This window comes from Sebastes fasciatus, chromosome 16 (assembly GCF_043250625.1).
Source record: "Sebastes fasciatus isolate fSebFas1 chromosome 16, fSebFas1.pri, whole genome shotgun sequence".
Classification (NCBI taxonomy): domain Eukaryota; kingdom Metazoa; phylum Chordata; class Actinopteri; order Perciformes; family Sebastidae; genus Sebastes; species Sebastes fasciatus.
Window position 1 is genome coordinate 14647320 of NC_133810.1, and position 60948 is coordinate 14708267.

Here is a 60948-nt window from a genome sequence, read left to right on the forward strand (position 1 = left end):
CTAATGAAATAAAACTATCCATCAGAATGAAACAGAAAGGCACACACACAGCTGAACTACTTCTCCTTTTAGCTCTAGTCTGTTCTCCACCAACTGAAGTAAAATGTCTCTCTAGGCCCTGATCAGACAGAGCGTGTTTTGCAGTTTGCTGCTGTCTTTTTTTTTTTTAATTGTTGCTAGGCAACCACCGAATTAGTGCTAACGTTCGCTTACCACAAACCATGAAAAGTATGCTACCTCATAGTTAACAGTTTAAATGAATGAAAACAACTTACCCGAAATTTGAAGTACCGCACTAATCTGCCTCCTGCTGTTTGTATTCAGATCATGGTAACTACAGTTGGTAAAGTCATAAAGCTCCAGGTATCCAGCAACAGTCAGCACAATCAGAAAATTACGTTGGATGCTTTTTTTATCAGTTGAGTTTTTATTAACTTGAGGCATTCAGGGCGCACCTGCAAAAACGAGGGACGTATAGAGCAGAAAAATGTGACAACGACGCAAAAGCAGTGCGCAAAATGCTTCACTCTCATCGAGAACAATTACAACAATTACAAAAAGCCGGCCCAGGCTGCTAAAACGCAATCTGTCTGATCGGGGCCTTAGCTGTTAAATGCTCCACTATGTTCACCAGCTAGTCGCTATCTTTGTGTGTCTGCTATTTGAAGCTGAGCAGGTAGCGTACACTTGGCTTCTCACTGAAAAACAGCTGCAGCTGTAAATGAGGCTGAGTGAAGCTGAGTATTGTGGCTGGAAAACCAAAACAAAAAATGAATTCTTTTTTGTTGTGCCATGTTTCTTCCCATCCCTCCTACAGCAGGCAGAGGCACAACAAACTGTGGCGTTCTCACTCCGACAGCGACCTGTCTGAGCACCATGAGCCGCTGTCTAAGTCTCACGCCCAACCGCGCAGCCTGGGTCGCTCCGACCCCCATAACCAGGCCGGCAGTGCGTCCGGTCCCTCTGTGAAAGAACTGCTGGATTCACTGGGATCTTCGACCATCACTGGCAAAGCAACGCACTCCGCTAGCCAGCCTGATACTGGCATCCACTCCAAGCAGTTCAGCTCTTCATCCTTTGAGGGGGTGGCAGCTCTATCAGGCGGCAATGCTGAAGCTCCTTCTCATTCTGCTGTAGTCCAAATCAGCCAGTTGGACTCCCTGTGTCCCGAGTCCACAGCTGACTCTGTGTCTCCGTTATCTCCTCCGTTATCTCCTCCGCTCTCTAACGGCCTATGCGACGCTGAGGAGCAGCCCTCATCACCTCCTCTCTCCCAGCCAAGGGAGAGAGGCACTGTGGTGCCTGAGCCTCAAAAGACAGACATGGTTACTGTTGCGCAGAGTGTTTTAGTGGACCAGCCTCAGCCGCCTCCATCCTTTCATCACCTCCCCCTCTCCCCTGCTCCATCCCCAACTCCCGTCTGCACGGATGAAGTCATCAAACCGCAGTCCTGCTCTCCGCCCGTGATAAAACCGATGCTGGCGTCAGTGCCTGAGCCCATGGCGACACAAACACCAAGCACACAACAGGCCGGACCCCAGTGTGTGTCTGCACCAGTGCCTGTCAAACAAACAGACTGTGACCAACAGATGTGTGGCTTGACTTTGGACGGTTTAGCAGCACATCCTCCCTCCACTAATGATTTTATCAGCCACCCCAGTGCCATTCCACAAGACAACGAGGTGTTGTTCGGCCACAGCGCGGATCACATCAACTTTTTCAGTGCCAGAGAAAAGTTCAAGGGAATGAGTCAAGATGGTAAAACTCAGCTGAAGAGTTGTGGCAAGGAACATCCACCACTGCCTCAGGAGGTCTCCACTAGTGAGGGGAAGGAGGAGGAGAAAACGAAGGTAAGGTTACTGCTTGTAGCAAAACTACTGCACACTTCTTTCCATTGCAGACACCCAGATTACTGTCTAAGCTTTTGGTCACATAGACTTTCTTCAGAGCATCTCTCAGGCTCTGTTTAGCTGTTGTTTTCATGAGTCCAAGGCGCCACCTAGTGGCAAAAGGAGTCGAGTATCTGTCACATCAGAATCCATTTTACTTACTAATGTTTTTTTGAATAACTTTATGGATATATGAAAACTTTTGTTTGTCCTTTTTAAACTGAATTATCTTCCCTCTTCTCTTTGTAGGAAATGACTGACCCTGTGCAGGTCACAGGACTGAAGCCTGCAGAGCACATAGAGCCTCAGGGCCCCCAGGAGCAGGAAGTGAGGAAGTCGAGGCAGGAAGTGGAGGATGGAGGCGTTTTATCGCAGGGGGAAACCGAGAATGTTAAAGAGGAACAGGGAAACAAAGAAGAGGAGGAGGCTCCTGCTCGTCTCTACAGCGATTGGACGAGGGGGTCCGTGCGGCGCGTCACTCGACAGCTGGAGCAAAGAATGAAACAGGAGCACGAGACTCCGTCGCCCTCCTCATCCCCACCGTCCCTCTCCGGCAGCTCCTCCTCCTGCTCTCAGCAGCGTCCACCCAGCGTGTCAATGTCTAGTCTGCAGGATGCATCAGTGTCAGAAGGTAGCAATGTGCAGGAAGAGCAGGAGGAGGATGATGATGATGATGATGATGATGAGTTTGGACCAATTAAAAGGGAGAGTGGGGATGTAGTTGAGATGGGGGCACTAGAAAATAATGAAGGAAGCACAAAAGCACACAAACTCCAGCCTGCTGATACTAGGTCGTTCTCTACCTCTTCTTCTCTCCACCGCTCTGCCCATTCTCCCTTCGCCTCTGTGAACTTCCTGTGTTTGGAGGGCGTGACAGATTTGGAGTCGGGCACAGACTGGGACTGCACCACAGAGGGACCTCACAGTGACATTATCATGAGGGAGACGTGGGAGACTTTGTGCGAGCTGGGTGCCTTCCTGCAGCAGGTAAGCATGGACGGAGCCGGCAGGACCAGGTGTGTGGACCAGGTTTTTGGCCTCAGTGCCGCAACCACTCAGAATCGATGCAGCGACGTCCAGAAGAGGGTCAGAGAGGTGGAAGCGAGGATTCGCCAGGCGGGACTGACCCCTCCTTCAATGATGAAGCGCTCAGCCTCTCTGGCCAAACTGGGCTGCCTGGAGCTGCTCGCCAACGACCTGAGTGAGTGGGAGTTCAGCCGCTCCTCCGTCGCTCCGTCCTCAGCAGAACCTCTGAACCACACAGCCAACGACGAGTCCAAGAAGCAGCGGGTCCACAACTCTCTTTCCTCAGCCGGCCAGCAGCCAGAAGACCTCGGAACTGGTGCGGAAAGGCTTTCTGAAGCTGGAGACGTCTCTCCACCATCCAATCCGCAGAGAGTAGAGCTCCAAAACTCTGACCACAATTCTCTGCATCTGCCTGGGCTGATACTGATGGCAACAAGGCAGCAATATGGAAGGACTCACCCTCTGAGGCGGCTTAAGAAAAGAACTGCCAGTACCCTTTACCACACCATGTAACCCTCATCGTGTGTGTGTGTCGGTGTGAGAGAGAGAGAGAGAGAGAGAGAGAGAGAGAGGGGGAGGGATCATGCACACCTGTGAGAATTGAAGTGCATAGAGAGACAAAGTCCCGCCCCTTCCGGTGGTCAACCATGGAACCTTATTTCAGAAAAAATATGAACAGTAGTCGACGGCGAGAGACAAATATTGTTTTGATCCCGTTTGAATTGCACCATGAATCAGACATATAATGTTTGATGATTTAAAACATAATTTTGCAAGTCAAGAAGGTCGCAGTTTGTTGTAAATCTGTGTAAGACGTGAGTGAAAATACGTAATTAGAAAGACTACACACCCAAAAGCGACGTCTCTCTCACTGAAGTTACGATGCCTGTGTGTTTTGTACTGGGATGTACTCACACCAGCAACCGGTCTCGCTCGTTCTTTCACTTCCCAGCTGATAAAAAAGACCAGGAGTCGCTCCTTAAAACACATCAGGTCAGATAATGTTTCATTTGTGCGTGGAACGTACTGTAGCTACACAAAACTAAATGATACTACGACAAACCTACAACAAATTGCGACTTTCTTGACGTGCAAACAAATATTTTGGGGTCCTCCGGAAGGGGAGGGACTTCGCCTCTCTATAATGTTGGATTTATTCAGCAAAACAAACCAATGCCTCTTGCCTTAAAGGATGTGTTTCTGTACATGTTTTCCCTGCAGATCTGCTGAGGGCCTCAGTGAAATACGAGTTCCCAGTGCAAGAACAGTGACAAGGCTATGAAGGGTCCGGTCAGTTGAAATTAAAACTATGAATCAAATTGGGAAAAAAAGCGCTGTGTAGTATGAAACACTCTCAGAAGCAGCAGAAAACAATCATCAAAAAATGAATAAGTTGTCTCAAATGTTAATATGCCTGAGCCTGCACATATTGGCCCAATCCCAAATCTCCACACTCACAGTCTCACTGACTTTGAGGCGCGTTCCCGCAAAGTCCGTGAGGGTTTAGGGCTGTCCCACTGTCAAATCGTCAAGTCCTTGAGGGCCTCCTCTCGCAGACAATTTGAGCCCTTTATGAACACTTTCGGTAAGTCTGCATTTCTGCAGATTTCACCTGAGGAAATTACCCAAAATTCATAGCTTTGTGACATTAAATATGGGGAAAAAAAGGTAAACAAAAAGGACAGCACATTTGTGTTCAGCCTGGCATATTAAATTTACACAGAACATTAAGGATTTAAGATGGTACATAAAAAAATGTGAAATCAGAGTTCTTTTAATTTTACTAAATGATGCTGTTTGCCAAAAACAAGTAATTTGATTATTTGACAATTGGGCTACCTCTCCTCTCGTAAGGCAAGAGCCTGGAAGATGTTCAAATCAGGCAGTAAAAATAAAAAGCCCACAATTGGCATCGTCAAGGTAACGTGATATATTGCCGCAAAGTGCAGTCCCATTCATATTTATACCATTTCAAACCCTTGCAGCCTCTCGCACTCATTTACCAGGTGACGTCAGTCAAGTCCCTGAGGGTTCAGGGCTTATATCCTTAGGGGGGTACATTGGGATTGGGCCGTCCACTCTTCACATCATTGCTGGTTCCTCCATCATGAACTTGATATTTAGTTGATCGCTGTTGGTTCATTGAATAGTCCGACCTGATGTCAGGTGGAATGTAGCCTCTGTTTTCCTCTTCTCGTGTCTCTTCATCAATATATTTGCTGCCAAGAAAATGAAACAGCTGGTGCAATCTGATAAATTAATCTACCCAACATCAATTCAACACTCGAACAGACTTCTCAAACCTGCAGATTTGGTTCAAAATGATCATTTAGGGCAGCGGTTCTCAAACTGTGGGGGCACGAAATCCTTTTTCACTGCAGAAAGTAAACAAATCAACTCTTTATGCGTCCATGGTAGCAATGGTGTTCATTTTAGCGTGAACATTTTTCTTCCTCCAAGAAGGGGAATGACAGAAAAAGTTTGAGAACCACTGATTTAAAAGATAACCTTTGATTCATTTAGAAATACTGTACTGACAAATAACACCAATCAATGTCACTTCTGCTGTCTGGAGACTGATTTTAATCAGCCGCACATCTAAACACACAAACCACAGACACAAACAAAGAACGGTGTATCCAGAGCTGGTGACAGGAACTGAAAATGGCTGCATAATTGTGCTGGAAAAAAAAATGCTGTTTTTTTTGTTTTTTTTAAATGTTTGTTTTGACTACACAATACCTCAGTAAGTGTGAACCAAATCTGACCTGCATAAACGTCAGCCTCTGGATTCCTGGGATGTCTCCGTCTCAGTCAGAAAACAATTTCAACTTCTCTACTGGATGAACTGAAGTAAACTCGTCTCTCTCGTGTCCTCTCGTTGTTCTGATGCCACTCAAACATTTTCTGTATGTATTGCTGTGTGGGAGAAAGGGGTAGGTTAGGGGGTTGGGAGTTGAAGGCAAAGTGTATATTTGTGAGTTTCCTGCTTTGTTCTCTTTGGGATGTAAAGGTCTATATTGTGAGTGTTGACATTTTAGGAACCGTACGTGTTTTTATATCCGGTTTGTGTCCGTGCGTGAGTGCGACTGAGTAGCACAACTTTACTACGTGGGTGTGTACTTTTATTATTATTTTTTTTAATTAATCTCTTTTGTACACATGTTAGGAGTGTGCCTGTGACTGGCAAGTGAAGCTTCTCTGCAGTCTATCAGAAATGTCTGTACAGGGAGGTCTGTCATACATGCACTTTACTCCCTTTTTCATTTTAATGTGGCTTTTTTTTTCTTTTTTTTTGGGGAGCATGCTTAGGTAGTAGCAGCCGTTGGATATGCGTGTGTATTGTCAAGAACTGATTTTATTGTTTTTATTTTAAACTATCAGTGTAAATATTCTTTTATATCATGTGCTTCAACTGTGACCATTAAACAATGAAAATGATTGAGCCGGTTTTGCTGTGAGTCTGTGTACAGTAATTTAAGTCCATGACAATATACGTTTTTAACAGTTTAGATAAGTTTTTGACATTATTTAGCAGTTATTTTTAGATTGTTTAGTCTATAAAATGTCCAAAAATAGCGAAAAATGTCCAATTTCCCAGACCCTATAAGGTCACATCTTCAAAGTGCTTATTTTGTTCGACTGACTCGATATTCAGTTTAATATGAAATAAAATAGTCTATTTTATATCATAGTAAACTGAATATCTTTTCTGCTTTAATCTATTATAGATAAAAGCAAATCCTTATATTTCTATAAAGGGAACCAGTTTAATTCTGCATACATGTATTAATGTCAGAGCACATTCACTATGAATGTGCTTCTTTTCTTTGGTTCATTTTGCTTTCACAGCACGTCATACAGCATCCTGATTGATTCTTATCTATGAGGTGAGTATTCTCTCTGTTACTTGAAAAACTGTACTTGTGTTTTCAGTTTGGTGTTAAAGGTGTCACTCTTGTCATCAGTTGTTTCTTTGATAGAAAGTAGTTCCAATGAAAACGGTTTACAGTAATACAACTTGTTGTGGAAAACACATTTGGAGTGGACAGAGGTCTAATTTAGGGAAAAATGTGTTACTTGTTTGTTTAATGGAGGAAATATACTGTCAGATGTAAGAAAATTGCAAAAAAATACTGTAAATCTGTTGGGTTACACATTTACTTTTTCAAAACTCTTCACACAGTCAGCATAACAGCAGTCAATATGGACTACACTGTGAATAACCTGTCATTGGTTTGACACATTCAGTGATCACATATTTCAAATTTCATGAATTGTTTTCTCACTCAGCAAAACTATATTTGTAATGTTTACATACTATTTTAACTCTTAAATATACATTCAAAATGTAACGTAACACAAAAGTACTGTAAATTAGTCTGTTACATTCTGCTACATCTATACAATAAAACAACAACCCTATAGCGGAATTATATCTGGTAGGGATATACCGATCCCACTTTTTGAGTCCTGATACCGATACCTGGGCTTTGGGTATCGGCCGATACCGAGTACCGATCCGATACCAGTGTTTAATTAATAAGCCATATGTCTCGCTGTGTGGAAGTGGCTGGGATCATTTTTTTTTATGTGCAAGGAAACATCAGGCTTTACTTCAGCTTCGGTTTCCAAACATTGTAAAACAAAATGTGACTAATAAATACATATAAATTTATTTAATTGTTCTTTATTATTAAAATAATAAATCCTACACCAACAACCTAGTAAAAAAATATTTTTTAATGCAGCAACGAATTGGCCAAAATTTAAACAGGAATTAGAATTGAACTAAATAGATCGGTCCGATCCAGCTATTTGAGTCTGTATCGGCTCGATATCCGATCTGGTATCGGTAACGGTGCATCCCTAATATCTGCAGAGGCTTGCCAGGTCACACATGCAAAAAGATTATTTCTATGTGAAGTAAAAAAAAAAAAAAAAAAAAAAAAAAAATCTAATTCAAAGACAATAATAATACAGACAGTAATACTATTGTTCTTTTTTTTTTAGGTCATTTTGTTAAGTGAGAACGTTTTGTTGTTGGGAGGCAATATGAGATAATAATAATAATAATAATAATAATAAACTTTATTGATATAGCACTTTTCTAAACAAGGTTACAAAGTGCTTTTCAAAGAAAATCAACAAAACTGAAAAAACAACAGATGTGTATGAAATGTTGTGGTTGCATTTTGGATTATGACATTAAGCATGATGCTGAGCTGCATGTTGGTACAGAGAACTGTGTGAGGACTTTTGAAAATATGTAGGCCTATAATAACCCCTTATTTAAAAAAAACTAAAAACACCCTATGACACAAATTTGACACACTTAACTCATGGACATTTGTATTTCCCTCCTGCTCTATATGCAAACGTTCTACAGGTGGTCAACTCCAGCTGCAGTAGCTACAAAAACCTTGGTCAACATGGAGCACTTGAAGGCAACATTGGAGATCAGCTCACCTGCGTGTGATTATTTAGGCTACGTTTCATTACGTTTGTTTTATGTCCCACTGTCCTTTAAGTCCCCATTACAGAGTAGAGACCCACACCACAGTTGTGTCACCGACCCTCGAGGGCGCACTGGCCCCCTGCAACCGGCGCGCGTCACGTTCCCCCGTACTGACAGAGCCTGTTCCAAAATAGACGACATGCACCCACCACCCTGCAACACCCTCCTCTCTCGCTCTCTCTCCCTGCTCTGTCCCGGTACTCTCCCCCCTCTCTCTCTTTCCCAGCTCGAGGAGCAGTTCGTCCAGTGCGTCCCCACCAACAACTCCAGGAGACGCAGGGAAATATCATTCAAAGGAGTAAAAAGCAGCAGAAGGTGGAGGAAGAGGAGGAGTAGAATACTTATATTACACAACAGAAACCGTGAGAGTTTGTCCAGGGAAGAGGGGTCTCCCCAAAAAAACCTGAGGTGAGCTGGACTATATCTTTCCCTAAATATATGTGTTAGTGTCAGTACTGCAGTGAGGTGTGAGGTGCGTCAGCGTCTTTACTGCACTGCTGGAGAGGAAGAGGAGCGCGTCCTCCTCACCTTTCTGGAGAGAGTCGGTACATTGTGACTGTGCGCAGATCTTGAGTCGTGCATGGCAGCTGTGTGCTACTTTAAAGGAGCACGTTGTTGTACGTTACTAACCTCCTCTCTCTCTCACTCACACCCCCTGCTCCACTGACAGCTATATGTTCCCATGTTTATGTGTGTTTGTGTTTTGAAATGGACGGTCCAGTTCATGAACGATAAAGCGCCACAGAGTGTACCTTCATGCTGGGACTATTTAGGACCGGGCTGTCTGGTGGGAGGAGCGGCTGGTCCGGCTGGGACAGCAGCAGTTTGTCATGTCTATATTAGGAAAGTGGCAGTGTCATTCTTTCGCTCTGTGTCGACTCTCCTCTCCAGAGCCGTGCCATGTGCAACAGAGGAGGGCTATCTCATTAACCTGAGGCACATTTAAAGGAGCATGCCTGAGATTTTTTTTTCTGTGTAACTTAATTTACTATGAATCACATAAAGGCCTATTTCATAACATAGTCCCAAAATATACAAGTTTTGTTTTTTTTTATGATTAAAACCTTACTTTTACCCAGGCTGCAACTCCGGGGTCTGAAAAGAGAAGCCAATGATGAAGTGCCTTAGACTTGCTTTCTTTCTAATACGACTCCTCTGGTTGCAAAAAGAAAGTCTGATTGTATAGAAGTCTACGAGCCTACTTCTCACTTGATTTATTACCTCAGTAAACATTGTAAACATGAGTTTATGGTCTCAATCGCTAGTTTCAAGTCGTCTTCAATATAGCAAGATGTTCATTTAGTAAATGATGGTCCCATTTTAGAGTCAAATAGACCATAAAGCATTGACAGTTCGCTACCACGGCGTCGTCCGGTCCGGTCTGGGAGTTATCCACGTTTTTCGTCTTACAACTTTAACCCTTTCACAGTTGTGTTTTCAGTTCATGAAAAGTTCATTATAACATTTTAGTCGACGTCTTATTCAGCGTTCGTTTGTACGACTCCACCCTCTCGTTGTTACTTCCGGTTGCAAAAAACCAAGATGGCGACGGCCAAAAACCAAGATGGCGATGACCACAATGCCGAAATCGAGGCTTCAAAACGGCAGCCAACAAACCAATGGGTGACGTCACATTGACTATGTCCACTTCTTATATGCATGCCCTTATCCCATAACCAAAGAAAGAGTGGAACCTCTCTTGATTCTAATCAATTCTTCTGAACTTTAAGATATCTTTATTTTATTATATTTTAATGTTAGATATTTTTACAATTTCAAGCCCTTTCTTTAAAGCAGACCACAATTTAGTCATTTTAAAATCCAATAATAAGGCATGTACCATAAATACTCAGTTTTCTTTGGTCAAATGCTTGAAATAAATGAAGATAAGAGAAGTGTAGTTTTGATTCATGCCGTGGAGCATCTTATCATGACAGCTGTGTGGTAATAAAAGAGAATTTAAATATTATGGTTACAAGTCTCTGACACAGTATCAATTAAAGTTATACACACACAAGTATGTATGATGTTGTGCTCGCCCTGAAACGCCTCACCGCTGGCCCAACTGAAGTGGTCGCTGGAATGTAAATCTCTTGATAACGGAGAGCTTCTGTCCTCTCATCAGTCTGGTTGAGTCATGTATCCCACAGTCTCTTTAGGCTAAATGTTGTATATTGTAGTGTGAAAGTCAGATATCATCACCGATGACAGCAGCATTTAGGATACTTTATGTTGACTCCATCACAGGCCTGATAAGTTGACAAATTTCCACTGAAAAGGAACCAGACTTCGGCCTCAGTTGTTGCTTCACGGGATTTTATTTTGACTGTGAGGAGCCAGATAGTTTGAGTTTTTGATCATCCTTTAAACAAGAGGAAGAGCTCTGCTGCATTTATCAGACATCTTCAGGGACTGATGCAGGCCTATTTCTAGATTTGGGTTTTTAGTTTATGTAAGCCAGCGCAGTCTGGGAGTGCATGTTAGATACGTTTTAAACTACATATTCTCATAGGGATTGTGATTGAACGTTAACAACTGTGCTTTGTATTGGCATTGTGTGTCATCCTGCTTTTTATCTGTTCTCTGTGTCTTAGTGTTAGGCTCTGATGTTTGGCCATCACATAGTGTTCGGTGGGACAATCAACTATTAATATCTGCACTGATGGCAGGCACTGTTATAGAATATATCTCCTGTGTTTTGGAGGATTACAGTCCGCCTGGCCGGGTGCCTGGGACAGACGCAGGACAGCAAGTTGTCAAGTCAATAAACACATCACAGAGTTCATTATTCAGAGAAAAGCATAAGGTCTTTAAAAGCCTCTGAAATCTTGGCTTCAAGTCAAAGTATTTCTTTATGACATCAAATATTCAAGACTAAATACGCAACATCAAGGTAAAAACAAACATCTTTAGGTATTATTTATTAACACATTTGTGCCCGCAGGAATTTTTTATTTCCTTCGTGTCCTCTGGGTTTACCCAAAGTACAAATGTCGGTCAAACCGTTTGGCTGAAAAGTGAGTTTTTCTTATCATACTATATCTAGTCTTTGGGCACAAGGTACTACTGTTTTTGCAACAGACTCCATTATATTTTAGGTAAAAACAGTAGTCCCATGTGCCCAAAATATACTACTATGTAGTATGATAAAAAAAAAAGTCTGTATTTCAGAAACGACACAGAGCACAATCAAGAATTTGGTATCTATGAAGTCATAACAAGGAGAATATCAAAGATATGCACACATACGCAGTGTAAACAAACATTTAATAATTACAATGTTAGTGTTTTTTTTTGGTTGCACTGTTAGATGCTTGCCCAAAGTATGTCTATACCAAATTTCAAGACTTTTGACCAATCAGAACAAATGTGGCATTTTTCCTTATCATACTAAATATAGTCTTTGGGCACAAATGGGTTAAGAGTTTAACACTCAAAATCTCAGCTAATGAGGACTGTGTGGGTGTGATTTCATCAGATTTGATTGACAGTGACAGTAACAACCCACCAACTGTCATCAGATTCTGGTTGAAATGTTGCTAAATCGGGCAAAAATAGAACAAAAGAAGTGGAATAACCAAAACTTTGACAGAAAATAGTGTGTTCATATGGACTCCATCACTCATAGTAAGAAGCTGATTGAGCCTTTATTAACGTATGGATATACAGTATGAATGGACAGCAGGGCTGTATTACTCAGTTGGTTTAACAGCGTTTGCGCTATAGAAAATAAAAGAAGAAATTCAGTCCTTACTAGCATCACATAGACAAAATATTGTATCTATTTAATGTGACTTTCATTCTGAATAAGGTGAGTGAACTGCCTTGAAAGGCTTGAAAACACCATAGAGTTACTGAGTACCAAATGACGACAAAACAGCAGAAAGCTGCTCATAACAGCACATTAAGTGAGAGTTACTGTTCAGCAATAAAAACATTTATAAACACTGTTCAACAGCCTGTTTCAATGACAAAGACAGTGACAGCCTAAATATTCATTTATCTACAGGTTTATACAGTATATATATTAGTGCTGTCGAAGTTAACGCTATAATGACGTGTTCACGCAAATTCGTTTTAACGCCACTAATTTCTTTAACGCATTAACACAAATTGTGATTATTAGGTTGTAACAAGCTCAGTTTTAAAGCTAGAGTGAAGATAACTATATGACATCATATGAAACTAGAAAAACCCTAAGGAATCCATCGGTATCAATCATGTCATACTAGCTTGTCGGAAAGGAGGCTAAATAACACTCCAAACTTGCGCTAAATTTTGGCGAGGAAAAACTGGCATGGTCATTTTCAAAGGGGTCCCTTGACCTCTGACCTCAAGATATGTAAATGAAAATGGGTTCTATGGGTACCCACGAGTGTCCCCTTTACAGACATGCCCACTTTATGATAATCACATGTAGTTTGGGGCAAGTCATAGTCAAGTCAGCACACTGACACACTGACAGCTGTTGTTGCCTGTTGGGCTTCAGTTTGTCATGTTATGATTTGAGCATATATTTTATGCTAAATGCAGTACCTGTGAGGGTTTCTGGACAATATTTGTCATTGTTTTGTGTTATTAATTGATTTCCAATAATAAATATATACATACATTTGCAAAAAACAAGCATATCTGTCCACTCCCATGTTGATAAGAGTATTAAATACTTGACAAATCTCCCTTTAAGGTACATTTTGAACAGATAAAAAATGTGCGATTAATTTGCGATTAATCGTGATTAAATATTTGAATCGATTTACAGCCTTAATATATACAGTATGAAGCATGAAACGTACAGATTGCAGAGTGTAATATTGTGATAACAAGCTCTTCTGTTGGCTTTAATCAGCTCTGTGGTCTCGGACAGAATTTGTTTGGTTGAGATCCGATCAAACTCTTTTACTTGTCCCAAGTCTTCGAAAGAAATCACAAACTGATTCGTATGAAATAAAATAAATCACTAGATCACAAGACACTTTTGGCCCAACATGAATATACAGCATGTAACTGTTCATGTAACTCTCTGCTGGTGATTTTAGTTATATTTGGTTTGGTTTGGTGATGATGCTGATTGCTGACATATTTAGTGAATGTTAATACATTTTTTACCACGTCTCATCCCATTTCTTTCTTACCCCCCCCTCCGCTCATCTTCTTCTTCATCTTAACATCCTCCTACCTTCCTCCTCTCGTCTCCTCAGCCATGAGTCGCAGCATCGTGCGGCAAAGCAAGTTTCGCCACGTCTTTGGCCAGACGGTCAAGGCTGAGCAGGGTTACGATGACATTCGTGTTTCCAAGGTGACGTGGGACAGCTCCTTCTGCGCCGTCAACCCAAAGTTCCTGGCGGTCATCGTTGAATCCAGCGGCGGAGGAGCATTCCTGGTACTGCCCCTAATTAAGGTCAGTAAGGTCAAAGGGGAAACATTTCTGGGCTGAGTGTCTGAGTTCAGTGTTCATGTGAAGATATCCTCCACCCAAGATGAGATGAAGTGCTGATTATCCTAAAAGTGCTCAAAAAATGTGATAAAATCTGCACGTTTTTAGGTTTCTAAATGCTTTAATTGGAAGTTCATGTGCTCATTGTACTTAATACATAAATGAATCCATACCTTTGCCTATATTTTCTATACTTTATATTTTGATTACTCCATGTGCTCGATAGACAAGGATGTTGGTGCTCCAATAAGTTAGTTTACGTTCATGTTGATTGTGCATGCTGCGAACATACATTGATTTTCAAATTGTGTTTTTATTATGCGTTTGTCAGTATGTTGAAAGAAAACTGTAGTCCTCTCAATGGACCTCCCGGGTCTCCCGTCTCTTTCGTCTTTGTCATACAACTTTTTGGATCTCTGTGTTTATGAGCTGACTTTATTGCTCAGCTCATCAATGTCACGCAAGGCAATGCCATGTTGAATACTGAAATCAGTGCAGCCACTTCTGTTTCAGATCTTTGAACCTCTGTTGTTCTGTTAAAGTTACAAAATGAAGTTTCTACTTAGAGAAATACTGTATATGATATCCACCTAATAAATAAGTGACAGTAAGGAGGATGAGCTAATTCTCACATTCCACAGACCTTACAAATAACCATATATCCGTGACATTTTACAGTACAGCGTATTTTCCAAACTACAAACACCTTTCACTCATTTCTCAATGTTGGTCAGATGTGGCATCAGATTCCTCGACTAAGCTTCAGTCCTGTTTGGAAGTTCATCTCAGTAACTGAACATTAGTAATGTTTATAAGTAGCTATGACAGGATCAATGTTGTATGACCTAATGAGCAGGCTGTAAGAGAAGGACTCATGTCTCATCTTCCTATAGTATAAATGTAATTCTTAAGTTCACAGGAAGACAAGCTGCTTTTCAAAGCTGATCAGTGCCACGTCGTGGTAGCAGCAGTGCAATGGTTATTTAAGTATAATAAATAGTTTTTTTTAAGCTTGATTATTTCCTTCTAATAGCAAAGGATATAATATTCACTTCTAGCCGTTTTATTGTGGAAGACTGAAATAAAGCGACAGGAAAAGCAACAGATGAGACTTTTGAAGATGCTCCAGTGTGGCGTGGAGCCTCATGATGATAACAACATCGGCTTAAAATAAACGATGGGCATCAGAAAGACAAAACTAAACTTTTGTCAATATTTTAATGTGGAGGGAGATAATATTTCAATCCATTATCATGTTAGATATACCTATTAGATTTCTTATATAAGTAAAATAGATTACTAGTAGCCTACTGTTTATCACATTTTATGCATTGATGTAAAATAGGTTATAGGATTGTGAGGTTTGGTTTGATATGATAAAAACAGTGCTCTAAAAATCAATATTTAACCACTCTGATTTAATAATACAGCAGTAAAAGATTTAGTTATTACATGTTCAAAAAACTATTCATTTTCCGTCTTTCCAGTCACAGTCCAGCATTATGAGAACTGAGAAGTTAATTGACTTCAGTCAGAAAAAATACTGTAGTTTTTGTAAAATATTGGTATTTGGAGCCTTCAAAATTTTTTTTGTTTTAAACAACTTCAGTCCACAATAATAATGATAGTGTTATAATTGGGCTATGAAGAGTGGAATAAACAATTTTTCACTTTTTGAGAAATAAATAATTAAAAAAATTTCATCAGCATGTCAGCAGTGATAATTAGTTACAAAGATCTTTTTGGAGACACAAGTAAATGGTTGTGATTATATACTGGAGTCATGGTGAACAGACGTGCTATTAATACACACCAACGTGCTCTCCGTCCTCCATCCCCCCCCTCCGAGTCCCCAACAGGCCACAAGAAAAACTCCCCTTTCAACGCCTCGTCGCTCAGCTATAAATACACCTCTCCTGGGGTGTGTGTGTTGTACGTGTGCGGACTGGAGCGAGTGATATCTCGAAAGTTTATACACATGTTCACACGATAGGAACAGGGAAACATGGAATAACCTGGATGGGACATCCTGATTTTAGTTTGCATCGTATTAAAGATGTTTTGTCTGTTTCCTAGAAGTCCACCATGATGCTGCAATTTTGGCCTTGTTTACAAAAACAGGGCACCATTACAGTACAATACCAACTAATGTGGGCCCTGCATTATTATCTAATCTTGTAGTATTTCTTATACAGGGACCCTGAGTATTTTACAACGTGTTTGAACGTGGCTCAGCCAATCATAATCAAGGACCGGAACTATACGTTTTATAATGTACTTATAGTTTATTGAGCTGAGGGCAAGAGGTGGGGGGTCAAAAAGAGCCCAACAGCAATTATTTGCCCTGTGACTCGCTAACAGGATAACTCCCTGTTTGTTTCAACAGCATTTCAAAGACTCTATTTCAGTGTTTGACTATGTCAGTGTTTGTCGTTTGGGCCAATAATCTCACCACAAGGTCAATTTTTTGATCATATCACATGATCTTCATCAGCCGATGGAGTTTTCCCGGTTGTTGTGGCATTTTAGCTGCTGAAGTTTCATTTTTTTCTGAGCTTTTTAAAGAGTAGCCTCTGTATTTTTCAAACTGGGCCCTATTTGCCCATGTTTTTGTGTCTAACTGACTAATAGGGACAACAATATCTGAATTTGGTCCAGTATTGAGGGAGAGCGCCGTAGACAATATGGTGCTATTGGGGCAAGCTGGCACCGTCATTTACTGTACGTCCACTAAAAAGCTGTTTTTTAGCCATGAAAGGCTCAGATTGTTATCATAAGTGTCTAACATTATGGACAGAGTCTTGCTCAAGGAGAAGTGTCTTTCTGAAATCTGGCGAGGTGACGTGTTGCTAGAAGACAACGGTGAAATAGTGGGATACATCCATGGTGGAAACACTGCGATTGCCGGTCGCAGTGTACAGAAAGTGTAGCTTAGTGTTATCTAAAAGATTTTCAGTGTCATGGCTGAATATTTGAGATGATTTCCACAATGTGGATGAGGTCTTTGAATTCGATGGCCGCCCATACTTATTTGAGCCACAGTATACGGATATTCAGATTTCACAACAAGACTTCTCCTTGAGCGGGACTTGGACACAATGATAAACAGACCGGATCAAGCAAAAGGTATTATTTATTTTTCTGTAGGGTCCTTTCCATAATGTTATCAGACACTTTTAGTGAACATAACATTACAGTGACGCTGCTCACTTGCCCTCACAGCTCGTTTCATGGCTGCCGGCTACAACGTTCTCCCTCAATACTGGACCAATTTCAAAAAGTGTTATCCCCATTAGTCACTTAGACACAAAAACAAGGGAAAATAGGGTCCAGGATGGAAAATACCAAAGTTAACCTTTAAGGACTTTTGTCCATGTTGTCTGAGTTAATTCTTGACCTTGGAAATAGTAGTTAAGAAAACAATTTCACCACAAGAAGTCCCTAAAATACTCAAAAAATAAATGGCAATTCAAAAATCTTTAATTTCATGACAACTAAGCAAACTCAGCATCTGTTGAGGGAGATGTGTGACATGATCAAAAGCCGGGGAACCGCTACTTAATGGACCTTAGGGTGAGATTGCTTTGTCAACCACCATTTCTAAAGTCAAGAATAAACTTTCAATCTGAACTAGTTTCACATTGAAATTAAGTCATTGAAATGCTGTTTAATGTAACTGTAGATGTCTAAATAGCCTTTTCCCTTTTAGCCTGGTTTTAACCTACATTTCTTCAAATTGTTTGACCTGCAAATCACCAAATCAGTGCTTACTACTGTTTTTCATGTTGTTATGAGAAACAGATGAATGTTAATGGTAGGTTATTAGTCCTAACTCAGTCCTGTGTGTTGCTGCTGCTGTGTGTTGCAGTCAGGTCGTGTGGATAAGAACTACCCGCTAGTGAACGGCCACTCTGGACCCGTCCTCGATATCGACTGGTGCCCTCATGACGACAACATCCTGGCCAGCTGCTCGGAGGACTGTACTGCGATGGTAAGGACAGTGTGTGTGTGTGTTTATGTACTGTATATGTGTGTAGAGAAAAGTTCTGAGTGAGAGAGAAGCTGCTAATGCATGTGGAGGAGTTTGTTGCTCGGTGACTCAGACAACAGCCGTAGAGGTCATCGCAGGCTGAGTTAAATGAGTGAAGTGAGTCAGTCAAGGCATCAGTGTGTCTACCTGTCTGACTGTTGACTGTCCACCCACCTGTTGCGTCTCATCTCTATCTCTTCAGCAGGCCGCTCGTCATATTTTGTCCATGACAAGTTGGTCAGACTCTGTTGTCTGTCTACAACAACCCTCTCTCTCTGTCTGTGTGTGTGTGTGTATAAAAGTCAGGTAGAGGGGTGTGTGTGTGTGTGGGAGGGGGGGATTTTTTTCACAATGGGACGTTTTTTTACAGTGTGACATCTTCCCCAGACTCTCTGTTTTCTGTTCAGTGATACTTTCTTGTGCCTTGAGCATGAAGGATATGTAGCTACACACAGGAGGATGTAAAGAAAAGTTCTTCAGTCAATACAGCATGATGTTCATTTAGTAAATTATGGTCCCATTGAGAGTCAAACAGACCATAAAGCAGTGTATGCTTTAGGCACCTTGTGATTGACAGGTAGCTACCACGGCGTTGTCCGGTCTCGGTGATGTCCGTTTTTTCGTCTTACAACATTAACCCTTACACAGTGTGTTTTCAGTTCATGAAAGTTAATTATAACGTTTTTGGTCGCCTAAAAATGTCTTATTCAGTGTTCAGTTGTCACCTCTGGTTGCAAATAACCAGGATGGCGACGGCCAAAATGCCGACCTCGAGGCTTCAAAACGGCCACAAACCAATGGGCGAAGTCACTTCGACTACGTCCACTTCTTAAATACTGTCTATGATTTGGGAGTCCTCCCCGAAGAAAATTTCGGACCATTATTTTTACTATAGATAACGCCCAAAACTTGCTATAGTTAGATAATGATTTTATTATTTACACATATCACAGCCTTTGTCTCAACATTTAATTCTTTAGGAAATGTTTGCCCTGTAAAATCATATTCTGTAAATCAAAAGAGCAGATTCAGAAATCTTTTAAATAGGTAATTATATTTGTTCACAAATAAAAAAAAAAAAAGTTATGACGAACAGTTCACTAATTATTTTAGAAAACGGATGTGAACATTTATCGGAAAATTATCAAATCAAATCAAATCAATTTATTTTTGTATAGCGTCAAATCACAACAGAAGTTATCTCAAGACGCTTTATATATAGAGCAGGTCTATGACCGTACACCATAGTTTAGAGATCCAACAGGATCCACCAAGCGCACTGTGGCCAGGAAAAACTCCCCGATTACTGGGAAGAAACCTGGAGCAGAATCGGGCGCAGGGCGGGCGGCCATCTGCCGAGACCGGCTGGGGGGATAGATAGAGAGATAGAGAGAGAGAAAGAGATAGAGAAGCAGCCACAATAGCAGTCTAGCAGCTGTAATAGCTAATACAAGTAGGACTGATAACACAAAACCAATAGTGGTGGATGGAAAGAGTGATAATACAACTATCGGAAAGCCAGCACTGTCCAGCATCTCTCCTCAGTACGTCCATGTGTATTGGTGTGGGACGTCCCTGCGATCGATGCCCGTGCGTTGGTTCCTGCAGCATCAGCATGCTTGCTGGGAGCTCTTGATGTCTTTGGCAGTGACCGAGAAGTGTTATTCTCCAGGCTGCCACATTGTCACTAGGTGTTGGAAATCCCTCGTTAGCATTGGTAGTCCCTCGTACAGACGTAGTTAATTAAAAATTAAAAATTAAAATTATAGCACCCTTGTTCTCACGTCGGACGTCAGCTCGTCCAGATGCTCTCCACATTGTTTTTATGTTCATGTGATTTATTAGGCGCGGCGCCGTATACTGGCAGAGAAAACCCTCCCATTATTAATCACCAAGATAATCTGATATGGAGAGGCAGAAAAGTAGAGTACAGCTTGTGAGAAGTGCCAGTTTGCAAGAAAAAGTCATAGTAAAATGTAGAGTAGGCCTACATATGTTATGTCCACCAGCTCACTTCAAGCTCTGACTGCACCTCCACTTGTGCCCCTGAAGCTCATGACTGAGTTCAGTCAGCAGAGGTCACTGTGAGGCCTGGACTGAAGAAAATGAATAGAGATAGATAAAATAGTATAACTACCGGTATGTATTATTATTCATGCAAATAACTACATTCTAAGCACTATAATTTGTGACGTTGAATGACACATTAACTGATTGTAAAATCCCATTATGACATCAAGTACTTATAATCATACAATATTTTCTTCTACTATCACAGGGTTGACGCATAGAGACAGACAACCATTCACACCTACGGGACATTTAGATTCCATTATAAACATTATACATATCATTTTATTCCATAGTGTTTTACAGTAATTTATATTATTGTAGAAATTGTCATGACAGTGATGAGTTATGACATGAAACTCTCCAAAACCAGGAAATGAGAACCCTGTTTAGTGTCTGGGATGTAAATGAGTGATGAGCTGCTCCACTGACACAGATAAGGACACAAGCATCACATAATTGTGACAACTCCAAGGTTAGGTTTTTTTTTTTGGTGATCTAGATAAGGACTGTGAACAACACTTATTTTCTTGATTAATTGATCAGTTGTTTGGTTTATAAAATATCAGAAAATTATAAAAAAAATGTTCATCACAGTTTCCCAGAGTCCCAAGATGACGTCTTCAGATGTCTTGTCTTGTCTGATCACACAAAGATATTTAGTTTGCAATGATGTAAAACATAAAATCCTCACGTTGGAGGAGAGGGAACAAGCTTTTTTTTTCCTGATCAAAATAGGGTCTGATTATTTTTTCTGTCAACAGACTAATGGATTAATCAATTACAGGACAACAACTAGGAAATAAAGGAAAATATAACATCAATAATATGTTATATTTTTAGCTTTTCTAACAACTCAACTCTCATACTAATAATGGATAATATGCCCCTTCAGTCGCATTACATTGCTATGTATGTATGTATGTATGTGTGTGTGTGTGTGTGTGTGTAGACAAATGTGCAGTATCTCATCTGTTAATCATAAACATTTTTTGTATTGTATTATGACAACATGTCAGTTGACTCAGCATGTATCTGTACATCAGCACAGTTGTCACTGAGGACAGATTGGTCAACACTTGTTCACAACGACATTGCAGGAATCTTTGTGCGATCGCAGGATTGAATCGCGGCTTCTCCTATGGCAACAGCTGCTGGGATGCTGTTTGAGGGCTCTGTGTGTGTGTGTGCGTGTGTGTGTGTGTGTGTGTGTGTGTGTGTGTGTATTCTTTGTTTATGTCCAGCACACAGACAGACAGTTGCAGCTGTCCAGTCTTGGCAGTGTTAGAGCAGAAAGGTCATAACTGTGATGTCATTCTCTTCAGTTCACAGAGACGGATCATTGTGTCATCTGAAAAGGCTCATTAGAGTATGTGTGTGTGTGCGTGTGTGTGTTCACCTGCTGTGTGGTGTATTTGAAAAGGCGACATTTCAACAATTTGCTTAGAAAATGACATTAATGAGGAATGTGTTTTCCTGGGTCAGTTTTGTTGTTTGTGTTTCTGTGTATTCTACAATTATATAGAAAAAAAATACACATGGTGTCTTCTTAAAGGGCAATTCTGGTTTGTCTTAGACCCAATATCTTTACATTAGACCTTTTCAGACAAAACAAATATAAAAAGTAAAGGGACTTTCTCCACCAGAAATGTATTCCTCACGGCGGCGTTGAAACAGCATTTAGACAAGAAATTTACACAAACATATAATTGAACAGTTAACAAATAGATTAAGTGTTAAACATAAAACAGTTAGGAATTGTACATTTTTTAGTGGCCTGTCAAACATTTCTATTGGGGCTGGATTGTGCAGGAGGAATGTGGACTCCTGATCTCAGTATTTCTTAATTCTTGGCTCAGCCAGTGTGTGCTGGGACAGGCATCTAAACCGGTTAGAAAATGAATGGATTGATGGATGAAAATCTGTTTAAATATTAAAAATATAAACATGCCATTGTATTTTTTACTCGACACACTGCATGTATAATTGTGAGTTAGTGTTGATTGCAGTTTTAAGAGCAAAAGTAAGCAGCCTATTGGAGTTGCACACACAGTAAAGTGTGGACTTTAGAGGGTGGGTGTCATCGGTCGTCACCTTGACTATGAAGCTATGACTCTATAACACTCACTGCCAGTAAATTTATGAGCCAATTAAAATGATAAGCAGTAAATCTGTGGCAGTGTGCTGAGTTTAATGGGAAAATGAAAGATGTGGACCTGTACAACTGTTCTCTGTATCCTCAGCCCGTTCTCTTTCTCTGGGCATCAAATACCGGCGGTTTGTCACACCCCTTGAAGTGTGATACCGACGCACAAGGCAGCCTTTTAGCGTCTGTATGAGACGCACCAGGCTTTAATAGATTTTTATTTGTTTACACATATAATAAAAATGGTATGAGTTGATATTACATAAACAACAACAAATGTGATGGAGAGGTGCAAAAACCCCTCAGAGGGGCTTGATCAGGGCACTCGCCAGTGCATACCTTAATCAATTTTAAAAAGAGAATAAATTATTAAAAAGGATGGTAGAGAGAGAGAAGAAGACAAAGATAAGATTACACACACTAGCAGACATCCATATGTGTAAATAGACAACGTTGTGTAATAGAATTAAGATTCTTATTGTTATCATTAAAATCTCATTATTAGTAAGAAAATTACAGAGATAATCCATAAGGAAAACGTTGGGGAGATAAAAACAAACCTTTTAACGTCTTTCTTTAAATTGTTCTGGCGCCAACTTTAAAATATGAAATGGCAGAGCGTTCCATATCACTGAACCTCGGTAAACTAAACCAAACTGTAACTAAGATGTTTGACACACAAACGAGGTCTGAGTTTAGAGTTATTTCGGGTCAAATAATTGTGGAATTGTTGATTATAGGAATTCAGTTCATGGAAATATGAGGGAAGGGTCCTGTTCAAAGAGCTGTACACAAATAAAGCTGGTTAACTTGATAAACACTGAGGATGCCGGACTGGAAAAACAAAGGTTGAGATGAATGAGTTTGATGAACACGATTAATAATTCTTAATGCTCGTTTCTGAGGACGGAAAATAGGGACGAGTTAAGTGGGATGAGTACTTGAACAGACATGTAAACCCATCCATGTCAATATTAAACATTCCGAGAAAGTGCACTGGGCGTGTGGTGACGTAGTTTAAAGAGCGAAAAGACACACCAGGCGGTTGGAGGGGAGTTGGAATGGTCCAACAAACCCAGGGCTTTCATCCAGGAGACCGCTGTTCGTGTCCTGTGTATTAAGTTTCACTTCCACGTTACAATCAGCTGTTCATGTTCAGTTTATTTTCACATAACAATCATTGTAGTTTTACACCCAACCATGTTGTTTTTCCTTGAATTTAACTAAGTGGTTTTGTTGCCTAAACCTAACGTGATGCCGAGGTGCGTGACAAAGCGGTGGTATGTGACGAGTTGGGATGAGAACGTGTTGGTTTCCTCTGTGATGTGTGAGTGATGTTTGTTCAGAGGTGTAAAGTGAGGAGGTAGAAATACTGCACTCTGATACAGTGTACAAGTACAGTCACTTTCATCCGTTTTCTTTATTTCTCAGTGGTGCACACAGCACCGTCTGGGTCATCTGGATATACAGTAGAATGTCAAACACTGCCTGTTTACACTTCTCACATCAAATTATTCACATTAAATTAAAACATGTAATTTAATTTATAATACTTATGACCAGGAGGATTAAATTAGTTAAATGGATTATACATAAAGTACCATTTTACAATCATTTACAATTCCTGGATTACTGGACAGATAACACTTGTTGTGTGCCATCAGACACAGAATCAGTCTGATTTTCTCTCATCCCTCCTCTCCAGGTGTGGCAGATCCCAGATCACTCTCTGACCCATCCCCTCTCCGACCCCGTCGTGGTCCTGGAGGGACACTCCAAACGGGTCGGCATTGTCACCTGGCACCCTACCGCACGCAACATACTACTCACTGCGGGTAGGACACACACACAGACACACACACATACTTGTTTCCTTGAAAGTCATATAAACTTTATGTAACAGAGATGAGTGTGAGTACATTGATGTCCATCTTTTGCTCTGACCCCAGGTAGTGATAACCTGATTATAGTCTGGAACGTGGGGACCGGCGAGCCCCTCATCTCCATGGACGACCACCCAGACCTCATCTACAGCATCAGCTGGAACCGAAACGGCAGCTTGTTTTGCACCACCTGTAAGGACCGACGTCTGCGTGTCTGCGACCCCCGCAAGAGGGAGGTGGTTGCGGTGAGTGAGTAGAAAATACTAATAAATACATGCCTCACTGTATAATTCATCCTAATACATTAACCCCACTGTCTGAGCTCTTTAACAACAGTTTAGGAGTATATTGTATATTATTTGTATTTCTGCTGGTACTGGAAAAGTCCCATTAACGTAATAGTTAGTGAGACATTTTGGGGAATACACTTACATTCACTTTCTGTAGGGGGGTTGGATGAGAAGATTGATGCCGCATTCCTATTTGTCTGTACAGGCTGTTCTCATACACTGTCCGTAGCTATGCCTACAGAAATGCAGGATATCCCACAAAATCAATTTTGATGTAATCCACGTTATCGTGAACCAGGAATTATAAGGAGCGATAAACTCCACGTAGCGAGGAGGTCGGGGTGGATGGGTGGTTAGGAAAACACCGGATTTTCACCCAGGAGGCCGGTGTTCTTACCCCGTGTGAAACCAGAAGTCAACGTTGGTTTATTTGTCACGTAACTTTTCCGCACTTAAGTTACGCCACTTCCAGTGTTATTTTAACCTAAACCTAACTAAGTACTTTTGTTGCCTAAACCTAACCACGGCGATATTTTCCTTAACCTAACTAAGTACTTTTGTTGCCTAATCCTAACCAAGTTGTTTCCTGTAAAAATGGAAGTTTATTTTGAACAGACTGGAGCGGAAATTGACACTTGTGTCATGCGTTGCTGGACATTCGTAGGAAAAAGCATGAAAAATGAGCAATTACTTTTCCTAAGATATGCGAACCGTTGTATGACAATAGGTTTGTCCTTTAAATAAACGGCTTCAGGCTGTTAACACAAAGACTGAAAACAGGGGGAAACAGCTGGCCTGGCTCTGCCCGAAGGTATGAAAATCGCAGTACCTCTTAAGCTCACTAGTTAACACGTTATACCTCCTTTTGTATATCTGGACGGTGTAAAAATGACAATTTGCCGTTTTACAGCATGGTTACATGTATGTGCCAGACTATATTTTGGCTGGGAGAAGTAAATTCCTCCAGTTGCTGTACGTCTTTAACAAAACAAGATATAATGTGTTTATAAGTGAGCTTTAGAGGTGATGGTAGGCTGATTTTGAAACCTTTAGACAGAGCCAGACTAGCTGTTTCCCGCTGTGTACAGTCTTTATACTAAGCTAAGTTAACCAGCTGCATACCTTCCCACACATGTGAGACTAATCAGCATTGAATCATCTAACTCTCCTCTAGAAACCAAATAATCACATTTCCCAAAATGTTGAACTCTGCCTTAAATACATAAAAGACAGCGTTAATATCATAGGTCATCAGTGGTCACAGTGGTCCTGTATGTACAGGATTGCTTAAAAGGTTAAAAAGGTGAACAAGGAAGTAGCTCTTGTCTTTCCCTGCGCCGACCAACAGGAACGTCTGGCTCCACATGAGGGCATCCGGCCAATGAGAGCCATCTTCACCAGAGACGGAAACATCTTTACCACAGGATTCACCAGGATGAGCCAGAGAGAGCTCGGACTCTGGGACCCGGTAACCAACAATTCAATTTTCATTTTATGCTGTTCATGCAAAAATGTGCAGAAATATACATGCATGTACACAACAAAACTGTAGGCTTTTTTCATCGTTTAACCCTCCGCAGACAAATTTCGAGGAGCCCATCGCACTGTTGGAGTTGGACACAAGTAATGGAGTGATGTTACCATATTATGATGCAGACGCAAACATGGTCTACCTCTGTGGAAAGGTACAGAGACATTGATTTATTGGTTCAAATCATGTTTGTATAGGTGCTGTATAAGATAAGTGTTTGACATGTTTTATGTGTGTGTTTCCTGTGTTTATGTGTGTAGGGGGACAGCAGTATTCGTTACTTTGAAATCACAGATGAGCCGCCATACGTCCACTACCTCAGCACCTTCAGCAGTAAGGAGCCCCAGAGAGGGATGGGCTTCATGCCCAAGAGAGGTGTGGACGTCACGAAATGTGAGATTGCTAGGTAAGATACCGATCCTGCAATACGTTACCCAAGATTACAGCTTTACAGCATTGTTTCATGAAAAGAGATTGTATTTGTTTGATGGGATGTAAAGGCTACAGATGTTGCATGAGAGCGGTGAAGCCCAAAGTGCTTACCATCTGTCCTCTTAAAGGCCCAGACACACCAACCCGACATCAAAGAACTAGCGGCGATGAAGGCCGACTGTTCGGTCGCCTCACGTTGCCTGTCTTGGCCGACAAGTTTCACTTGAACGCACCGCAAAGACGACAGCCGACCGTCAACTACCACATACGTTCTGCGCCTGCGTGGGAGAAAATAACTCTCCACACCAGCAGGCGGTGGTAGTCTGTATTCGTCATTCAAAAAGGGAAACCAGAAGACTGACGACTGCGGATATACAAGCCGTTGTTATGATACGTACATGGCACAAAGCGACATTTGCTGACCATTGTTGCCCCACACTCACTCACCGCTTAGCTTCGTTCCAGACAGCCATGTCGTTGTGAAAATATCCATGTATTGGAATGATCAGATGAGATGAAGATGAAAAATGAGAAGAGCCTTCTCTGTGTGCCCTCTTTGACTTTACTTGTTGTCTTGCTTTCGTTTCTCTTCTTGTCCACTGATTCGCTAAAGCTGAAAAGCCAATCAGAGTGATTTCTCTCACCGACGGGCTTCGCCGCCGATTCAACATGCTGAATCAACCAAAAAAAAGTCAGACACGGGCCGACTAGAGACGATGGTGCGAGACACACCGCAAAAACTAGGCGGACTGATGCTTACTGACGGCCCCAAACTGGCCGACGGCCGACCATTTCACCATAAATGCCTTACACTCTTTCTCTAATCATTACTGAGCCATGACCCCCCCTGATCTCAGAGTGCGTGAGATCATGTCATACTTTACACTTACCGATGTAAAGTATAAACTAACACTGATGATAGCTGATCTGTTCTCTTCTCTTTTCTCTCTGCTCTGTCTCATCTCTTGTTCTCTTAGGTTATTCAAGCTCCTTGACAAGAAGTGTGAGCCCATCACAATGACAGTGCCCAGAAAAGTAAGTCTGATCATACTCGACAAGCACAGTGGTGGAAGATAACTAAGTACATTTACACAAATGCTGTACTTGACTACAATTTAGAGGTAGCCCACTTTTACTTTATTTTCATTTTATTTACATTCCAAAACAAAACCACATCTGTCTCTCTTTTATTCGCCACGCCAACTCTCTTCTGCAGTCGGACCTCTTCCAGGACGACCTGTACCCGGACACAGCGGGGCCCGAGCCCGCCATGGAGGCTGAAGAGTGGATGGATGGCCGCGACGAAGATCCAATTCTGGTGTCCCTGAGGGGGGGCTATCAGGCACCCAAGAGCCGAGAGCTCAAAGTGGCAAAGAAGAACGTGCTGGGCTCCAGACCCACCACCCGACGCAGCATGTCCACTTTGGACACCAACAGTCTGCCAGTAAGTTATGGCATGCATTACCTGTTGTTACATGTTCACATAATGTTATGTTAGATATATAGAATTAAATTACTTGTGTATTCTAATCTGCGCTCACATTGCGGTCTACCAAAGCTGGGTTGTGCGCTGCATTTTATGTCTTGATGTTTGTAGCTTTATGTTACATTTTCAATAAAAAAATACTTTAGCCTTGCAACCTGTAATCTTAACGCACCGTTACTCCTGAATATCTGTCTCTCTGTTTAACACGTTTCTGTTTATCTCTCCTCTATTTGTACCTGCCCACAACTTTTTTTTCTCCCAAAGCTCCCTTCTTTGTTTTATGTTCATTTTTCCTAGTTGCTCACTGTCCTTGACCTATTTTTCCCTCTCTTTTTCTTTATCCTTAATTTCCCCCTCCCTGTCACTGTCTATTTTCCTTTCTTCTTCTTCTGTTTCCCTTTTTTCCTTCTCTCTACTCTTCTCCCGTCCAGCCTGAGTTGCTTGAGAGGTTGTTGGAGGAGATTCAGAATCTGAAGGCCACGGTTTTGTCTCAGGAGAAGAGAATCAGTGAATTGGAGAATAAGCTTTCCCAGTACACCAATGGCACCGACTGACGCGCATGAAACACACCTTCTGAAGAACTGGTCTAAATTTCAGAATCGACATAACTGTTATAGAAACACATTTCCCTTGTTTTGACAAGGAACCACTCTCCTAAATACTCCAACGGTGTTGCCCCTTTAAAAGGTACCATTGTGTAAGAATATGAATGTGGACAATGTAAATGCAAATTAACGGTCCAACAAATTTGAACAAATTACATCAGTATGTAGTGTAATTGTTTTGCGGTTGTTTCTACATAATCCACATTCCAGTTTTAACATAATGTACCTTTAATTGCTAAGGCAAAATATTCTAATATATTCACACATTTACAGTGTTTTGTAAAGAATGAGGAGAGTACAAAAGTGGAGTGACGGGGCTGTAGGTTATAGGGACATGTGCAAGTTGGGTTAAAGATCTGAAGAAAGTCAACACTGTTATTTTTTTTTTTATTACACGGCTTTGTTGAATACTGATTGGTCAATCACGGCGTTCTGCGGTCTGTTATTTCTTTACAGCAGACCGCTGCTATGGACGCAGTTCTGATGTCGGACTCTGGTGGACCGTTTTTGTGTCAAATTATTGATTTCTTAAGTAAGTAGTTGTGTAATAAGCGGGATAATGTACAGCTAGCGGGTCATTGTTGTGAAATAAACCCCTTCAAGGCGATGCAAGACCTTTATTTCACAACAATGACTGGCTCGCTGTACATTATCTCTTACTTAACAATACAATATGGTCAGAAAAGGACTAGTACACAAAAAGTAGCTAAAAGCAAATGCCAGAAAAAGACTTCCTTCCTGGAATGGTTTGTTTTTGGTAAACTGCATCTACAAACTCCCCAAACTACATAGTAAAAGACACACATATCATCATAAAAGATTCACATCAAGCAAGCACACATATCAGACAATCACAGACCAGTTTATTAAGTCTTTCTGAAAACTTTTCAAAATGTAAATAGTGACAAAAGGAAACGGGAGAAAAATTGTTGAACTTGTAGCAAAATGTGAAAAGCAAAACGTTTTGTGTTCTGTAAAGGATTATACATTAGACACATTATGACAGCAATAAAAAACAGTGTTTTTTAAAAAATGTCTGCCTCTTCTGTCTGTAACCGATGCTCAGACACACACAAAAAAAACGCCCCACCATTGGGTTCAATACCACTGTGCTTGTACTACACTTAGTAAATATTTACAAATGGGATTCGGGCAGCTCTGTAACATCAATAACGCTTCAATTTAACTACAAGTATAAGATTTCCCTTTGCTAGGCGTAATATATATTTTAAATCAATTCAAACTTTAATTCTCACAAACCGTCGTTTTGGCAGTGGTTACCATGGTTACACGTCTCCAATCGGCAGGGAGGCAGGAGGAAGTGACAAAGTAAATTACTGCTCAGTGCGCCCGAAGAGATACTACTGTTTATTCATACAAAAGTATGTTGAACAATAGCACACCTGTTGAGTATGTAGTGCATCGTATGTGATTTAGGACGAAGCCTGGCGCCCAGCATCAAATGTATAGTAATATCATTTACATGGACACACATATGCATCTTCTTTCAATAAGCTTTTTCAGTCCAAAGTGGCGGCAGCGGCTGTTGTCAACAAAACCACCGGAGTTTCGTCTCTGCTTCTGTACTCCTTGATGCAGGACATGACGTCAGTTGTGCCAGCGTGCACTATCACGGGTTGTAAATTGACACGTTTGATGTGAGATTATGGCCGACCGTTAACGAGCTGACTGAGTGCAGGTGACCTGATTGACTACCTGAGATGGTAGCAGGTGGCTGTGTTGAAGGAGACTCTGGTGCTGATACCGAGTGGAACCAACAGGATAGACGGAGAGCTTTCCAAAAAAGTAAAGAGGAAAAAAAAGTTACCACCGAGGGCCAGGACCAGGACCAGGACCAGGACCAGGACCAGGACCAGGACCAGGACCAGGACCAGGACCAGGACCAGGACCAGGACCAGGACCAGGACCAGGACCAGGACCAGGCCCGCTGCAGATGTATCATCCGGTAAGTTTAGCCCGAGATGGCTTCCTCTTTGGATAATGTCTGTTCGATTCTTGCTATGTCTTGAGACTTAGGCTCTGGCTCGCATGTATAGTTAACTACTGTAACTACAAGCAATTTCGGGCCATAAAAGGAATGTTTTTTATTTATTTTTATTTCACCATTTCATCTCTACTGTAATTGAACCCCCTTTGATCAACACCACCACCTTTTTCTTTCAATGCATTCATCGGGCAGCCACCATCCACACACACCTGACCTTTCACCTTTGTGTAGTGAATGCATGTGCAAAAGGGCCAGTGTTGCTCACACAGCAACAACATAGTTAATAGGGCTGGGACGATACACCTATCTCCCTAGTTGATACTATCACAATACCTGGGTGCCGATTTGATAGGTATTGCGCTATACCAGGACGTTTTTTTTTTACTTTTTTCGACATACTATACTATGAAATTTTTTTCAACATACTATACTATGACGTTTTTTTCGACATAATATACTATTTCTTTTTCGACATGCTATACTGTGACGTTTTTATTTACTTTTTTCAACATTGCTATACTATGACGTTTTTTTTTACTTTTTTCGACATACTATACTATGACGTCATTTTCGACATACTATACCATGAAGTTTTTTTCGACATGCTTTATTATGACGTTTTTTTCGACACACTATATGAAATTTTTTCGACATACTATACTATGTTTTTATTTAACTTTTTCCGAAATGCTATACTATGACGTTCGTTTTTTTTAACTTTTTTTTACATACTATACTTTGACGTTTTTTTTACTTTTTCGACATGCTATACTATGACTTTTTTATTTTTTGAGTTCTGAATGAATTCAGTTCCCTCTTTTAAGCAGTGATCCAGTGATTGTGTCCAGGAAGTTTGTGAAGGGAGGAACAGAAGGCGTGTAGCGGTGATGCGCTGTTATTGACAAGGGTTCAGACTACGGAGCTTCTGTGTTATTCATTTATTATGTTCATTAAGTGTAGGAGCAAAGTAACCCTCGGCTACACAAGCTAAAACAAATGCTGCCAGTAGGCTATGTATTCTTACTGTTTAGGTTAGTTTGCCATGTATCTTACTTGTAAACTCGTCAGCTGGCTCAGACAAAGCAGCACCCTCCTCTTTTCTACCAGCGGTACCTGCAGGGAGTGGTTCACATCAGCAGAGGGAGGAGGAATGACTGATAATGACTGATGTCACTCAGTATTATTTACTTTATTCAAATTTTTTATTCCAGTGAGATAGCAGTTTATATAGTGACTTTGCTTTTATAAACATTACTACTGCTGCTGTAGAAAAAACATTTAGCATAGTTATATTTAAAATATATGTATAGCTAATATGCACACCAATATTTGTTTATTTATTGCAAGTCATATCATCATCGCATATCATGCAGGCCTAAAGCAAGCACACTCATGCACACCCCACGCTCCATATCACACGATTACAGACCAGTTCATTAAGTCTATCTGAATAATTTTCAAAGTGTAAATAGTGTTCAAAGTTAACAGGAGAAAAAAATGCGAAAGAGCAAAACATTGTGTTCTGTAAATGATTATACATTATGACAATAAAAAACTGTTCTTTAAAAATGTCTCTCTTCTGTCTTGTGTTTTCAGGTGTGAGAGGTGACCCTTTTGACACAGTCATGGAGTCACTGGATGCCCAGTTCTGTCTGTACATGGAGCCCCAATACCACTATGCTTAGCCAAAGAAGAAGCGACGGAATTACTTTGGTGGACGAAGACGGAGTATCCCGGAAATTATAGGAACAGACGCCGACATTACCCACTCGATCCACAACCAGCATCTCCATATCAGGTGAACAGCAAGACGAACTGTAAGACACCAGTGTTATGTTCTCGTTGCCAGGGGCCAGGCTGGTGTTCAAGGTCCCGTTGCCCTGTCTGAGGCTAACGCTGTCGACACCCGTTCCGTCATCCCCATCAGACGCCTGAGCAGAGAACTTCCACATCTCTAAGCTGCAGATATCAGAGCAGTTGGTCTCCAGGCTGAGCAGCTGGCACACCGGCTGAATGAAATCAGTCACCTATGAGAAGAAAAAGGTATCATACATTGTATTTTTCCACAAAGAATTGTATTAATAAATGGGATTTCTCAGTGGGAGTATTACCGTGTTAACGATGGAGAAACGCAGCACGATATAGTTTGTGTCTTCACCCCCCGGAGCCTCGGCCTCAATGGTCAGGGTGACGTCAGAACCAGACGGAGTGTTACGAGGTGCTGACATGGTCACTGTACCGTTAGTACTGTTTCCAGTTTCCACAAATAAACGGGTTGGAGATGTTGAGTCAAAACCTCGGCTGTTGGTGGCTCGGATGGTGAAGTTTCCCCCTACTCCACTGGTCGTCACAGTGAAGGGCACAGAGAATGGTGTTCCTGGTACCAAGATGGCATTTGAATCAGCCTAAATACAGGAGAAGTCAGACAAGAGCCAGCGTGTGTGGTGATGATTTAAGTGAACATTAACATTTTTAATTGTTGCATCTCTTCTCATGTGACAAGGTGATGGTCTGGGATGGATACTCACAGTAATAGTCAGATTAGAAGCTCTGAAGTTGGTGGGTGTCTGCCTTTGGAAGACTGTTGATGTTCTGGTGATGTCACCCTGTCCCTTAACCCGCACCACAAACGCCACTGACGGAATCCTGTTAACTTTAACTAAGAAGTTTCCGCTCCCCTGAGCCTCCACGACTCCTTTAATCTCCTCCGACCCCGACGATTCAACCAGAGCGACTTCTGTCAACGTGGCAGAGTCACTCCCCGTTAAAGACACCAACAAGCTACCGTTGACACCTTTTTAAAGAAAAAGGAAATTCGTCATGTTTGACTTGATGATGTTATGTTACATTAGCATATCATCAGATTCACATCTTAAGCCGTTTCCTTTACCAGCTCTGGGACGTGTGTCAAGAGCATCAAATCCTCCAAACGGGCCCTGTGACATCTCAACAAAGTCAAACAGGAAGTCAATGGGACTCTGACCTGCAAATTAAAAGTCATGAGAAAAGAAAAATCAAAAAGGGTAAGTGATCATACTAAAATATCCTGTTAGTTTTGAAGTATTTAGTCATACAGCAAAGTATTGGACAATTTGAGATCCAAAACAGTATTTTGCTCTAACATTCATTTTGTAATCACATTGAATCCATCATGGTTGTCTCACCTACGACCCTCAGCGAGTATGGATTAGTTGACGCCATTTTCATCTTCCACAGTCCAGTTATTTTTTTTAGCTTCAGAGTCTGGAAGTTTCCCACCGACTGGGATGCAGTGATCAATGATCCCGTTGTGTCGGTGCTTTGCTGAGATTCACCTTCAAAACAAAAAAAGTAGGAAACAGTTACAAGAATTTAATGTGACAGACTGATAATGACTTGATCGCCTCAAACATTTCTCACAAATGAGATGTGCTACATTTAGTTTTAAACATCAAAACATTTCTCACATTATATGGAAAAGACTATAACTGCAAACAAATGCTTGAATGAGTTCTTGGTAGCCATATCCATCACCAGACATCCTTTCTTACAAACCCTGTTGATTCCTGTAGCAATTAACATCTTCCTTAAAGATTTTGTCATTTGCCTTATAGTGCAACTTTTTAAAATCTCTTTAAGGCATATTATTCTATGACTTTTTTTAATGACATACAATATGAAATGTTTTTATGGCACATTATACTATCACTTTTTAATGACATGTTTATGACATTTTATTATATTTTTGTGACATACTATGACTTTCATTGGATTTTTTCCTGACATACTAGAATATTCCATTTGTGACATATTGTACTATTACATTTCTTATTACATTTTGATGACATACTATACTATGCCATTTTGTGGCATACTATACTATGACTTTTTCAGACATTTTTTATGTCATTCCATGTTATGACTTTTGCGACTTATACTATTACATTTTGTATGATATTTTTATGGCATACTATACTATGACATTTTTATTATACGTTTTATGACATACTATGGCATTTTATGACAACTTGCTATACTATGACTTTTTATGACATTTTAATTGGATACTATACAATGACTTATGGCATATAATACTATGGCTTTTTTTTATGATATTTTAATCGCATACTATACTATTATTGTGCCTTAACTTTAGTGTTCCTAAAGAGAGAGGATTTAAAAAGGCAGTATTACCTGTGGGGCTGGTGAGAGTGAAGTTGAAGGAGCGCCCAGTGATGTAAACCGTTGGGTTTATTACAGTGTCATCAACTCTAAAAGAGAAAGTATCCGTCTTTCCTGGGCTCCTGGCTGCCTGCAGAAGGGTCACCTAGGAGATTGACATTGAACAGCTGAAATCTTTGAACTGACCAAACTAACTAGTAGTGAGATCTTTGTGTGAGATTACCAGAGAAGAGTTGGAGGACTGCGCTATGATGCTGGTGGCCACAGGGAGCTCACTCTTTGCGACTTCAATAACCAGACCTCCCGAAGCCTGAGCCACGTCTCTGTACAGCTGGGCGTCTGCTTCGGATATCTTTTGTTGTTTCTGTTCAACGCTCCGTCCCCTACGATTGACTACCGTTGAGCCAGTAATCATGAAGATCACCTGGGAAAAAAGGGGGAATCAACCAAATCAGAAAGGCCTTTAGTAAACATTAATGTGAGTAAAAGTACCAAAACATGTTTATTGCTGTCATTTATCCCTGGTTTGTTATTACATTAACAAAACTGCTATGTTTTAGGGCTGCAAATAATGATTATCTGCTGATTATTTTCTCCATTAATCAGATTAGTCTATAAAATGTCAGAAAATAGTGAAAAATGCCCATCCCTTTCCAGAGCCCAAAGTGACGTCCATAGATGTTTTGTTTTGTCCAAAACTAAAAAAAATATTCAGTTTACAATCATAGAAGACCAATTAAACGAGCAAATAATCACATCTGAAAAGCTGGAACCAGACAATTTGGGCATTTTGTCTTAGAAAAAAATACTGTAAATGCAATGTGTGAAGTATGGGTACGAGTAGGTCTAGCGATGTCTTCTGTGATTGTGCTGCAAAATAAATTTCCCCACGGGGACGAATAAAGAATTTATCAATCTAAAATTGCATCCGATGAGTCTTCTGTTGATCAGCTAATGTATTAATCGAATTGTTGCAGCTCTACAATGTTTTGTCCGATTCAGAGGAATCAAACATAATCGGGTGTGCGTCACTGAAATAGTCTTAGTCCCACCCATAGTTGTGGCTACAGCCAATTACATACTGTTAGTGCACATCTGCAAGCCTGCTTCCAGCTTATAAAAAATGCACATCTCAAACATTACTGTCTTGTAATTGTGTTTTTATACAGTGGTAATTTTCTTAACAGAGATGTCATTCTGTTTCCTGCTCAGGGACTACAGATGGAAATTAGCTCATAGCTAACTCTGGTAAGAAGCTGTGTACTGTCCCTGTCAAATCAATAAATAAATAAACCAGCATTTTATACTGCACATAGAGAATCAATAACAAAACATGTGCAAAAAAACAATACATTTTCAAAACATATGTCCAAGAAATTCTCACAATCTCACAAGATAGATGTGTGCGATTGTATACTGACCATATATGAGTTCATACTTAGATACTCACCACTGACTGTGTCCGCTCTATGAGTGCGATCACTGTGCTTTTGAGGTTTTTGTCTTTAGCGGGTGCGTCCGTGAAGAGGAAGATCTCAGAATTTGAAGGAGCGGCGGCTAAAGCCAGCTGTATGAGGATGAGAAAGTAGAAAAACAAGGATTGTTTTAGTTAAAAATGTTATCACGTTAACAAACTTTTGGGGTCAGATCTTTTTTTTTTTTTTTTTGTTTAGTTCGCTTTATTTGACAAATCATTTTAAAAAGACACTTATATGGTTACACTATCAGTGTACATGCAGAGGTGAGTGGTAACGAGGTACATTTACTCTGACAAGTACGCCTACAATTTAGTCAAAAGTTACTTGAACAGAGTAGTTTTAATGCAGCATACTTGTTACTTCTTACTTGAGTAGATTTTAAGAGAAAAATCATTACTTTTACGGCGTTACATTTGGATGCGTTTTTATCGCACTTCTTTTATTTATTTTATACATTCATGATCCATTAAGAGGCAGGTGGTCGGCTGGTCCTAGATCTGCTGGTGCTCCATTATCCTACCGCAGCCACGCCTCCACAAGACTTCGTGCAAAGCAGCGCGGCTGAAGCTACAGCAGCAGTAATGTTAACGTTGTGGCTTTTAAATAGCGGTAGCAGCTAATATTTACAAACTAATTAATAGCGCACGGTGCAGCAGGCTCCGGGTGTGAACTCTGGTCTGCTGTCAGTACGTCAGAGAAGCGTGCTGACACTGAGCTGACGGAGCAGTAAGTGTGTCTGTTGATGTGCGTTGACTACTTTTACTTCTACTTGAGTACATACTTTGGCAAAGTAACAGTATTTTACTTAAGTACAGTTTTTGGCTACTCTTTCCACTGTACACACAGAGTTAAAAGAACATCAAGGATGACACAAAAAAAAGTCACATGACTTATTTCCGTTGCAGTCCGATGTTGTCGATGTCATACAGGTGTGTGCGTGAGCGTGAGTGTACCTGTACATGGAGAGAGTGGAGTACGGCATAGGCGGCATTAAAAAAAAGCAACAATATACAGAAAATATTCACATTAGACATTAACAGGCATTATTCTGATGACAGGCTTAAAGTACACACTTCCTATTATACTAAAACTTTTGAAGTAGTAACAACCACACATCACATCACAGCACCTGAAGACCTGAAAGACTCAGTTCCTGGTCGTCTCCTCCACCGGCTGCTGTAAGTGAATTAACGACAGTCTTGAAGACATTTGGGTCTGTAGTCTTTATCAGCGGCCCGAAATCTGGGGTTCAGGTGGAGACGAGAGAAAGAAAACACCTCAATGATGCTTGTTTTTACAACAACAACAACAAAATTTGTAGCATCCTGAAGATCCTACCTGGATCGTTGAAAGGTACGAGAATGTAAACTGCGGGCTCATCTTTTGTTCCCACGTCACTGTTGATTATAGAGGCAGTGACGGTCCTTACTGCTGCAATGTCATCACTCATGCTTTGTGTGGTGTCAATCACAAAACAAAGAGCTTTACTGGATCCTTTGGAGATTCCCATCATCCTGAGGGGACAAAGAGGGATGGATCAAACAAAGAGAAACAAACCTCCTTACAGTACATAACTCAAACATGCAGAATGGGTTTCATACTTGAGGAATGGTCTGTCACCAGCAGCCCCTCGTATGTCCTCCAGCAGCTGACTGGATGCAGCTATTGCCATGTTCGCTGCGGCAGTGTGGAGGTGTCCGTGGCTTGCGCTGAACGAGTCTTTGTTGATCCCACCTGTAGGTTCGATGGTGCTTGTTTGATCAACTCCTCCTCCGTGACTGCATTTTCCTTTGCAACAAATAGCATGAGAGGGAGATGTTAAATACACACCTGCATATCAGGATTTTCTGACGAGTATTCGACAGGTTACATATTTGAGTTTATGTTTATGGACCACTGTGTGCAACTCTTTAACTCTGTTTGTCGTTTTAAATATTGTGTAGCAATCAGTTAAAGTTTTCACTTAAAATATTATAAACATTTTAGGGCTGTCAAAGTTAATGCGATGTTAACGCTTTAGCGCAAACTCATTTCAACACCACTAATTTCTTTAACGCCTTAACTGCCATTGGGGCCGGCCGGTAATCAATCTCTGTAGCGTCGTTGTAGCGGGCTCAGTTTTAAAGCTAGAGGGATCCATTGGTACCAACCGTGTCATGCTAGCTTCTCACAAAGGAGGATTAATAACGCTCCAAACTTGCACAAAATTTTGGCGAGGAAAAACTGTCATGGCCATATTCAAAGGGGTCCCTTGACCTCTGACGTCAAGATATGTGAATGAAAATGGGTTCTATGGGTACCCACGAGTCTCCCCTTTACAGACATGACCACTTGAGTTTGCCATGTTATGATTTGAGCATATTTTTTATGCTAAATGCAGTACCTGTGAGGGTTTGTGGACAATATTTGTCATTGGTTTGTGGTGTTAATTGATTTCCAATAATAAATATATACATACATTTGCATATAGCGAGCATTTATGCCCACTCCCATGTTGACAAGAGTATTAAATACCTGACAAATCTCTCTTTAATGTATATTTTGAACAGATGTAAAATGTGCGATTAATCATGGACAATCATGCGATTAATCACGATTAAATATTTGAATCGATAGCCTTAAAACATTTTCAACATTAGTGGGTACATCTTTGAGCAAACTAGCATCCAATAACTGTGTAGGCAATCTAAAATAACTCCTTTAGTTGGGACTGAAAGCACCTTTAAAGCTAAAATCTTATGTAATGAAGTTATTAAATATTGTGTGAATAGCTGCTGTTTGTTTGAATCAGATTTTTACAAAACTGACAAAATGTACAACTATGAGCATGCTGTTGATGCGGCCAACACTGTTTTGCAAGACGGGCTTCACTAGATATAACTTTGCGGTTTTGGTGCTTCCGTGTAGTTTGTGTTGGAGTCTTGTCTGAACAGCGTAGCCACACGCGAGCGCGCATGGGACACCGACCTGGATTGATTTATACGTGTAAGAAGTTACAAACAGTCCCTTTGAGCAACGTGTATCTGAAACATTGTTAAAAGGTCATATTATGAACTGCTGTCATGATCTTTGCAATGTTGTTACACAACAGAGGCCTGTACTACGGAGCGGGCTCAAAACACCCAGGGTATCTTCTCTTTATCTGGCTTAACTAACCCCAACAAACGAGATCCCGCTAAGCGGTCCTACTGTACGACGGTGGTTATCAACTCTGTAAATCAGCCCATGGTTTCTCAATCTGGATATGAGTGCATTCACATGAAAGGGTTGGTATTTGCAGCATCTGACCAAACACAGACATGGACAAGTCTACTGTCAGCAGAGTGTCATATTTTACAAACTATAATATTAGACAAATATGAGGAAGTGAAACACATAATCCAGACTAATAGTAGGAAGGACAGCTGGCAAAAGAAAAAACTGCCGATGTGTGAATGCGTAAATTAACAGCTTTATTAATTTAGCGGAATCCACAAAAGTCAGATATAGTCGTTTAGATGGCGCAGTGATATTATAATAAGCTTTCATGATATGATGGATGAATAGATTAGACTTCATTTTGCCCTTTGGGAAGGATGTGGTGAGTATGACTATTTCAGCCTTCTTTCAGCTGCATGTACTCAACTCCGGCGGTGTGATATTGACTCAAGAGCAAGTAAAAATATAAATATGAAAACATAATTCAAAGTGGTAATCACCCACAGCATACAGCCAGCCATCCTTCCTGCATTTGTCAGTTTAAACTGTGTTGTTTTTAGACTGGATTATGACTGGAACTTCTTTGTCCTTGTGTGATATTATCATACGATCCGCGCACAGATCTTTGATTGGTCAGTAGGCGGTGCTTTTATACGATTTGATCTCTCTTATCTCGAACATAACCTGCTCCGGAGCAGGTTAGGTGTTCAGCGCACGTTACCATGGCGATCTACCTCGGTAAGGAGTGAACCACCGTCGTGAGACGCGCAGTTAACCCTGAAGTTACCTCGCTAACCCCAAATCCTGCTTCGTTGTATAGGCATCAGGATTTGCTGATGAGTCAACTACTGTACCATTAAAAAGGAAATCTTGAAGTAGACCACAAAGTGGAAACCTCAGGAAAAAATCTCAAGAATACAGTATATCTGCATGTTCATGTGAACCATTTTTGTAAGACTGTTTGATTTAACTTCTTAAACGTATTAACTGACTACTAGTTATAATCCTGAGAGTAATGCTGTGGCATTAATGGATGAATGAAATGAATCACTAACCTCTTGGTTTGGTTGAGACTATAGGCACAATACCAAAATATCCAGAGGTCAGGACCTTCCCCTCTATGATGTCCTCCAAGATGTTGTTCCTGCAGTCGTCCCCATCACAGTTGCGACACGTCGCTCTGCTTACATCTGTGAAGTTAATAATATTTTTAGTTAGCAAATAATTAGTTATAATTAGTTAAATAGTTTCTGTGAAATAATTTCTCTACAATCACACCCAAACTGCATTCCTCTTCGGCGTTGTTATCTGTTTGCTAACACAGACGGACGTCACATCTCACAATCTCTTTACCTGCTACGTTACCAATGCTGACGTCTGATCTTATCAGGTTGGGGTTTGGGAGTGTGTTCCCGACCTCCAGCCAGTTACTATGACTGTAGAAGTCCTTCAAGTAGACAGAAGAAGATGAGGGTTAATAATCCATCGAGTTACTTTGAATCTTTTAAAACAGTTTTTTTTTAAATAATGAGAAATACCTGTAAAGGATGGAAAATCTCTCCTATTTTCTGTCTCGCTGCCTCGTAGTTTTCTTGCTTGTTGCTTGCTTTGACGGCCAGTATTCCCTCAGTGATGATTTTCCTTCCTTGATCAAACATTTCTTCATCAAAGTGGAAGCTTGCATTGAGGGCATGACGGATATCCACCCGTACATTCCTCAGTATGATGAATTGAATGGCTTGGCGGTAACTCTTGGACGACTGTGGTGCACCACAGGCCACAGCAACAGTCTCTGCAGTGAAAGGCTGCGGCTAAACGCACAGACAAGAGTCAAATCATAATAGCATTACTAAAAGATTACATAACATAACTCATTTCTAGTAAAAACAACTTTTTAATGAAGGGAATTCTTACAGGAGGAGTGAAGTCTGTCCCTTCAGCTTGGGCCAGAGCACGGCAAACCTGCACAGTGACATTAAGAATCGCACTCTCGGTGATTTCCAGGTGACTCAGAGAATCTCCTGGCAATATCCCAAAACCATGAGCTCCAGTGTGCAGGAGCAGGAGACACAACGCAGTCAACCCTGAAGACATCACCTCCCCACCTGTCCAATAGTCTGATAGAAGATAGAAGATAGAAACACATTTATTCAACCTCATTTATAATATATTCTTTATTTAGTCTCAAACAAAGGTGCTCTCGACGTTTCCTGAAGTCAAATGAATTATTAAAGGTTTGTCAATAGTCCCAGTTGCTGCAGCCAAGGAAGTGTAATTGTGTTTATGTTTGTTTTATAACTGAGTTGGGTTTAAAAGGAATGTTGTCAGCAAGGAAATAGATGTTTACTAGATATGATCATAACCTCATCTGTCAGCATTTGCTAATAAACTAGAATGCCAGTAATGCTGTAGAGCTTGAACTCTAAAAATATGACGCAGTGAAGCACCTTTATTCCAATGACACAAACACTCGCCTCGATACAACAACCTACTTTATGTAACAAACTTAATTTGTGATTGCACACAGCCTTTCCCATATAGCTCTAGCGCTCAGTCTTCTCTCCAAATGCTCACAATAGCAGATTTTTATCTGTTTAATTCACCTTCAAATCTTCAGTCATTTATTTCAGCCTAAAGATTTAAATCTGTATTAACTCTCTCTTTATTTTATTTCTCGTGTATCACAACTGACTAAAAATCCTACAAAAAAAACCTCAAACTCTTGCTTTGGTAGCATTTTTCTTAAATATTTTCGTATTGTGTTACAACTTTTAGACCAGAAAACATGAATTTTTGTAGAGGATATGTACTGCAGAAGAGTATATAGTCTGCACAATGTAATAAAAAATGTATGTTTACTTTTACATTATTTGTAAAGATGAGTTAAAAGAGTACCATACCTTATGTCTTGCTGTCCTGTCGCCTGACACTTTGTCATTATTTTGTCAGCACCTGCTCTGCAATGCTTCACGGCCGGGGTGGGGTCAAGCAGGACTGGTTCAACCTGTTGCTTAGGTCTGTTTAATAATGAAGGAAAGATGATACCAAACTGATGGCACGTAAGCACTGTCACTCTGTCACTCATCTTTTTTCCATTTTACTTCATTTTTTTATTTTATCACAAGTTATTTTTTGCTAAAATGTGTAATAATCTATAGGACTTCTGTAAAGATCATTTTTCAGAATCATTGGCTAAACAGTAATTATGGAGTCTGTTGAGTATTAAATCAACTTCTGATAAACCTGAACTAGACCTGGCAAAGACTGAATATATTTTTTAATAATCTGAAAAAGTTCTTTACCTAATACAATTATTCTGATATTATTATTTATTTGCAAAGGTCTCTTTTCCAGTCAGGTTTGTGTCTGCTGCGTACACAGGTGTACAGCTTTTATTTTTGTGTGGGTGTGACTGATACAAAACTTTCAGGTTGTGGACATGTCTTTTGGACGACATCCTGCATTCTTCAGGAGCTGAAAAAAATGCAGACTGACAGGAGTTAAAGTAAAACTAAAGCACACACTGACACTAATCAAGTCAGACACTGCAGGCAGATACTGTTCAGATGTAAATTGTGTAGTTCATTAGAGTTTACTGATGAAAGAAGCAAACCACAGACAAAGTCTGTGTTATCCTTCATGATCAGAGTGACATCACAGCTGCGTGACAGCGACTCATTTCCTCTATTACCACACGTAGACTGACGGCATCTGGTATTTGTGATACATACAACATGATTGATAAGCTCCCTTTGAGCTGTAAGTACAGAGAACAATACTTTCTCTCAACTATCTTACAATGCAACTCACTTGAATGTGACTTTTTCCACCCAATTCGACTGTTATCAGGCCATTAAATAGGAGTTATCAGTCGCTAGAAAGCACCATAGCTGTGGGTCATTAGGGGCCTACTACACCTACTGAAGGAATCGTTACGTTTTGAACACAAACAAAAAACACTTAGGAGCAACCGGGATGCAAACTCTGGTCTCCTGGGTGAAAACTTTCAGTAATCTGCCATGTGAATAGATGATAAAACCTACTAGTGGGTGTAGTAGGCCAATATTGACCCACATCTATGAAGCTTATAGCGACTGTTAAAGCCTATTTAATAGCCTGACAAAAGTCTAATCAGCTGGATTTCAGCACCAACATTTCAGTGGTCTACGTTATCCAAAATGATCACGGCTTGGCTTGGGTGGGTGATGCATTATCCCACCTCTTACAGCACTACTTCCACTACTATACAAAGTGAAAGACAATTTTGATGTCAACTTAGTTTTGTATTTTTTTTATAAAATGCAGATGGAGTTACTTTAAAGGGTAATATTACTTTAAAGTTCTACTCAGTCTGTGGAAACAGCTATATAATGTTGTCTGTGGCTCTGAAGAGAGCTTTCCAAAGTTTTAAAAAAACAACCCAGACGACATCATTAGCTTAGTTTGGGTTTGGGATTTTACATTTTCAACAGAAAGCCATTGTTACAAAATCGAGGTGTGTGGTTTGAAAGAAGAGGGCATTTAGGAGGCAGGTGGGGTCATATGCTGCGTTCCAGACAACTCTGAACTGAAATTCCCGACCTCCCGACCCTAGAGAAAGTACAATGGAATGTCACTCAATGTCATTCCTACTTGTGAACTCGGGTCAAATCAGTCTACCTCGACTTCACAAAGAAGCAGTTGTCTGACGTCACACAACAATGGAAGCGCACATTGTCAACTATTGTAAACCATCAACTAAAAGGCAGCGTTAAGTATATTTGCCTGTATTTAATCAAAATAATACACACCATCATATAGTAAAACCTGTTCTGCATGTAAATCGATGTCAAAATATGTCGCCATGTTATTAGGTAGCTGGTTACAGTAAACTCTCTGAAAGTTATCCTAGTCTCTGCTGCACAAACGTTATTTGGAAAAATGTAAAAAAAAAAAAAAGGCCATCTCCGCTGCTCAAATACTAAATCCTAGGATTGCCCCTTTAAATTAAACATAATAGTTAAAAAAATTTGGGAAACACATTTACTCACTTTCTGGCAGAGAGTTACAAAAGAAGAGCGATACCACGTTCATGTCTGTGTTTTAAATATAAGACTATAGCTGGCAGCTGGTTAGCATAAAGACTGGACTTCTGTTTTATAGGTTATGTGCTGGACTATTTCTTGGCTGAGAACATAATGCAGTTACTTTGGGTCTTTCTTGTCCAATCAACAATAGGTTTGAGAGAAAACCTTTCCACACTGTAACCAAAAAATGTTGTATTGCAAGTAAAATAAAAATTGTGATTAAAAATTTATTAATGCAAATCCAAAAGTTTTGTTTGCAAATCCACAAGTTTTGTTTGATGTTGAGCTGAATCTAAAGTCTGATCTTGACCGCACAGCTGAGGTACGTGGTTTGTTCACTATAAGTAAATGTATAGCCCACAAATCTATCTTCTTATCTTGTTAGTTTCTTATTCTGTCAATAAGAAGACACAACAAGGTTGACATTATTCATCATTACAATAAATAATTAGTTCTGCGTTATTATAAAAAATATATAAGATGCATTTCTAGGGGGGTCCAGTGAGCCCCCTGAAACAACGCAAACTGCGCCTGTGCTCCCTATTCCACACTTTATACGATATGACATCACAAGTTTGAGTTTTAGCACTCTGGTTTTTGGATTTGGGAGAGAGTTGCTCATGTTTACTAATTTTTTTTGAACTGCCTTAGACCACAGGAATAACATTGTATGAATTTTGAAAATGGGCGTAGTTCCCCTTTAATTAGTGAGCTTCAGTTGCTAGGCAGATTTTGTTACAATTGGACAGAGCCAGGCTAGCTGTTCCCTCAGTTTCCAGTCTTTATGCTAAGCTAAGCGGCCGCTTGCTGTAGCTTCATATATTTAACAGAGAGATATGACAGCGGTATCAATGTTCCCGTGTAGCTCTTCTCCAGAAGCTTTAGAGAATGATAAGTGACACACTTACAAGAGATGGATGTTGTGTAAGACACAAAAGCACCCTGTGCACCGCATCCTGTGCACCACACCCTACACATCCAACCACGCTTACCAGCGGCGTCGCAGGTCAGACCGCTCCTCATCTGCTGGCATCATGTTGCAGCTCTCGCACACGGATACATTACACCACATCATACTGTCTACAAACATGATATCTGATGAAGTTGTCTGTTTTCCTTGTGTTTTTCTTGTGTCTCCTGTGATTCACGGTCAGTCTCCCGGATTGCCGCTCTACTTGCACACCTGCCATCAATTAGCTCATCACTTCTCCAACTCAGGTGTTGTGTCGAGTTCTGTTTCCGGTCGATAAGCGTTTCCTCCTACCTAAACCTAAACCAACCCTCCTAAACACTGAGTGGGGCGCTATCATTTTAACAGGAGGGAAACACTATTTGACGTGGGAACAGACTTCAACACAACACATGTTAGCAAAGAACCTATATTACCAACAAGTGGAAGTCAATTGTTTGTTTCATTGCCACATTAGCACCCAGCAGTAAAACTACGCTTCCGCCATTTTGGATTAAAAGCGACTACCGGAAGCTAGTAAAACGTCCGCCTGAAAAGTGCCGTACAAAACTAAAACAACATTATTTCTACTGCATTGTCATATTCTACGATAAAGTATTTGGGCCACATTGAGGAAAAAAAATACATCTGAGATTTCGAGAATAACGTCATAATATTACGAGAATAAAGTCATAAATTTACGAGAAAAAAAAGTAATTTATTCCTCCACAAAAAAAAAATATTTTCAAGGTCCTGATAGTTATGATAATGTGGTGCTGATACTGGAGATCAAATTGGACTGTTATGCAGATATTTAATATAGCTGTTACCCTCTGATGATGTAATCTGATACTATTCAGGATTCACATGTTTCACTTCCTCCACGGTTGTCTCCTCAACTGTAGTTGACAACTATTGAATTCTGGTCTTAATCATTTCTAACAACCAAAATCTTTTCGGATGGAGGTCCCTGAAGTGAAATGGGGGTCCATGACCTAATGTTTATCAATGTAGGGGTCCTTGAAACGAAAAAGGTTGAGAACCACTGCCATACACCTTTCACCCAAAAAGACCAGTGGTGACTAGTCAACATAATTTTTTTTAATTTATTGTGTCATCATTTATGTCTTTTAATCACCTGTGTAAGAAGCAAACCTTCAGATGTTATTTATTTTAAAATGATCAAATTAATTTCATCATTCACCCAACAATACTATTCCACAACTTAATATTAGCAGTAATACTCAAAATATGAATAAATGATCCTAAGTCTTAATCGTAAGACATTCACAACCCCATTTAAGTTTTACAATTACACCAAGTACCCTGTAATACATACAGCACATGTTAAAAGCTTAAAGATAGATTTTAACATTAGCTTGACTGTATATCACCCAGGTGTACATACAGTACAGTCAGTTGCCAGTTTATTTGGTTCACCTAGTTAAATCCATTTATATCACCGAAGGAAGACCAAATATTAGAAACACCTTTCAGTGCAACGCAATACAATTCAACAACATCACTGCCTCAAAAATGACCATAAAGTTGAATTATACATCTCCAAAATGGTTGCAATGAAAGCTGAACATTATAACTGAAAACATATAAAAACTGTGGTAGTATAGTGATAGTAATAGATGGTATATTCTATTTACCATGGTACAAGTAATGTGTCATGGCTGTGTCAGTGCTTTGACACAAAAATGTAATATTCTGCATTTGGTCGTACAAAACTTGCACTTTGTTGTATCGGCCTGCATTAGTTTTAGCTATGTATATGTACCTAATAAACTGGCAACTGAGTGTATATAGTATGTAGCTAACTTTACAAAACCAAAAGAACATTTTAAAATGTAAGTCTTCTTCGCACTAACATTCTCAGTTGATCCCCATTTAAAATGGTAAATTGAGCCCTAGGATTGTGATGCTAAAGCAAAGAAGAAGAGACTGATCTGCTCTGGTAGACAAAGACACAACAGGTGCTGCTGCTGGAGGCTGTGTGCTGTTGGTGGCTGTTTTCCGGACACTGTAGGAACAGGAGGCTACATTACCCACCCGATCCACAACCAGCAGCTCCACATCAGGCGAACAGCAAGACGAATTGTAGGACACCAGCGTTATGTTCTCGTTGCCAGCGGCCAGGCTGGTGTTCATGGTCCCGTTGCCAGCGGCCAGGCTGGTGTTCATGGTCCCGTTGCCAGCGGCCAGGCTGGTGTACAAGGTCCCATTGCCAGCGGCCAGGCTGGTGTACAAGGTCCCATTGCCAGCGGCCAGGCTGGTGCTCAATGTCCCGTTGCCCTGTCTGAGGCTAACGCGGTCGACACCCGTTCCGTTAGCCCCATCAGTCACCTGAACAGAGAGCTTCCACATTGATAAGCTGCAGATATCAGAGCAGTTGGACTGCAGGCTGAGCAGCTGGCACATCGGCGGAGTGAAATCAGTCACCTATGAGGTGAAAAAATAGATAAAGTCAGCTGGTTTCACATCAGTGATGGAACCAATAAACACTACGATGACAGGATTAAATAAGCTACAATGATCATTCACTGCCTTAAATGTACAGTGTGTAGGATTTGGCGGCATCTAGTGGTGTGGTTGCAGATTGCAACCAACTGAGTACCCCTCCGCTCACTCCTCCAAGACTACGGTAACTTGAGTCGCCGAGTGCAAAACTAAAGTTGTTCGCCTCGCTCAGAGGCCATCCTTACTATAACAACACTACTTTAGAAGCAATGGAAGTCAGACGGCGGCTGGCGGTACCACAGTTTTGCACTCTGCGGCTCACGTTACCGCAGTTTCACAAGCCACTACGGTGGCCTTCAGTTAACGTAAAAACGCGAAAGGCTCTATCTAGAGTCAGTGTTTGGTTTGTCCGTTCTAGGCAACTGTAGAAACATGCCGGAGCAACATGGTGGAAGATATAAATGGCTCATTCTAAGCTAACGAAAAAGATTTATTGAGATGTGATTTGTGATGAGTTACCTTTTTAAGGACAGTGAAGCGCTGCACTACATAGTTTGTGTCTGCGCCTCCCGAAGCCTCGGCCTCAATGGTCAGGGTGACGTCAGTACCAGACGGGGTGTTAGCAGGTGCGGTGATGTTCACTGTGCCGTTAGCACTGCCTCCAGTTGCCAGGACTAAACTGGACGGGAAAGTTAAACTAAAACCTTGGTCATTGGTCACTCGGATGGTGAAGGTTCCTCCTGCGCCGCTCGTCGTCACAGAGAAGGGAACTGAAAGTTGTGTTCCTGGTTCTAAGACGCTAATTGAATCAGGCTAAAAACGGAAGGAAAAGTCAGTATCAGTTTTATATTTAAAAGACTGTGGCAGAGCAACATATCTTAAAGTCATATCATAGGATTTTAGATGCATTTTACTTACAGTAGTAACAGTCACTGCAGATGCTTTGATGTTGGTGGGGAACTGCCTTTGGAAGGGCACTGGGGACGCTCCGGAGGAAGCATTGCTGCTCTGTCCCTTCACAAGCACCACAAAATCCTGTGCTGGTACCCTGTCAAACCGAGCTAAGAAGTCTCCTCCGCCCTGAGCCTCCACCTTGCCATTAACCTCTCCTGACCCCGACGATTCAACCAGAATGACTTCTGTCACCATGGCTGAGTCACTCCCGGTTATTGTCACGATCATGCTCCCATTAACACCTTCAGAAAAAGAAAACAAATCCACTGAAATATACTGAAGTGAATGGGCAAATTACTTTGGCATATTCAAATTCTGTTTCCTTTACCAGCTCTGGGACGATTGTCTACAACATCAAATCCTCCAAACAGGCCCTGCGATGCCTCCAAAAAGTCAAACAGGAAGTCAATGGGACTCTCACCTGAAAATAAAGAAAAGTTATAAGAAAAGAATATCAACCGAAGATGCAACATGCAGGACATAGCATTAGCATTGTGTGATTTGGATGAACCGGCCCTTCAAGGTAAGTGATAGTTACACCTAAAACAATAATAAAGTTAAGTAATAACAAAGAGTATAGGAGCAAAGAGGCAAAACTCCAGTGCTTTTTTGACAATAGCCACTAGATGGCGCTGCGGTAGTTCATTGCCATGGATGTATAAAGAGACATCTGTAAATTAGAGGATGATGTGTTTTTTTTTTAGGTAAATCAACTTCCCAGTACAAACTTAAATAGCCCTCATCTATATTGTTTTTTCGTAGTATGCATATTTATAATATTTCTATTGTTCAACACAGGCTGTTTCGGTTGAGACATTCAAATTATGACAATAGAATAGAAATCATTTTGTTTTACTTTTGTACAGCACTTTGTAGGCGGATGTTTAACTGGCTTCCGGTAGTCGCTTTCAGTCCAAAATGGCGGAGGCATAGCTCAGCTGCTGGGTGCCGACATTGCAATGGAACGAACAATTGACTTTCACTTCTTAGCAATATACGTTCTTTATAAGTTCTCACCTATGACCTTCAGCGAGTAGGGATTAGTTGACACCATTTTAATTTCCCAAAGTCCAGCTTGTGTGTTTAGCTGCAGCGTCTTGAAGTTTCCCACTGACTGGGATGCAGTGATCAGAGATCCTGTGGTGTTAGTGCTCTCCTGAGACACACCTAAAAGCAAAGTCATGGCAAGAAATGAAGCAAACTGGTTAAAAGGCCGAGAGTTAAACTAACTTTTTAATTTCTAACATTTCAGTTTCTTAGATGAGTTATGAAGTAGTAGCGTGCATCGTTGTCTACTGCACTTAATACTACCACCAGATGGGTCAGGAATTTTCACACTACGTGGCTTAAAAATACTTTTTCTATGCCAATACACAACATCAACATATTATTCTGCTTTAAAATGATTTTAGTGTGATTTGTAAATTATTGCTTATTAACTGCTACAATGATACAACACAGAAGTATCACCTGAGGGACTGATGAGAGTGAAGATGACAGAGCTCCCAGTGATGTAAACTGTGAGGTTTCTTACTGACTCATCAACTGTGAAAGTGAAATTTTCGGCCTTTCCTAGAGTCCTGGCTGCCTGCAGAAGGGTCACCTAGGAGGTTGAATGAAACTGGTGACGCAACTGCATTTTTTTTGGAACCAGAGAAGTCATTAGTGGCAAGTGAGAGTGTTAATACCAGAGAGGAGCTGGAGGACTGTGTTATGATGCTGGTGGCCTCTGGGAGCTGACTCTTTCTGACTACAATAGCCAGACCTCCTGACGCCTGAGCCAGGTCTCTGTACAGCTGGGCATCTGTTCTCACCATCCGTGGTGGTCGTCGTTGTTGATGTTGTTGATGTTGTTGATGTTGTTGATGTTGATCGCCACCACTCTGTCTTCGACGACGACGTCCCAATATGTCAGTAAGCATGAAGTTCACCTGAAAAAAAAACAGATAAAAGGGGTACGAAAAATTTGAGGTGTAAAGCCAACTCATAGGGTTTTACGTTTTAAAGAGGACCTATTATGCTCATTTTCAGGTACATACTTTTATTTTGGGTTTCTACTAGAACATGTTTACATGCACTAATGTTCAAAAAACGCTTTACTTTTCTCATACTGCTCTCCCCTCTAACTAGCTTTGTTCCAGTATCTTCATTCACGAATTTGCATTAAAATCGCGTTAACTTTGACAGCCCTAGTAATAACATACATAATGACATATGTTATGCACTCAATATTTTTTAGCTCTGCTTGCACCTTGTGATGGCTCTGAGGATGTTCAGTGTTGGACAGTCCACCACTTTGGTCCAAATATTGGATTAATTGTCACGAAATTTGATACAGATATTCACGTACCCCCGAGGGTGAATTTTAAATAACAGCTGATTCTTTAAACGTTTGGGTGCCATAATCAGGTCAATTATTATTATTATTATTATAATTTATGACAAAATATCTGCAAAACTACATTCCCGTCAGCCTCAGCTGAACTTCGTGTTTAATGCTAATTAGGAAATGTTATCTTGCTAACACGCAAAACTACAATGGAGAACATTACCTACTACTCATCAGTATGTTAACACTGTCACTGTGAGAATGGTAACATGCTGACTTTAGCATTTAGCTCAATACACTGCTGTGCCTACGTAAAGCCTCACTCAGTGTCTATACACTCTTATGACAGTACAGGCAAGTTTTTACATTATGAGTTTTTAATTTCTTTTACTTTACACTATCATTTTCTACACCATATGTTTTTGGAGAGAGTAGATACTCACCACTGACTTGGTCCGCTCGATGAGTGCGATCACTGTGCTTTTCAGGTGTTGGTCTTTAGCGGTTGCATCAGTGAAGAGGAAGATCTCAGAATTGGGAGGAGCACCAGTTAAAGCCAGCTGTATGAGCAAGAGAGGACAGCAATGATACAGTAGTTGTACTTTTCATTTTTTTTGTCTTATTATCAAGTTTTGCAGAAACAGATTTTGAAGTAGTCTCAAAGACATCACAGCACCTGAAGCCCTGAAAGACTCATTTCCGGAAGATCTCCTCCACCGCTTGCCGATAGTGAATTAATAGCATTCCTGAAGACGTTTGGGTCTGTAGTCCTTGTCAGTGGCCCAAAATCTGAGGTTCAAGTGGAGATTGGAAATATCAATTAGTTAAATCTTCATCTTGTGCTTGTGTTTGTTGAGTACTTTATGATTTACTGATACTGCCATTGTTCTTATTGTATTGCTGACATATTATTTGAACAATCATAACATTCCACATTTCATTGAGTTAGTTGCAGGTTAGCCGGTAAGCAGTTAAAGAGCAAATTCATAAATTTGATAGTGCAAACATCCTGTTACTTCGCTTCAGAGGGAAACTAAAATTACCGCGTTATGGTTGTATGCCTCAACCAACCAGTCAAGTTACAGTTTACATCCATGTCAGTCCAAAATGTCATCACTTCATCATTTTATCCTCTTAGACATTTGTGTGAAATTGTCATAATTAGCACATGGATTCTTGAGTTGTGGTGTTTCACGTTTCAAAGGTCACAATGACCTTTGACCACCAAAATCGAATCAGTTAATCCTGGAGTCCAAGAGCACATTTGTGCAAAATTTGAAGAAATTCGCTCAAGGCGTTCCTCCGATATAGCATTCACTAGAACAGGATGGACGTGAGGTTACAGTGACCTTGACATTTGACCTTTGACAACAAAAATTTTATAAGTTCGTCCTTGAGTCCAAGTGGATGTTTTTATACCAAATTTGAAAAAATTCTCTCAAGGTGTGTTCACAAGAATGGAGCGGATGTACATACAGTACATATGTACAGATGAACAACCCGAAAACATAATGCCTCCGGCCACGGCTACTGCCGGCGCGGAGGCATAAAAACAAGTTAGACAGGATTGTAAAGTCTACTCTGGGGCATTAAGAGCCTACCTGGATCGTTGAAAGGTACAAGAATGTAAGCTGAGGGCTCATCTTCTGTTCCCACTTTACTGTTGATTAAAGAGGAAGTGAGGTTCCTCACTGCTGCAATGTCATCGCTCATGCTTCCTGTCGTGTCGATCACGAAGCAAAGAGCTTTACCTTTGGAGATTCCCATCATCCTGAGGGATTAAGAGAGAACGGAAACAAAGAGATAAGAGATTTTTAAAAAAACTTTGGGATCCATCTCCTTACAGTACATAACTGAAACATGCAGAATGGGTTTCATACTGGAGGAACGGTCGGTCACCAGCAGCCCCTCGAATGTCCTCCAGCAGCTCACTGGTTGCAGCAATCGCCAACCTCGCTGCTTGCTTGTGGAGGTGTCCATGGCTGGAGGTCAGAGTGTCTTTGTTGATCCCACCTCTGGGTTCGATTTTACTTGTTTCATCATGTTTATCTCCATGGCTGCATTTTCCTGTTAGAAATAGAATAAAATGTTTCATACAGCTTTAAATATCTCTCTTCTTTAGAGAATATCAGGGAAGAGACTATTCTGAATGTGTGTTTTTAGCTAGCAGCATGGCTCTAGGGATAATAATAATAAATTAAACACAATTCTTTAGGTAGGCCGGTACGTATGTCATTTACCTGCTGGTTTGGTGGATAAATCAGGCACAAAATCAAAATATCCCGAGGTAAGTATCTTTTCCTGTAGGATATCCTCCAAAATGTTGTTCCTGCAGTCGTCTCCATTACAGTTGCGACAGGTTGCTCTAGTTACAGCTGTGGGAAGGAACAACGGGTTAGTATTTTCTTTAATAAAATTATATCTCACCCTCCAATTTCTTATTGTTTCGGTAGCCTAACACAGCCAAGCACACACTGATATTACATGATCTCGTTACCTGCTATGTTACCAATATTGGTTCCTGGTCTGATCAGATTGGAGTTTGGGAGTTTGTTTTCCATCTCCACCCAGTTACTATGACTGTAGAAGTCCTACAGTATTATTCAAAAAAGAAAGACAAGTTACCGGGAAATACAACACAATAGCAGCGTCTATATTACATCTCTTCATACCAAGATCACGTTTCAGAACTCTTCACTAAGCCATTTTTAAAGATGTTCCCTTGGCTGTTGCACATAAATTGTAGTGCATACAATTTGTGTACGAAACTGTTAAAAATACTGCAATGAAAACAAAACGAATAATAGAAAGAAGGCTACCTGTAAAAGGTGGCAGATTTCTCCCAGTTGTTCTCTCGCCGCCTCAAAGTTCTCCCGCTGGTTGCTGGCCTTCACAGCTGCTAATCCGTCTGTGATGATTTGCCGTCCCTCTGCAAAATTCTCATTGTGAAAGTGATAGCGTGGGTCAAAGAAAAGATGAAAGTCTACTCGCCGATTCCTTGTCTGAATTAATTTGATGGTTTTGCGGAAGCTCTTGGATGATTTTGACGCTTCACATGCAGCAACAACAGACTCAACAGTCAAAGTCTGTGGACACACACAATTAATAATGAATAATTATCAATTATACAGGCACTGGTCATTTGAAATAAAAAGTTGGTAACACTTAATAATAACTGTCATTAATAAATGGTAAATTGACAGTTAATTAAACATTCGTTAATAGTTATTTTACTGTTAACAAACAATGGAATGATAATTAATATGATTTACTTATCAGTAATTTTGTTGTTTTAACAGTTTATTGTTGTACACATTATAACATTTTATATACTATATTAAGTATTTGTTAATGATTACCAGATGATTTGTAAACCTTTAAGAAATTGTTTGTAAAATATCAATAAACATTACATAGATATTTGCAATTCTTAATGGTTAATAATTAGTTTGTAAACGTCTATAAACATTGTTTGGATGGCTATTATAAAGTTGCAACTGATGATTATAATACCTTATTAAATGGTTATTAAATACTTTGTAAAGCGTCTATAAACATTATTTAGATAGTTAATACTTTGTTAATGGTTACTAATTGGTTTCTGGTCCATCTTTATATGTAATGTTTATATATGTTTTACAAACATTTTTTTTACATTTTCTGAATCATTTGGTTATCACTAACACATACTTAAAGCAGCAGTTGGTGGAAATGGAGCAAATAGGATTAAAAAAAGTTATTTTTATAAAACGGTCACTATATCCTGACAGAAGTGCATGAGACAGGTAATCTGAAAAGATCATGAGCCTCTGGAAATACCAAACACCGCCCACCAGCTGGAGCACAGCCAATAGGAATGCTCTCTCTCTGAAATGACCTGTGATTTTTTAAGGCTTGAAACAGAGCCATGAGGAAGTGCAGAAATCTAGTTTTCTCTCAGAACACTTGAATTACAATATGCTGAAAGGTTATTATGATGCCAAAAATATTCTGCCTACTGCCACTTTAATAAAGTAAATCAAATGTTATAATGTGTGTAAAAAATAAACTGTTAATAAATAGTTTACTAATGAATGAAATTCATTCATCATCTCAGCTATTATACCATATATAATTTATAAACTTATTATTCCACATTACACAAACTAATGATAAAATAGTATAAATCATAGCATTACTAATAATTAGTAAACAATATTAATTATCATTTCATTGTTTGATAACAGTAAAATAACTATTAACTTAATTTTAATTAACGATCAATTTACCATTTATTATTGATGGTTATTATAAAGAGTTACCACAAAGTCAATATAATATTATACATAATTGATATATGTAATAATTGAAAAAATATAATTGATATCAATGAATTTAATCCTTACAGGAAAAATGAAGTCTTTGCCCTCAGCCAGGGCCAGAGAGCGGCACGCCTGTGCAGTGACATTTAGGATGGCTTCCTCAGTGATCTCCTGATGATTCACAGAGACTCCACTGAATATATCAAACCCGAAAGCTCCAGTCTGCAGAAGTAGGAGACCCAACACAGCCAACCCAGACATCGCTGCAAAACCTGTCAGAGAGATTAAAAAACACAGCTAATTATACTGCTTATCAAAGATGGTCTATGAGGCTAACACAGTATTATTCAGTAGTCCAGAGAGTCAACTACAGATTACATTTGGTAATCCCTTTATTCATCCAAGAGGCTGATCCCTGAAGATTTAGTTGACAGGTTAACATTTCCCCTTAATTCATATTTTACCAAACTGAATTTGGTAAAATTTCAGATAAACTTTACTTCTTGCACACAAAGTTATTACAAAGATTTTTTTTAGTTAACCAAATATATAATTTCTTCTTGAGTTGACAAACCCTTTGATAGAACTGGATGTCAATAAATTTGTTCCTAATGACTTCATAACATTTTCTGTTTAAATGAGTGCTTTTTAAATAATAAATTCCACACACTAAGTAAGTAAATAACAATCAGAGGACAAGTTTAGATTTTTTTAGTTAACCAAATATATAATTTGTTTCCTGAGTTGACAAACCTTTGCATAGAACTGGATGTAACGCAATAAATAATTGTTACCACAACAAATTCCCTCCGGCACTCAAAAAATCAGAGCAGCTCACACATCATTACTACAACAACAACTCATTATTTCACATTTACACAAAATGCACATTGATATGGATTTGGCATCTGGTTTTCTGGTCATTTGATGATGAATTCTAAGTTAAAGGACAACTAAAGGTTATTTATTTTATAAACGTTTATCATTATAATAAAAATGTACATTCTTACATCCTCAAAATTCCAAGACTTGGAAACAAAACACTAAAACAGTGACTAAAATTGATACTAACTAATCAATTTAACTTATTAAATGTAGTCTCAACAGTGTTGCATCATTAATTTAGATGCTGATTCATATTAAAAAAATATATACAAATCTGACTTTATAATGATCAGATATGAATATACTGTACCTTAGGGCTTGATGTCGTCTTGTGGACCCTCTATTGGGACAGCTAAATTTATAATGCTCCATGTCCAGGGTGGAGCCTTGACTGGAATTGACTGGTCTGACCTGTTGCCTTGGCATGAGAACACATCCTGGTTATGATACAAATGGATACCCTCCATGTTTCTTTCACTAGGTTCTAGTGACTAGAAGATATAGTTACATCTAAAGTGGCTCGTTATCACAAAAAGCAAGTAGCCTCCTACTTTTCCCATTACAACACCAAACTGATTCATAAAAGATATCTTAAGGTGGTTAGTTGGTATATCTTTTGGATGATATTACATATAATATTATGTGATACTGGTATTGGTAGGGGCTGGGGATAAAACAGAAGGACACCAAGGCACAAATCATATCAAACACTGCAGGCAGAAACCTGCAGATACAAACTGGATGCTTTAAGATTTACTGTTCTTATATGTTTACAGAGCTCCGTTTGAATTTTTTAATTTTCACCGGCTTCAGTTTGCCCTGTTATGATTCAAGCACATTTTTTATGCTAAATGCAGTTCCTGTGAGGGTTTCTGGACAATATTTGTCATTGTTTTGCGTTATTAATTGATTTACGATAATAAATATATACATACATTTGCATAAAGCAAGCATATTTGCCCAAATCCATGTTGATAAGAGTATTAAATACTTGACAAATCTCCCTTTAAGGTACATTTTTAACAAATAAAAAATGTGCAATTAATCGCGATTAAATATTTGAATCAATTGACAGCCCTAATATTCACAGGTGAACTGAGGAAAGAATACAAAAGAAGTAACAGCAAGGTCAAAGACTATAATCATGTTAACATTAATGGGACAGATTTGTGTGGCCTGTGTTTGCTCAGTGTCTATCTGAACTTGTGCTTGCAGTAAATGATTTATGGAGGGAGGAGAAAGGGTGTAGGGGAGGAACAATTTACATGACCCACTATTTCCTCCAGTTCTCTTTTTTTTATGTTTCTTTGATTGCCAATTGTTGAAGACTTAAAAAACTGGAGAAAGAATGTCTCACTGGTACATGAAGCAACAAGGCAGGCGTTTCTAGAATATGGGGCTCAGATGTTACTGAGGAAATCACAGCGACACTTCGTAGAGAAAACATTGGATTTTATGTGAAACTACAATCTTCTTTACTTACCAATGGCATAATTTCTATTGGAACATTTGTTCTGTTTGTTCCCGTCGCTGCTACTTCTGCTGCTTTCTCTGGCTCTGCGCTGGCCCAGGTTACGTTGTTGGACCACGCTGGCTGTCAGGGCTACAGGCTGGAGACTCTGGGTCATTATCTGCCTGATCCTGGAGCTGCCACTAGACAGGAATATAAGAGCATGGACCGAGGAGACCGGATCACCAGGAACAGATATTTCGTCTGGGTCAGGTCAGGCCTCAGATGGTCCCAGGTTCATCTGCAAACCCACTGCGCTGGCCAAATATCTGCTCCGGCACTGCGGCTCTCTGGCCAGGCCGAGACTGGCCTACTGGCCCAGGGGAGACCCCCACCTCCAGCCTCTGTCCAGCCTGCTGTGTGGACAACATGGAGACACATTACAGTTCACTAGAGACAATCTCTTACTGAGAGACGGGGGGGATTGTGGCTCTGGACTGGGCGGTGGGAACAAGACTGGGTGAGGTGGTGGGGAGGAAGAGGTGGGAGGGGAGGAAGGAGCATCAGTCAGGAGGAAAGGCGCTAGGCTGCTTCACCGCGACGCCTCCTGTCCTCCTCCTCATCCCTGAGTCCTGGGGAGGGATGACTCCCCACCTAAAGGTGCTGTGCCATCAGGCCGTGCGTCAGGGCTTTTATGTGGTGGTATTTCATGCTCGAGGCACAGCGGGGTGCCCGCTGACCACAGCGCGACTGACTGAGTTCGGAGACCCAGCTGATCTTGAGCAGGTATAGAAAGACGGCAGGTGTACACTCCTTTTTTATCATGTCATGTTTTGTTGTTTTTTTGAGATGGTGAGTTTAGTCAGCCAATTAGACTGTTGTCAGGCCATTAAATAGGCGTTATCGGTTGCTATAACACTATAGATGTGGCTCAACAGGGGCCTACAACACCCATTAGTAGGGTTTATCACCTATTCACATGGTAGATCACCGAACAAAGGAATAAAAGAACACGACAGCGACCTCTAGTGATCGTAGTAATTATGGCAGGAGCAGAAGAGGAACTGAGGCACTGTAGTATAGACAGTGTGAAACTCAAAACGCCCGTGTGAATAGAACAACATGTAGTTGTCTTTGTGTTCACAAGTGTTAAGTTTCACTTTCGAAAAAGTTATTTTAAGCCAAAACACAATGTTTTTCCCTAAACTTAACTAAGTATTTTTATTGTCTAAACCTAAAGAAGCCTTTTTGTTTATCAAAACGTGACGTTTCATGCAGTTTTACAACGTGTTGCTTTTAAGTTTTGCGTAGTAGTAAGCTTTAGTAGGCCCCTAATGACCCATATCTATGGTGCTTATAGTGACCGATAACTGACTGTTGGTTGGACAAAATAAGTAATTTAAATACACCACTTTGCTCTCTGGGAAATTTACATTTTTCACTATTTTTTTATGTTTAAGCACATAAAAAATAATCAACAGATTAATGGATGATTCCAATTATCTGCAGCCCTTTTTCAAATCCAATAGACAATGCACAAAATACAGTCTTATGCAAATAAAATATCTACAGCCATGCTAGCAGCTCTGTGAGAACTTACCAAAGTTATTGGGATTCAACCTCTGGGGACCAAGAATATCAAAATTTCACTGCAATCCTTCAAACAGTTGTTGATACTTCAGTCTGGACCAAAGTGGTGGACCATCAGACACATTGCCATCAATAGATGCTAGATGTTAACATGGCTAAAATCAACATTTTGTTCATTCAATGACTTTACCTGACATCTTCTTCTATTTTCAGGCGGTGGCTTATGTCCACAGCTGCCACCCGTCCTCTGTCATGGTTGCAGTGAGTGAGGGTTCAGGCTCAGGGATTCTTCTTTCCTACTTGGGGGAGTCTGGATCGAGTTCACACCTGACAGCGGCTGCAGCCATCTCACCTGTGCTCCAGGGACAACTGTGGTTTGAAACCACCATGCCCCCCATTTATCGCTGGGGGGTGTTGCACCATCGGCAACTGCAGCTCAGGAGGTATGAGAAATCAAAGCAAAATGTATTAATAGTAGTTATGACATGATGTAATATGAAAAGGACCCCAAAAAATAAAACGTATTTCTTCACTTGGCATCATAAAGGTATGCAAGTTCCTTCAGAGGAGTCCTGGATGTGGACCGGGCCCTCAGCTGTTCCTCCCTCAGAGACTTTGAGGAAACTCTCTCCTGCTCTTCAGCCCAGCCTCAGCAGAAGGCTCCCAGACCTCCAATAAGCTCTCTAAACTCTGGATTGAGCTCAGGATCTCATTCCCCACGGGGCCTGGCACCCTCAGTGGCCTGGGCACTGGGAGAGAGGGCGTACCCAGCCAAGGACTGGGACAACTACTGGGAGAGGAACGAGCCACTGAGAGACGCAGATGAGGTGGCGGTCCCTGTGCTCTGCATCCGCAGCCGTGACGATCCCCTCCTCCCGCCTGCCTCCACGTTGCCCCTTGACCTTTTCCAGAGCAATCCTCATTTCCTTCTGGTGCTGACGGACAGAGGAGGGCACTGTGGGTTCACTCTGGAGCGCCGAGAAGAGATGGAGGGAGGATGGACTGGAAACGAGGTGGAGGAGGAAGGTAACTGGAGTAATATTGTGGTTCTGGAGTACTTCAGAGTGGTGTCTGATTTCCTTAAAGGGGAAGAGAGGGATGGGGTGAGCCTGGATAGTCCACTAGGAGAATATAGTGTAGGGCAGAAGAGCCGGACCAGCAACATGGCTGCGTCTCGCAGGAGGAGAGCCAACATGATGAGGAGACAAAGACTGCAGGTGCCTGAAGAGAGCAGCGCGGATGCAGAGGAAGAGAACTTCACCTGGAAGAGGTCGTACACACGATGAGGAGGAAGAGGATGAGATCTGCAGAGACACACTTTGGACAATATTTGGGGGTTTTTTCCTTCTCAAGTTACATCTGTAGCTGGATGAAAGCACAGTCCTACAAACAACTGGAAAAGAAAGCTGATGGAAACAAAAAAAAAAATTAAGAGGACTAATGATCTTTGGTTAAGACAAACAAAAACACTCAGAACATGGCTCTACTCGTTTGAAACTCCAACAATAATTCTTTGGAAAACAAAAATGTGTTACTTACTACAGCAACAACTTTTCAGGCAATGTTGCTCCTACAAAAGAGGTTAAAAAGAGAGGTTATGCAAATTAAACAAGCAGTTTGAGGTTAAACACAATTCAAAGAGTTGCACTGTATCAATTAAAAATTGTAATATAATGACAATGATGGTGAACAGTGTAAAAGAATTCAAATATTTAGGTTAGGTTAAAGGTTTTTTGCTCCTCACACACAAAATCACAATGTGACAAAGAA

At 40.5% G+C, this 60948-nt stretch overlaps 5 protein-coding genes across 8 annotated transcripts in view; 3 read left to right on the plus strand and 2 right to left on the minus strand.

The window, feature by feature from the left end:
* Positions 1–4246, plus strand: part of ssh2b (slingshot protein phosphatase 2b) — a 24419-nt gene extending 20173 nt beyond the window's left edge. For both annotated transcript variants that reach the window (XM_074609924.1, XM_074609923.1), the window contains 2 exons: positions 818–1850; positions 2139–4246. In XM_074609924.1, the coding sequence (XP_074466025.1) occupies positions 818–1850; positions 2139–3428 (2323 nt within the window). In that variant the 3' untranslated portion in view covers positions 3429–4246. The remainder of the gene's footprint in view (positions 1–817; positions 1851–2138) is intronic.
* Positions 4247–8582: 4336 nt separating this feature from the next.
* Positions 8583–29376, plus strand: coro6 (coronin 6). Of its 2 annotated transcripts, none has more exons than XM_074612027.1 (11): positions 8583–8841; positions 13635–13834; positions 17739–17861; positions 23822–23951; positions 24066–24244; positions 25638–25757; positions 25870–25974; positions 26081–26226; positions 27230–27287; positions 27469–27696; positions 28003–28163. In XM_074612027.1, the coding sequence occupies exons 2-11, from the start codon at positions 13637–13639 to the stop codon at positions 28033–28035; spliced, it is 1320 nt and encodes a 439-aa protein (XP_074468128.1). In that variant the 5' UTR covers positions 8583–8841; positions 13635–13636; the 3' UTR covers positions 28036–28163. The 2 variants fall into 2 exon arrangements, with proteins under 2 accessions (XP_074468128.1, XP_074468127.1); XM_074612026.1 differs by lacking the exon at positions 28003–28163 and adding an exon at positions 28170–29376 and having other exon boundaries at positions 8587–8841.
* Positions 29377–31527: 2151 nt separating this feature from the next.
* Positions 31528–43177, minus strand: LOC141753392 (von Willebrand factor A domain-containing protein 7-like). Of its 2 annotated transcripts, XM_074612025.1 has the most exons (17): positions 42491–43177; positions 42089–42205; positions 41103–41305; positions 40727–40999; positions 40542–40635; positions 40244–40378; positions 37592–37778; positions 37329–37504; positions 37120–37232; positions 35963–36079; positions 34736–34936; positions 34525–34657; positions 33516–33665; positions 33242–33334; positions 32880–33145; positions 32463–32756; positions 31528–32378 (listed from the first exon to the last, which is right to left on the minus strand). In XM_074612025.1, the coding sequence occupies exons 3-17, from the start codon at positions 41280–41282 to the stop codon at positions 31983–31985; spliced, it is 2808 nt and encodes a 935-aa protein (XP_074468126.1). In that variant the 5' UTR covers positions 41283–41305; positions 42089–42205; positions 42491–43177; the 3' UTR covers positions 31528–31982. The 2 variants fall into 2 exon arrangements, with proteins under 2 accessions (XP_074468126.1, XP_074468125.1); XM_074612024.1 differs by lacking the exon at positions 42491–43177 and having other exon boundaries at positions 42089–42351.
* Positions 43178–46939: 3762 nt separating this feature from the next.
* LOC141753391 (von Willebrand factor A domain-containing protein 7-like) lies at positions 46940–56883 on the minus strand. Its single transcript, XM_074612023.1, has 16 exons — positions 56449–56883; positions 55338–55525; positions 53772–54038; positions 53450–53543; positions 53193–53327; positions 52833–53019; positions 52554–52723; positions 51629–51741; positions 51396–51512; positions 50312–50554; positions 50094–50226; positions 49641–49790; positions 48952–49044; positions 48588–48865; positions 48189–48482; positions 46940–47651 (listed from the first exon to the last, which is right to left on the minus strand). Exons 2-16 carry the CDS (start codon positions 55512–55514, stop codon positions 47100–47102), a joined length of 3003 nt encoding a protein of 1000 aa, XP_074468124.1. The 5' UTR covers positions 55515–55525; positions 56449–56883; the 3' UTR covers positions 46940–47099.
* Positions 56884–57593: 710 nt separating this feature from the next.
* LOC141753138 (protein ABHD15) lies at positions 57594–60598 on the plus strand. Its single transcript, XM_074611519.1, is given in 4 exon segments — positions 57594–58064; positions 58066–58374; positions 59392–59621; positions 59726–60598. Coding segments are annotated over 4 exon segments (1749 nt in total). The 3' UTR covers positions 60465–60598.
* Positions 60599–60948: the final 350 nt, after the last annotated feature.

What these genes read in the sequence shown, in the direction of transcription:
- LOC141753391 (XM_074612023.1), bottom strand. Translation starts at nt 55,514, where the DNA reads ATGTCTGGGTTGGCTGTGTTGGGTCTCCTACTTCTGCAGACTGGAGCT. An exon ending in TTTATCCACCAAACCAGCAG is followed by an intron (nt 53,020 to 53,192) that starts GTAAATGACATA and finishes TATTTCTAACAG; the next exon opens with GAAAATGCAGCCATGGAGAT. An exon ending in CTACTCGCTGAAGGTCATAG is followed by an intron (nt 49,045 to 49,640) that starts GTGAGAACTTAT and finishes CTTTATTTTCAG; the next exon opens with GTGAGAGTCCCATTGACTTC.
- coro6 (XM_074612026.1), top strand. Translation starts at nt 13,637, where the DNA reads ATGAGTCGCAGCATCGTGCGGCAAAGCAAGTTTCGCCACGTCTTTGGC. An exon ending in GCAAGAGGGAGGTGGTTGCG is followed by an intron (nt 24,245 to 25,637) that starts GTGAGTGAGTAG and finishes GCCGACCAACAG; the next exon opens with GAACGTCTGGCTCCACATGA. An exon ending in TGGACACCAACAGTCTGCCA is followed by an intron (nt 27,697 to 28,169) that starts GTAAGTTATGGC and finishes TCTCCCGTCCAG; the next exon opens with CCTGAGTTGCTTGAGAGGTT.
- LOC141753392 (XM_074612025.1), bottom strand. Translation starts at nt 41,282, where the DNA reads ATGTCTTCAGGGTTGACTGCGTTGTGTCTCCTGCTCCTGCACACTGGA. An exon ending in AGTCTCAACCAAACCAAGAG is followed by an intron (nt 37,779 to 40,243) that starts GTTAGTGATTCA and finishes TTTGTTGCAAAG; the next exon opens with GAAAATGCAGTCACGGAGGA. An exon ending in TGACACACGTCCCAGAGCTG is followed by an intron (nt 33,146 to 33,241) that starts GTAAAGGAAACG and finishes TTCTTTAAAAAG; the next exon opens with GTGTCAACGGTAGCTTGTTG.